General features: G+C 37.2%; 1 protein-coding gene across 1 annotated transcript; it reads right to left on the reverse strand.

Annotated features, from left to right (window-relative positions):
* Positions 1-6,035: 6,035 nt before the first annotated feature.
* On the reverse strand, positions 6,036-49,390 carry CAND1 (cullin associated and neddylation dissociated 1). Its single transcript, XM_060112341.1, has 15 exons — positions 48,926-49,390; positions 33,779-33,922; positions 24,822-24,976; positions 22,874-22,997; positions 21,313-21,569; positions 21,127-21,232; positions 19,755-19,900; positions 16,250-16,542; positions 14,489-14,630; positions 12,642-14,135; positions 11,426-11,521; positions 8,862-9,031; positions 8,619-8,783; positions 7,380-7,487; positions 6,036-6,597 (listed from the first exon to the last, which is right to left on the reverse strand). The coding sequence occupies exons 1-15, from the start codon at positions 48,991-48,993 to the stop codon at positions 6,373-6,375; spliced, it is 3,693 nt and encodes a 1,230-aa protein (XP_059968324.1). The 5' UTR covers positions 48,994-49,390; the 3' UTR covers positions 6,036-6,372.
* Between the last annotated feature and the right edge of the window lie 22,699 nt (positions 49,391-72,089).

Consider the following 72,089-nt stretch of genomic DNA (forward strand, 5'->3'; position numbering starts at 1 on the left):
GTCAGTTTTATCTCAAACACCCTGACTGGTTCAGCACAACATTCCCTTCCACATATATTATCCATTAATATCCTAACTCATCAACGAATGTCTTTCCTTCCTTCCAGTCCATTCGCTATACGGCAGCTAATCTTTCAAAATTACAAATCTGGGGGCTTCCCTGGTGGCGCAGTGGTTGGGGGTCCGCCTGCCGATGCAGGGGACGCGGGTTCGTGTCCCGGTCCGGGAAGATCCCACATGCCGTGGAGCGGCTGGGCCTGTGAGCCTGTGCTCCGCAACAGGAGAGGCCACAACAGTGAGAGGCCCGCGTTCCGCAAAAAAAAACCAAACAATAACAAATCTGATCACATGACTGGCTTTTAAGTATTTCTAGGCTTGCCACCATCCCTGAAATTAAATCCAAAATGTTTACAAGGCCCTCTATAATCTGCCCTTCCTAGCTTCTTACTGTGCTCCCTCATATTCCAGACTACAGCCATATTCAGCTTCTGAATACAGCATGACCTCCTGTCTCTATGCTTTTGCTAATTCTATTCCCACTACATGTAGTACACGGCACCCTTGGCTTAGGCTTGTCCTGATCCCCAGACCAGGAATCTGTGCCACAAATCATACAGAGCCCTAAGAGTATTTCCCCTGTTGAAACACTACTTAACAGTAATTATGTAGTGTTTCCCCCATACTGTCCCCAGTGTTAAGCACATAGTACTAAAGAGTAGAGAGGCACCAAAGGAAGGAGGGAAAAAGGTAATTAGCTTTGCCTTTGATCCGTTTACAAGGATGGAGGCATGGCGGTAAGTTTTACGTAAAGCTTGACATGTAGAGCACGGTGAGCAGGGGCTACAGCAACGCAGATCAGCAGTGGGGCCTCTCATACACACATGGTCATCTGACAATGCTTGACTCTGCTTCAGAGGGCAACTGATGCTGAAACAAATTTCAAAAAGTCTTTTTAAATGCAGGTTTTAAAGACTATGATTTTTCAAGGTTTCCAAATTCAGCATTCTGAACTTACTAAAACTGCTGACCAATCAGCCTCATTAATACTTCAAAAAACATCATGTAAAAGGAAATTAACCTTTTTGTTTATGCCAATTCTGCTAAGTGGGACTAAAATGGTTCAGAAGCTTGAAAGATGACTCATTCAATGGTCTCTTTTCAAAGAGTAAGCAATTTGATTTGTGATAAGTTTTCCTGCCACTTGCCTACCACCATTCAGTCTTTAAAGTCTCGGGTGGTTATCAAGATTCATAAGAAGGATTTTATTGTCTCTAAACATCAACTAATCCTAGAAAAATAGCAAAAATCTGCTAGAGTCACCTTTACTTTTACAATTTACTTTCAAATATATAGTTTTGAAATAATACCTAATACCCCACCATCACTATTTGGCATGTCTTTAAATATTACAGCTAAACAGGAAATTACCTGTACTGAAAGCAAGTCTTTAGTTCAAGAAAGTAAATTAATGAACAAACTGTTCTCGAAGAGAATGTAAATGAGTAATTTTGAAAATCCACTTATTCTTTTTCAAGAATTCAAGTAAAATGTAGTAGTTGCCTTTTTATACAGCACACCAGTTGCAAAGCACTCACATTGCCTCATATTCCCCTGTGTAGTAGAAGCTCCCTTTATACGCATATTTCTTTAAGTAAGAGAAACATTTTATAGCCAGAAAAAAAAAATGTTAAGGGATTTAATAAAGACCATCCATTTAAATCAAGAGGAGGTAATATATAGAATAGAAACCTATTTTCACTAAATCATGATCGTTCTAACTAACTGGTGGAAGAAAATAGGTTAAAAACAGTACTTACATTTAGTTAGGAAGATGAAGAACTGACACTAAGAATGTCTGAAAACTTCTGCATGTATAGAATCTCAGCTGGTCTTACCTACTAACAAGAAACAAGAAAAAGCTCTCTAGAGGAGTGGTTCTTAACTGGGGCAATTTTGCACTCTCCCCCTCTTCCCCTACTCCATAGGGGACATTTGGCAATATCTGGAGACAGTTTTGGTTGTCACAACTGGGGGTGGTGATGGTACCAATGGTACCTAAGCGGGTAGAGGCGAGGGATGTTGTTATCTTACAGCGCACAGGGCAGCCGCCACGACACAGAATTATTCAGTCCAAAATGTCATAGTGCTAGGTTGAGAAATCCTCATCTAAAAAGAACATGCATTTTTCTACTTAAGTCTGAAGTCTGGAGGAAAGCATGGGTTTTATTTCTAGAACAAGAAACTAGGTGTTTATTTCCAGACCTTTTAGGAAAGCCTGATTTAGTTCATGGATGGTAAGGATTCCAAGTACAGTACACATTTGGTGTCTTAAAAATACTACATTAGGATGACAGTAAAATACCATCACACACATTTAGCTGCTCTTGCCTAAGTAAGCAGTTGGGTTTATATTAAAAGTGAAATGTCTATGAAACAAGTAAAATAGTTTTTCAAAGTAACAGGATTGTTACGGGCTACTAACTAAATCATGAGGTTATCGTGGTTATCATACATTAACCAGTTCTAAAATACAATTCTTCAGATTTTTCTTGTGAGTGAGAGAGCATTCTAGAATAAAATCACTCAGTGTGCATCAGCCATTATTTACTGGTAACAGCTAAATACACTAATTCCAATACATCCTAACCTAGAAAGAATTTCAGTTCACAGATAGCTCTTTCTCATCTAAGACTTAAGTGAAACAATTCAATTTGCCAAAATCACTGATAATCACTTAACATCAGAACTAAAGTACAAAGGGGTCAGGGTATTAAGACTCCCTCTACTAAAAAAGCATTCTGACACATTAACATTACAGAATCTAACAAAGTAAAATTATCTGCAATACTCCCCTTAGTTTTAATTGAAGTTGGTTTTTATGAAAAGTGCTTTCAAAGTTGTTACAAAGAGCCAAAAACATGTTGCTGGTTAACCCTTGTCCTAAATTACAGTGTAGGTGTTCACAAAGTCCTACTTTTCTAGTATTAATAGGAAAATAAGCAACTTACTGTATTGTAAAGGAAAAATATGTAATTTCATTGTACATGTTTCTTAAGAAAATGGCCATATCTGGTGAGATTTTGGCAGCTTGCCACGTAATACTTCCAATGTGTTGCATTTTGCAGCCAAAGGCATCAGAGGAGTTTTACTTATTAACTAACTGGAAAAAAAAAAATCAGTTAAAACCAGAATATCCTTTTCCCCAACAATAAAATGAACTGATGTTGTTATTGTCCATTTTCCATTTCACAGAGGACTCATTAAGCTTTCAAAGACAGACGTGAATCTGGGGTGGCAGTAGTTTGAAGACTGGGATTCGATATTTAAGACATTTAAGGCAGAGCTAGAATCAACAGGTACTGAAAATTGTAAGCTCTTTAATATCAAACTATTTACTAACCATAATATAGCTAGAGATTGGCAGTTAATTTTAACAGCTGAAATTTTTGGTAAAATTTTTGATTTGGGCAGAAAATTATTTCCACTTCTAAAAAATTGTCAAGTATTTGACATGTGGCTAAACACACCTTACAAGGTTTATTAGTTAACCAGTTAACTGAATTTTTCAGTGACTGAGGATTTTGTATATTTCATCATTTTAAACTTCAATCACGCCTATATAATCATATTCATATATCTGAGACTGAGCTAGATATAAAGATATCAGAACATCCCTTAAAACTGGTTAAATTAGATATGCCCATATGTTATTTCTTTACCATTTACCCAACAAAAAGTGTAAAAAAAAAATGATTTGGTTACTTATGGTTACATAAAAATTATATATATATTCAAACATTTGTTGAAATCTCCATACTCCAATTTAAGAATTCTAATTCCCAGGGGTTAAGCAGATTTAGATAGCATTAATGAATACATGACCACATTAAAAAAATCATTCAGTGCTACTGATTTTAAATTTTTAGTTTAGGCTTTGCCATACCAAATTTCCTTTCTGCCTTAGTTTCATAAAATAACCTAACCTAAAAACACAACCCCATACTGAGCTTTCTTTAAAAAGAAATTGGGTAGATCTAAACAATTTAAATGTTCTCAAGAAAATCAGAGAGCAGCTGTTCTCCTACTATTGTAGATCTCCTGAGGAACCTACATATGCAGAATTGCTAAGCAGAACTTCCTACTAATATTTAAAAGACCAGTAAGCAGTATGAGTGGCAGATTATGACTGAACGCCACACCTTGCCACTTCCGTTCCAATATCAGGACATTACCACTAGAAGTATGAAGTTAATCAGTATGACTCAGCATTTAAAATCTGAGTATTCTACTTTTACTAATTTTGTTATATATGTGAATATATACATATAATATATATTATATATATATAAACACTAAAACCATATCTACTACTAGAAAAGAGCAGAATCTTTCTTTTGTTAGATAGAATTTCAGCTATATTAGAAAAGTTAGCCATTTTGCAAGACTCAAGAAAAACAAAAACTGTAAGCATTTTAGAAGTTAAAGAATGGAGAAATCCAATACATGAAAAGTACTTGGATTTAACTTCAGACACTTAACTAAGACATTCACACAACATATGCATGTCAGTCTCCTATATGGTCCTAGAGCCTGCAGTATTGTAATTTATTGTGAAACCATGTAACCAAATACTTAAATATATCCACAACATCTATATCACGGTAATGCATAGTACATAATATACCAACATCTCAAAATAAATTTCTATTACAGTTTTATGCAAATTATGGTATGATTATCACCTGCCACATTCTGAAATGGCACCAACTTCATGTAATGGTCCATGTCCTAATCAAAATTGTTACTGGTAATGATGTCTTATGCATTATCATCTGAATATCTGAAGTCAAGCTGTTAATCTAATAACCACAGTATGTTACCAATTAAAATCACTGCATATTTGGATGTTAAAGCAGGTTAAGTAATACAGCAGGAAAAATATTTCTAATTCACAGTTTCAAAAATAAAGGGTGCAGTTTTCAAATATCTGAATGCTTAAAATTGGTCACTCAATTTAACAACTGCCTCCTTCAATACATGTAAACTATGTTTGCACAGCATTAGGAGATGTCTTTTATTTCAGAAATTAGTTCTTACTGTTACAGGAGCACCACAAATTTGAAGGAAGAGGCTACAGTGTGAAATGAGCTCACTGAAGGATATGTTAAATAAAATCTTAACTACAATATAAGGTACTGTTTCCCCCAAGCAGAGACCCTTTAATTAGGAAAAGTAGTCAACGCTTACCGAATACAATATGTAAATTAGCTCTACAAGAAAGGGGGAAAATCTAACTCAACTAAAAGAAAATACTATTATTCGCTAACAAACTTGTGATAGCCAGCTTCAGAATTTTCCTAAAAGTAAAATTCAAAAGCATAGTTATTTGACTCTTTCGATAAGGAATGTAGAGATACAAAGGAAATGAAAGAAAAATCTGGCTTTAAGAATTTCTAAGTGGAAACACACGCACACAAATGGGTAACTGAGAAAAACTGAGTACTTAAATATTCAAAGTTTAAATGTATACGAAAATTTATAATAGAAAAAGAAGTGGCGAATTGTTATTATGACTTGATTTGCTGAAAACATCTGCAAATTCACACTGGCATTAAGAAAACCAAAGTTTCAAAAATTTACTCCTCTCTCTTTCTCTCCAGATATGTTTTCTGTGCAAAAATAAATATCTGAAAATTGCACTAATACAATAATACTTATTTTTACTTTTGTATTATGAATAATCTGCACATGCTGCTTTACAGACAATACATATTTGTAAACTTGCTCATGCAAAATTAGTGTGCGCAACAGGGATATTGTTAATCCCCATATCTAAAAAAATGATATTATCTCTTTTAAACTGCCAACCCCTCCAAAATGTAACAAATCTTACACAGATATTCTTGTCTGCCACAGCTAGAAATCAATTTGTGTTGCTGAAACAAAAAGTTATACAAGAAAAAGAAACATGGTTTTTGTCTTGCAGAATTTTTGATTTTTAAATAAGAGAAAATTTATAAAAGAAAGAAAATTCATTGTCACAAAATTTTAACATTTTAATCCTAAACATTACAGGGTAAATAGATACTGGACCCTATCTATCTCCATCAATCTTAACTTTTAGATGTCATTTTAAATGTTGCCCTAACCACTAAAACTTTAGTGGTTTTACAACCTCTGGATTATGGAAATACGTATTTCTGAAATAAATGCTACAAAAACAACAATGGAAGAAAGTCAAACTGCCTCCACGAAGGAAAAACAAAAAGTGGAACATTTTGAAGCTTTACTTCTCTTTCCATGTCTCGTGATTAACCTGTCAATTCAGTGCATCATATGGTCAATGTAATGGTCCCCAGGTTGAACCAACATCTAACTAGTGTCCATTGATTCCAAGTTAGTGGATGATGAATCTTTTTGGATACTTTCAAAGATGGCTGCCAGCTCAGGGTTAGAACTGATCTGTGACTGGAATTCACTCATCAGTGGACTCTTCTCTGCTTCTGGAATGGTTAGCAGTGCTGCTACTGCTCTCATGGCAGATCGCTTTAGTTCATCTTGCTTTTCAAACTCCTGCTTTACTGAGTTTGCTTTCACCTGTAACAATGAGTAAATTTATATTACATGCTATAAAAGGCAGTTCTTATACAAACAAAATTTAAGCACATATAAAGAAATTTAAGCACATATAAATAAAGCAAAGCTACTCTTTCATAGATCCAAAAGGCACATTATTCTTCAAGCAGAGTTGCTCTGAAACTTCTTTTTAGTAGTAGCTATGTATCTCCTTTTAAGGGAATATTCTATACAAGGCCCATTATAAAAACCAAGAGTAGGATCTGCTTATTAGCAAGTCCTACTTTGTCCTCTATCAAGAAACTACCCCTCTAGCTACCTTATTTATTCATTATTCTTCAAACATGTCATGTACTGACATCTCTGTGCCTTAATTCATATAATTATTTTTGTATGAAAAGTCCTGTTTCACCTTCTGGACCTAAAACAATCCTGACTTCTCAAGGTGCATTTTAAATGCTGTCATGTGCATATGAAGCCTTCTGTGACCCCCACCCACTCCTCCACCAGAATTAAACATTTCCTCTTCTTTTGTGGCCCTATCACACTTTAACCCATATCAGTACTTTAAAAATACGTGTCAGATTGTTATAACAAACTTTTAAGAATAGCATTTAACAGTGCTAAGCTTTCTAAAACATCCACATTTGAAGGAAGTGAGGAATAGGAATAATAAGTTAACTTTTGCAACAAACTGCTACATAAGGGTGCTAGCATAGTTAAATTTGGAAAACCACAGTATAGAATCAACTAGGGATCCTGAACATACTAAGTCTAGCCTAAATCAATGGCATCAATATTACCTTAGTTGTACATGTAGCACGTAATGGCTCAACAAGTCGGTCCAACCTCTGCAGTACTGCACTTGGACAAAGGGTAGAGAGTCTCACCAACATTAAAAATGTTAGCATCTATTATGAATAAGAGAGACAAAATTTAGATTTTGCATTATTTTCTAAAGACAAAGCCCAAATTCTGGCAAAGCTTTTGAAAGGAAAATGACTAACCTGTACCATTAAGTTTCATTTTAATGTAATCTGCCATTGGAATCACACAGAATTGCCTCAAATCTTGTCTAAGGAATTTTACCTACAAGTACTAGAGTTACCTTATCTATCATGATAGATGGTCACAGTCCTAGAGTACAGAACTAAAAAAAGTGGTTCTCAATCTTGACCGCACATTACAGCTGGGGAGCTTAACAAATATACCTATTTTTACTTCACTCATCGGGATAGGGCCACAGACTCAGTATTTTTTAAAAAGCTCATGTGCACCAGATGGAACAATCAGTGAATAAGAAAATAATTGAACTAGAAGAAAAGCTTTATAAGAAGTTTCTACTGTCTTTGCAAATTTCACTTAAAAAAACAAAACAAAAAGCCTGCTTATTCAGATTAATCCATATAAAGTCCAGTAACCCATAATCTTTTCTCTTAGACCATAAACTGTAGAAATAAAAGGATCCTATTCTTTCAGGGCTCTTTTCATTGAGTTCCGGAGGGGTCAGGTTATTCCACATTACATTATGGAAACATGAAAGCTGGAGTTCTGATAGTATGGATGAATTACTGCTCAACTACCACTTTTGCCCTGCTTGACCAAAGGTCCTGAGTAGAAGAAAAAGATTTTTCAAATCACCCTTTTATAGTTCACATTTTAAACGGATTTAAGCAAATAGGAAAACAAAAAGAAGTTATGAGCAAAGTTCATGCTCTAAACCTAAGAAGCATGAAGTATAATTTCTCTATGGTTGCTTCTACAGATTGCTTTGTGTATCTGAAAACAGTTCTTCCTCTTATCCTTTAACAAAACTCTTGATATTGACTTCCTCCTCCAATGAAAAGGTTTCTGGATTTTTCCTGTATGTCAACTGAGGTCACATTGCATTGCTATTACTTTTGCATATTAGTTTAAACACACTAAAATCATGACAAGCAAACCAATCGTTCTCACTTAATAGCAAGAGTAAATTACAAAGGTGAAAGTCACTAGCAAAGTCTTCTTCTAAAACATTCTATAAACAGGCACAAACATCTTACCTTAATATCATAATGGTCCTTCAAACCATCTTCAACATGATTTAGAAATTCAAAAATATCAAGTCTATCCAGACAACTGTCTAGAAGTGTGTACATACACTCAAAAGCTGCCTTTCTAATATCCAGGCCGTCATCAACTGTATGCTTAAATGGACCCATTTCTACCTGTTGAAATAAAACAGAATACATAGATACACTAGAAAGTAAAAGACAAGCTTAGGTAAACAGTGCAATCTAACTTACCTCTCTTATAAGCTCCTTTCTAACTTTTGTTTCATTATAAAGATGTGGAAGAACAGTATCTAGAAGATCCCTTATTAATGATGGCTTATTATGTGCTGCTGAGTTGAATGTGACCAAGGCCACTCTTCTTACATTCAAATCTGGGTCTTCCAAAGTTTTTAGGAAATCACCTGAAAAATTGAAAGAGAAGCAACAGAGTTATGGTAAGCTTAAAATAAAATATGCATTATATTATTTTCTTAAATTGATAGTTTATTATTGTTGGTATTATTGTTACTTCTTCAATGTGGGTCATGGAATATGATGAAATCCTAAGTGAGCTATATAATTTCTTTTGACAACAGGTAAACTATTATGTCTGAATGTGAGTGGACTTAATTGATAAACCTATTCTCAGTACCTTTAAATGCAAAAGGTAAGGAGTGAGAGCCCCAAAAGCTCCCCATTACTTTTACAGATATTTAACAGGTGGGTGACATAGAAAAGTGATGGAGCCAGCAACCACAAGAACTAGTAACTTGAATGATTCTCCTTAAAATTCAAAATTAGTACTCACACTAAAAAAGCACCAACAAAAGTGGAATTTTTTTTTCACTCATTCAAAAAACATTTATTGAGCATTTATGGCATGAAGCAGTGGGGATACAGCTGTGGACAAGTCAAATAAATTTATGCTCAGATGTTTACATTATATTTACTTTAAATTTTAAATTCCAAAAGTGAAATTTAAAAACCTGAGTTCAAAAGATAAGCAAGGTGGAGACAGATCCACTGCTTGATAAAGATGGAATACTGTTAACAAGTATATAATTTATCAGATGATGGAGAAATGTGCCTCCAAAAGCCTATTTTTATCTTTAACAAGAAATAGATAAGAGGTCTAAGAATACAAAAAGGAGGAAACAGAAACCTACCATAGGACAAAAAGCTAAAGAAAGCACCTAGCCACTTTAAACACAGATGTAAGTCTGGTTGTTCTTCCACACAGGGGAAATAAATTATAGTGCAAAGATCTTTGGAGTCATACAGACAGTGATCCACACTGCTTCACTTGTCAACTGTATGACCGACTTCTGGCAAGTTACTGTAGGCAAGAGCTTCAGTTTCCCAGTTTATAAAACGAGAATTTTATATGTACATTACTGAACTCAGTGTCTGGTACACATGTGGTATTCACATAGAGCTACTCATCATTATGTAATCTCAACCCTACCATAAGCAATCTTTTAGAATACACAGGGGAAAAAAGGTATGAGAAGACTTAAACGCATCACAACAGCAATTTGAAGAAATGGGAGGGGAAAAAAAAATACTTCAGACACCATAGGTTGGTAAACTCAAGGCTGACCACCCAGGAAAGTTCTGACTACAAAAAAGGTTAAGAGGTAGCTTGGGTTCAAAAAGAATTTAAATGTACCAGACTAAACCTCCTCACCTCTGTTTGCTTAGAATTACTATCATGGTGAATTGCTTTCAGTAAAACACAAAAAGTATTACTATTATGATAGACAAATGGTGACGTGGTCTAGGATCAGTGGTCCCCAACAACTTGGTCTAGGAATTTCAATTTTAAACAAACAGAATGATAATCATCTGATTGAATAACTATACCGACGATGCACACTGGTTGACTGTTGTCAACCTAGAAAGATGTCTCTAAAGATCTGGCACAGGTGTCTTCCTTTGCTGTATCTTGTACAATGACAAAAATGTGAATAAATATATCAAAGCAAAAAGAGGCGAGGGGAACAAAGGCAAGACTCTTCTGATTGAGACTTTCTTTGAATTAATTCTAGGTCTCAGCGTTGGCACCCATTTATCCCCCATGTCCCCCTTACTCTGAATTGGTAATCCCTTTCTGTAGTTCTTTTCTTTTAGACTGTTTTTTACATGGCATGAAACTGCAAAGCTTCTTTGCCATATCCCTCTATCCTCTCTGCTGGTATCCCCATTCTTCTGTCTTCAAGAAAACACCAGAGAGTTTAGTTACTAAAAGCTCTAGGAAAACTGATGATGAAAACAACACAGGTAAGTTATAAAATCATGAAAAATAACACTAAAAGCTAATTCTTGTCTTCATAGAAAGAGATGGCCCTTTTCTTTCTTGGATAGCTCCTCTTAGGTTGGTAGAACTGATTACCACAAGAATTATCTTTTTTATTCTTAAATTTCTACCTTCAATTTAAAAGCCTCCAAAGATCCCCTTGGGAGCTGGAGGCATACAAGTAATAACGAAGAAGTGGGGCCATCACAAGCTCAAATGAGATTCATTTACAACTGGGTAGAACTTCAGATTAGTCAGATAGATCATGTATCTTTTACCCATTAGTTTACTTTAGGTCATTCCCGAAATATGATTATCAAATGTGTACTTGACTTTAAAGACATCCTAGCATATTTACTAAATTTCAGCTATTTGCAAAGTTATTTTTTTAATGAAAGAATTACCAGACCCTTAAAAGCATTTTAGTCCCTTGGTGATATATTTAGCTATTGAAATGATTTGTTTTTTGACAGTTAACTATTAACTAGTTATTCGTATGTTCATCTTCATTTCCACTTACCTATGCAGTTCTTTAATAGTGGATCAATAGGCTGTGGATGATCAGAAATAGTAAACTTCACAGCTGTAACCACTGAGCTTCGGGCATATGATGAGCCTAATTAAAAATAAATTTTAAGTCTATTGGTATTTAAGTCAACTAAAATCCATGGACACCTTTATCATTTTCAAACCACTTCAAATAACACCAGGGTCTTTAATTCCTTAAAACTCTCTTTGGTCGGGCTCCCCTGGTGGTGCAGTGGCTAAGAACCTGCCTGCCAGTGCAGGGGACACGGGTTCGAGCCCTGGTCTGGGAAGATCCCACATGCCGCGGAGCAACCAAACCCGTGCGCCACAACTACTGAGCTCTAGAGCCTGTGAGCCACAGCTACTGAGCCCATGTGCCACAACTACTGAAGCCCGCGTGCCTAGAGCCCGTGCTCCGCAACAAGAGGAGCCGCCGCAATGAGAAGCCCGCACACCACAACGAAGAGTAGCTCCCGCTCGCCACAACTAGAGAAAGCCCACGCACAGCAATGAAGATCCAACACAGCCAAAAATAATAAAAAACAAAAAAAACCTCTCTTTGGTCAAGAGGGGTATTTCTTATTACTTCCAGGATACTAATGAAGCAAAGTTTACTCATTTTATGAAACATAATCCCATTAGATTTCAAAAGGAACAATTTCTTCCAGGAAGGAGGCGGCCTGCGAGACCAGCAGTGGAGGATCTATCCCTCACAAAAGGGAACTGGTTAAACCACTGTATGACTGTCAAGATTTTTTACTAAAAACGAAAGCAATTTCTAAGAATGAATGGCCTTTATTACCTTCTCCTTGGACAACAGGGGTTGATACTGGTAATGTGAAAACTCTTCTAGAATCTTTCATTTGAACCAGGTTAGTTCACCACTTTTAGTACTGTAATTAATTCTAGCAAGCTCCTCTGGCTATATTAATTCAAGAGACATCTGTCCCACATTAAGACAAGAGTAACATTAAAATACATTAAACACTAGAAACTGCAACAGATTTATTTAATCATTATCTAACTACACTCTCTATCCTTTTAAACAACAAGGTGTCATTTGAATGTGGCTCCATATCGTAACATAAGGCAATAGGTTCTACATATAACAAGATACAGAAATGTTTTAACTTCTGCATTAGCCATCTTTCCAGGCAACAACTGCTAATAAACAAAAATTTTTTAGATAAGAAAATCTAGGTACCCACCTGATATTAAATACCCCTTAAGCCGTGGAAGGAGAGTTTCTGGATCAATTAGCGTGAGTTTGCCTAGACATTCAGCAACAACATTTCTGGTTCCTTCTTCTGCACACTCACAGTGCTTTAGCAATAAGGCCCAGATGTTTTCAACATATGGTTTAAGGCCCACCACTGATGCAGAGCTAATAATTTCCTTCAAGGAATGAAGCAGTAGATACTGCCTTTTGGGTTGACTGGTTATTTCTTGTAAGACAAATGGTAGATATTCAGGAAGGTTGCCCACACTAATGCTGCCTAATGCATAGGATGCAGCTGATTTGACTTCTTCACTAGGAGATGAGAAGGCTTCTAATATGACAGATTTTAGTTCCAGCTGCCCACTTAAGTCAATATGATGCCCAACTTCTCCAAGAGAAAGTAGAGCTAAGAGGCGAATAGAATCTGTAGACCTTGAGTTCTTGACATCTTGAATAAACTGACCCACTACAGCTGGTCCTTCTTTAGGGCATGCTCGAGTAAGAGCAGCTACACATTTGGCAATGGAATAATAAGACTGCTTATGAGTAAGAGCTGTGCTCTGAGAATAAACTGGACCGGTCAGCATGCGCAACAAATCCATGTATCCTAGATTATTTGTTCCAGTGACAACCAGAGCTTGGAAAAAGTCTAGCATGGCGCTAAGAGCTCCCCCTTGCAATAAAGGTGATCTAACAAGTCCAATAAGTTCATTGAGAATGGATCCACTTATCTTTGAAAGGGAGGAGGGATACACTTTTGCCAGTGTGGTAAGAAAACTGATAGCCATCTGTGAAACATGCATATCACTTTCGCTGATAAGAGGTGGGAGCTCATCTAGAACTGCATCAATCATGGCAGCTGTCAGGCTATCACTATAGTTTTTAATTAGAATATCTAGAGCAGAAAGGGTTCCCAGTTTCAAAGCTCTCTGGTTTTTCCTGAGAAATGAAGCAAGGATAGGAACCCCTTCTCCCAGGACAGGCCTCAAATCTATCTTCAAAGGCGACCCAGCAATCAGTGTCAACGCCTTCACTGTAGTTAACCGCGTAATCTCATTCTTCAGTCTCTCCAAGAAAATCTGAAGGGTATTAGGCAAGTCAGAGCCCAAATTGTCTCCAAGGTTGCAAATAATTTGTCCCATACAGGAAATAGCCCTTTCCTTGACTTCCTGATCAATGTCAGCTGCTTTTAACCTCTTAATGGTACAGGTAAATAGATCTTTGATGTAAGGAGTTGCATCAAACGAGGACGGCTGATCTAAAGGACGAATTACTTTGACAAGCTGTTGAGTAACAAGAAGCGCTTCAGATGTAATCTTGTAAAATGGATCTCCAACACAAGCCACCACTGGAGGGACCAAAGCTTGAACATGAGGATGGAAGACTTGAGGAGAGTGGTTACAGAGGATTACATATAGACAGGACAAAGCATCAATCTTCAAATTTGATGAGCTTGATTTATCATTCAGTGAGAAAATGATTCCTAAAACCCAACCAAAAAAGAAAAATCCAGTATTTTTATCCATGGCACCTTTATGAATTTAAAGCTAGTTTTAAAATTTAAAACGAATCCCTAAAAGATTGCTAAAGTTCCCACTATATATTATCTCTAAAGCAGTCAAAATTCCACAAGCTACGATAAACATTAAAGTAAAAAATTTTAGGGTACGATTTTAAACTTTTAACTTTAGATATTCAATGGTTCTGTAAAAAAGTTAGTTCCATGTGCAAAGTTGTCACAAATTATCCTTTTCAAGGAAACAGTTATTTAAGCTTATCTAAGTCTTAATAAAGTCTATAATAAGTCCCAAAAGTGATTTACTATTTCTTTCATACCTGGTACAAGTACAGGAATGTGTTGTGTTAGGGCCCCAGGTAATACATTTACCAGTTCAGTCAACATGTTAAAACAACACTGTCGGGTCTTCACACTTTTTTCTTTCATCTGTTTGTGCAGAGCTTTAACAATGTTGGGAACCTGTAATTATCAAGTGCTCATTAGCTGGTTCAGCTATTGGTACTTCCTCAGTACACTTAACACAAATTACAGGGGCTGGGGACAAATGGAAGAATTTTTTTGGTCAAATTCCTAATTCCACTGTCAACAGTTTGTACAATACAAACTTTGTTGCATCTACTATATATGTTCTCTTGAAACTGTATTTGCTTGATACTGGTAAATAAGAGAGCAGAGAAAAGCTATCATTAGCTTTCTACAGAGCAACAAAAGTCTTCCTTGATTAATTTTACTTATGAAATGCGTAAGACTAAACAGAGATCTAAACAATAAAATAATTTTCAACCAAAACTTTAGGAGCATAATTTATAAATGGTTTTTGAAACTGAAATAGCACATAGAAGCAATTAAAGAAAAAAGACAAATTATGGAAAAGAAACCATTAAGTGGGTCCTTGTGTTTGCTTTTTGTTAGCTGTTACAATGAAATCAACCTCACTTCCAATGTAGTTACAAGCAGCAGGAATAAGATTCAAAGACATCTGCTTCTAAACTTCCTAATGTCAGTCAGTAAATCCTCAACAGGGAATTTACCAATAAATCTTATGGATGCCAGGATACAGACACATACCATTATCGAACAATGATGTGAGAGAACTAGAGGCAAAAGAAAACATCTATCTAATTAATTCACCACAGCATCATCAAAATTTCCTGTGATTTTTATCTGCTTTCCATATACTTAGTCAATTGCTTATGTCCTCCATACACTTTATCTTTTTCCTCTACAATTAATCTTTAGTGTTCACCTTTAAGTTCATCACAAATTTTAAAATTTTTACTACTTGAAAACAAGATAGATATGGCATGTATATCCTCTCCTCTGGTTTAGTTGTTTAGTCCCTCTCAAGATCTGTTTTGTAATCTACAAAAATGGACAAATATGTACCCCATAGGGCTGCTGTAGAGACTGCATATAAGATAGGAAAATACCTAGCATGTAATAAATACTCAACAAATGGGGGCTATATAGAGCTAACATTTAGGATCTTAGAAAAGATGTCCTCAAGTGAAAAAAATATGTATTTTATCAATAACAATAGCTGGTATATATAAATACTATATAGCAGGCTTCATTGTATGTTTACATAGATCATATCATCTCTACCTTGGGTAGACAGTTCTAAGTAAACCCTTACTACAAATGAGAAAAGTGAGGCTTAATAAAATGTCTAAATAACTTGTCCAAGATCACACAGCTAGATCAGGAGGGAAGACACAAGTAGTCTAATTCCATCGCCCTAAGATTTCTCCATTAATCAAAGATAAAGACTACTTCACTGAATCTTAAAGCTAATATTGTTTAGCCAGGAAAAATCAAGAAAACTTCAATCAGAATAAATTATTTACAAGTAATGAAGCAAGGATAGGAACCCCTTCTCCCAGGACAGGCCTCAAATCTTCTTCAAAGGCGACCCAGCAATCAGTGTCCATATCAATGAGCATCCATAAACTACTATACAAACACATCCCAGAACTGTTTCTCTAAAGCTGTTCTGGAACCCATATTTCCATATAAAAACACCACTTTAAAAGATCACATTTATTAGCATGACTTTTAAAACACACTTTTAAACTGACCTGACTCTGAAGCATTGTTAAAGGTGTTTCTCCCTGTTCCATTGCATCAGGGTCACACAGCCAACTTTGCACAGGACGAGTTTGCTTCAAAAGAGAAAGGTATGCATGAAAAACATCTGCCTTTACATTCTCTTCACGCTCTTTAAATCTGGATATCAGTGCAGGAGAGACGGTCTTGTAGAATTCTGGAAGCATTTCATGCCTTGTGCTAACTACAGCATCCAAGCACTTAGCAGCTGCACGTCTCACTTTCCAACTCATGTCATCATCGTCACTGTATTCATCATCACTCCCTAAAGAGAAGTTTTAATGTTAACAGGCTATTAATCATAAGAAAAGTTTAATATAGAAAGTGAACTGATATTCATAACTAAGATAGTTTTCTAACTTTCCACTAAGATATACAGCAATAGATAGGTTTAAAAAGAACTAGTACTTAAATCGGAGGCAGAATTTACTTATAAAAATTTACACATAAACAAACCTCTAAAGAAAAATTATCTGATTGTGTTTTTAATTTGTTAAACATTTTCTCATTTATGGGTAATGAGCTGCTTATTAACGCTTTAAAATCATTTATTAACACATTAAACTTCTTCAGATCATAAATATTTATGAAATCATAAATGTCCCAGCCTTTTATAATGGGAATAGAAGTTCAATTCAAAAGATTCACTTGACACTACAGGAAAATCAAATAAACAACTGGGGAGTTTATAAGATAAACTATAAAACAGATTTGAGGTATAGATGATGTGATAAAAAGAATGATCACCAATCCCAGGTCATGCTGTGAAACTAATTTTTCAGGGGAGAAAAAGAATCCTGACATCAGCTTTCTTTGTGACTACAAGGCTTTTCACTAAATTTGTTGATGGGCTATTAGGAACAAATATGCATATTCTCAACCTTTCAAGATATTACCTTAATATAGCTTAAGTAAACTTTACTTTCTCAATTATAACAAGAAAATTCTGCCCACATAACAGAGCACCAGCTTCTCCAAACTTCTGTTAAACATTAAAGCAATATTCCAAGCATAAGCATTAACAATTCTCTCTCACTTACTATTCTTGCTAACTTTTGTGTGTGTGAAATCTCTGAAAATTATTTCCTTCTAACACCATCAAGCCGAATCAGTTGGGTAACATGAAGTCAGGAAGATGGCCTACATATTAGCAGTTCTCAGGACAGTCTAAAATTACTAACAATAATTTTGTTATTCTTAGATATAAGAACTATAGTCCTGAAATGATTCCTCAGTGGGGGAAAAAAGATATCATCACTTCTTTGGCTTATATTCCAATTAGCTTAGTGATAGCTAAATGTAGCCAACTATGCCTTGGAAAATTTTCCAATCTCCAGAAGGCTTACTTAATTTCATCTTAGCAGTTTATAGTAAAACCCAACCAAATACTGCTAAACCAAGGCATTTGATTTATTTACCAACACCTATTTGAAGAAAAATTATAGGGTACTACCAAATAGATTATTTTAAAGCACATAAATAAATGAAAAATTTCCAATGGCAACCCAACTATAGAAATTACTTTACAGAAATATACTTAAAGGTTATAAAAAATTAAACAGCCTAATCACAAAAATTATGTTGGTTTTATAAGTTACAATAATAACACTATGATAAAAAGATATTTGTTAGGTATAATCCATGTACCTGATAAAGCAGCCGAAGGACCTGGTTTGTTATTCAACATCGGTACTTACCACACTAAAAAAACCAACCATCAAAAAATCTGGAACATAAAATGCTACTCCTTTTTTCAAAGGATATTCCTATTATAAGCTAAGGTTTCCCTTCGTTAATATAACACATTTACTGAGTGTCTAATGTGTGTCAAGCACTGTCCTAGGCACTGGGATAAAGCAATTGATAAAGAAGACTAAAATTAAAATCTCTTCCTTCATGAAGCTTACATCCTGGTACAGTAGAAAATACTTTCAGTGTATCAGAAAATGATTAGGTGTAATGAAGAAAATAAAAATGCTGCAAAGGGAGATAGATATGAGTATGAAGTAAGCGGAAAGCCCTGAGATGGGAGACTGGATGAGGAGGGTGTGTAAAAGAAGCGATCAGGTATAACCCCAAAGTTTTTGGCCTGAAAAACTAAGAAGAATGGAGGTGCCATTCTGAGATGGAGAAGTCTAAAGAAGAAACAGGTTCAGGCAGGCAGTGGGGGAAGGGTGGAGAGAAGATATTTTAGACATCTAAGCAGTAAATCAATTAAGCAGTTGCATATATGAACCTGGAATTCATAGGAAAGGTCTGGGATAAAGGTAAAATTTGGCTTTTCAGCATGTTGATATTAAAGCTAAGAGACTAGATGAAATCAACAAGTTCATAAGAACATAACAGAGAAGTCAAGGACTAAGCCCGGAAATACTCCAAAGTATAGTGGTCAGGGTGATGAAGAGGAACCAGCACAGAGACTGAAAAGGAGTAATCACAAAGATAGGACGGTGTGGTATCCTGGAAGTTAAATAAAGAAATGCTGCTGAGAACTGAGAATAAGCAGACTCAAACATTTGAGGTCACTGGCAACCACTGGAAGACTGGATTTAAGAGAAAAAGAGGAAAAAAAGGAGTTGGAGGACATGCATTCTTTTGAAGAGTTCTGTTGTAGTGTAGAGAAATTGGGCAGTATCTGCTTGACTCTAAAATGGGATTAAGAGAGGTTTTTTCCACCCTTTTTTTAAAAAAAAAAGATGGATGAAATTACAGACTTTAGAGCAAAGTCATTACCTAAATTCATTCAAAGAATCAAACTCAAAAGTATAATTAACAGGAAACCCACCGATGCATATACCCAATAACTTAAACATTTCTATTATGATTCTTTTAATACTAGCAGAAACAACTAAACATGAGCAACCCTGTGTCCTTGAAGTGCTACTCCTTTCCAGAGTAAATACCACAAATCACAGCACAATGACATCAATCATACGAGCCTCAGAAATGCTTAAATTATTCATGAAAGTTAAATGGAGCCTCAAACAATATTTAGGATTTCTCATTAAAGTAACTATGTATGAAGCCAACCAAACTGCTATGAATATGTTATCGATAGGTACAATTTTTAAAATAACATTCATTTCCCTCCTTACAAAAACACTTTGTAGAAAATTTGAAAAATAAAGAACAAAAGTCACTTATAATTGCTTGCCAACAGAAAAACACTAGTAACATTTTTTTCACCATATTTAACAAAATAAAACTGGGACAGAGTAATTTTTGCTACCCACTTTTCATTCAACTTATTAACTGCTTTAACAAGAACATGATTTTGAACATGTTGCATAGCAGTTCAGTACATGGATGCCCCATAATTTTTTTAATCAATTTGCTCTTGTTGAATATTGTGGTTATTTCCACTTTCACTATCATAAACAAACAAACACAGTACAATATGGGTAAGAATCACCTCCATCTATAACACTGGGTCTTTCATGAAAATGTAACAAATTCCTTCTACTTAATTTGAAATACCTTGGTCATCATCATCACCACCATCTGCATCCATGGCATTTTCATCTTCATCTTCATCATCATAATTATAATTTGGATCGTAAGTAAGATACTTAAGACATATATTTATAATGGTAGAAACATGAGGATATACTTCCTTAGGACATCTGAAGAAGAAAACAAAAGCTGCCTTGAATAATTATACTTTTCTCCTTGATTCAGTATTTGCCAATTTTGCTTTATTACCAGATTTTTCCCCCTTCCCTTTAACATAGTATAGGAAAGTGGTTTCCAGCCCTCAACACCAATGATCCTTCATCTTTCCCTCCCGCTGACTTCATGTTTTAAAAAAGATTTACTTTTTAAATTACTCTTATTTAATCAATTTTAAGATGAACTCCACACCCCCACACACACTTTAACATCTCTGAAGTCAAATGATTCCTATAATAAATGGTATGACGTAGTTAGTGTGGGGTCACACAGAGAAATCTGTATACGCTCTATCTTCTCAACACACGACTAGAACACCAAGCCCAGATAAATGTATCTTCAGTAACTAGGATTATTGGTGAAAATGCCAGTGTACATTCATCTAGGCTTGGTCTTCTAACTTTATGTTGAGAAAAGACAGAACATATAATAAATGCCCAACAATAAAGAAATAATTTGTATTTCTCAATTAAAAGGACAGAAATGAATCCCACAATTTCTGATTTTAACAATTTGCTATGACTATAAAAGCTCCTTATCAAAAACCATGAGTGGCAAATAACTACTTATAATTACTGCAAATAACAACAGTGAAGTCTCAAGACACTGTGCTACTACACTGTCAATTCTAGCCAAAAGCAAAAAAAAAAAAAAACCCCAAATCTCACTACTTAGCAGGTATGGCCTTCTTGTACATAAATACAGTTTTTATTATTAGAACCAAGGTTCCAAAACTGAGAATCACTGCCCTAGCAAAATGGCTGTTAACACATCTCAAAAACTGTTGGGAGATGAAATTCACTAGTATACATTTCTGACCAGGTAATTAATTTATCCTGGTACTCTCTCAGGATAAAGACTACATCATTAAAGTAAACTGAAAGACAATTATAAATACCTTTCCCAAGTTCTTTAAGAAAAGTCCTAACAATAAGAAGGAAACATTTCAAAATAAATGTAAGGATTGTATTTTAAAATAAAGATGATATGCACTTCAAATACTGTATTGGTTATCAGTTATTATTTAATAAAAACTTAATTAAAACACATTTGAAATCCAAAACTCAATCCCAGCTGTCAGTAAGACCCATTTCTCCTCACCCACCTAATCTAGATCTTAATTATTACTCTATTCTTAAGAAAAATTTTTATTTGAAAAACATAGATCTTAAAAACTTGCCTTCTCACAAATGATTCAAAAGCTTGAATGCAGTACTCTCTTAATTCATCGTCATCTACATTACAAAATTTTACCACCAAAGGAATTATCTTCTCAAGGTATTCACCTAAGAAAAGCATATTAGTTCTTATAAACATTCGTTAATATTTTTTAAAGAAAACTTTTCAATACATAAATATTTCTTACCTATTCTATGACCAGCTTGCCTACTAATAGCAGCAATACATTGTATGTAGGTTCTTGTTGTTGACATGGAATCATTTTTGGACAACTCTGACAACAGATGTTCAATAAGATCAACAAAAACTATATTTCCACAGCTCATAACCAGATGGCCAAGAGCAATAATGGTTCTTTTCCTCACTGCAAGTCTAGGGCTGGTCAACTGGGGGAGCAGACAGGTCAGAATTGAAGGATGGAAATTAACAAGAAGTCCTCCTTGCCTTAAAATAAAATAAAAAGAAAACAAATAAATACAAAATGTCCAAGTACTACTGAAATGTCTGCCCTCTGACCATCTCTTGATTACCCCTTCTCCCTATTGTCTTTCCTCTACAAATCTACACACTAAGTTTCAAAGATCTTGTTGGTCCAACCCTCTCTTTCAAATCATTTCACATGTGCAGTTCAATGACTCAATAGCAGTCAAACGTCTGTGTCTTGCCAGGACAGTGCTAGTGATCAAGTCACACACGGGACAAAAGGTCTAACTGAATTTTCACTACTTATCAAATTAAGCATAAATTCCTCACCCTCCTCAACAAGACTCCAATGTATCAAAATGATCTCCTACCACTTTTCTATTCATTCTAGATTCTGGAAAATTAGAATACAGTGTTTCCCAACTCAAGACTACTTACATATTCTGATATATTCTATGTTTAAGCACAGATACCTGTGCCCTACCCACTTTTCAAAACTAAATTCAAACGCCACTGTTTCCATAACAAACTTTCTTGGATCCTTCCATTTTAAACCCCCAAATACACTATACTCTCCGTTAATATTTAGTCCAATTCTGCCTTACATTATAGCCATTTGTGCTCTTACCTCCTATAGCAAAGTATAAGCTCTTTGTGGGCTAGGATGATAGCTCTTCACTTTTACTATATTTGTACCACATGAAGGCACTTGATTATTTTCAAGTTCAAGTGAATTAGCCATAAATAACAGACAAATAATGATGACATATAATGATTATAAGAATCAGGGACAAACTGAAACTGACAAGTCTTTTAAGGTTACTTCCCCCTTGGAGTTGCTTAGATCTCTTTCTATATTCCCAAGTTTGACTTCCAGAGGAAAACTAGAAAAGCAACAAATATATAAAGCCAAGTTCCTTCCACCCTCACAACACATGCTCTAAAAAAACATGGCTGCTGAAGAATACCAGCATTATTTTAACTGGAAAACTTGCCACTCCTACCAGCACATCTCCTTATCCAAGTAGCTCATTGTATTCAAGAACATCAAAGAGTAAAACAAAATATAAAAACTCTGCTGAAATGTTTAAATCACAAATTTTATTATTTTTCAAAACTACAAGAAATATGCTTGCTATGCAGTATTACATGATAATATAATTAGCTTTTTTCTTCCCTCACTCCTAACCACACACATTTATAAAACAGACACAATTTAAACATGAATAATTTTAGACCAAGTTTTATTATATTTATCCAAAAGGGTTCTTAATAAATGCACAAATATTTGTATTATAAGTAATACAAACAATAGTCATGTTTACCTGCTCAACATATCAGCCATAATATCCAAGGCTTCTAGCTGAACAGAGACATCTTCCTGCTTTGCTATTGCACTGGTAAGACGCCCAGTAATCTTTTTACATACATTAGCAGCTAATGCAGAGCCTGCATGAATAAGAAACCCATTATGATTTCAAGGCAAGTATGTTGAATTCCACCTTATATTCATGCTAGTTAGCAAATATTCAGCAACTCTAAACTTGATTTTAAAACTGACTCAAGAGATCCATGTCAGAAAAATATGTTTCAAGGGACTTCCCTAGCGGTCCAGTGGTTAAGACTTCGCCTTCCAACACAGGTGGCGAGGGTTCGATTCCTGGTTGGGGAGCTAAGATCCCACATGCCTCGAGGCCAAAAAACCAAAACATAAAACAGAAGCAATACTGTAACAAATTCAATAAAGACTTTTAAAATGGTCCACATCAAAAAAAAAATCTTAAAAAAGAAAAATATGTTTCAAAACAGGTTGTTTTTCAATCAATTTATTAGACATAAGTAAGAATTAGACCCTGCTGCAGGAGTACATGACACAGGGAAAACAAGTGTCGATTCAGTAAACTCTACTGGACAACTATTTCTGTGCACTGGCACAAATGCCAGCTACGGAGCTAATAGTAACCGTAGTGTTTACACCTCTAGATTGGAAAGCAGCGATGACATTTTTCTCTATTTAAGTCCTCTTTACTAGTAACCTAATAAGATCCTTTCCAATCCAAACAAAGTAGAAATGTTGTTCCAGGAGCCTCATCAATAAAGATTATGACTATTTTAAAGTAGATCTGTGTTGTTACTGACCAGGGAGAAAAAAAGGAAACAAGAAACTGTGAAAGTAAAAATCTGAATGGTTAATAGAATTCTTGTTAGAGCCAGAAATCAGCTAAAAACAAACATGTTTCAATGAGAGGGAAAAAATGAGGAAAATATCGATGTAGCTAATACAACTACAAATAACATACTTCAGAGTTGGTGAAATAAAGTAACATTGGCATGATACAGTGAAAAAAACCCATCACCTTTGGATTAAAAGATAATGGGTATGAATCTTCATCCAACCAGGTAATCAAAACTTTGGATGAATTAACTTAATCTCTGAATTTCAGTTCCCTTATCAACAATCTACATTTAAGACCTCCCATATGACTGACATTTTTAGACAGTGAAATAATATACATGCACTATCTAGCATGATACCTAGCATAGAGAATAATAAATATTTATTAAGTAAATGAGTGATAACTACATACTAAGACTACATTATTACCAATATACATCTTTCCATGAAAGAGAGTAATTTCACCCCATTTGCAGATGAGACAGTAACTTTAGGCTGCAATTTTAGCCTATAGCTTAGCAGTCGAGACAAATGCTAAAACTTACATTACATAAACATCTGTCAGAGGTCAAAAGCTAATTACCTGACAAAGTCATTAATTGTAGTTTTAAATTTTTTAAAAATTATAAGTAGCTATAAAAGGCTCAGCCTTAATTAAAGATACTAGTAAACTGAACTCTTTCACAGCTGTCTTAATGGTGCTAAGTTTTACATCATAAATTCTAAAGCAAAGCAAAATTAACACTGAAAATAGAAACCTAATCAGAAATAACTCATGGTTTTGGTTATCTTTTCTCTCATTGCATAGGCTGGCTTAACTCTATTCTGCAAGTCACATTTAATACAATATAAAATCTTGCTCCAACATAAAAATCCTTCAGAACTGGTATTCATTTCAAAGAGATACTTAAATTCAATCAAAATAATATTTTTAAGCAAAAATAAGACTCTGGACCTTTTTTTTTTTTACAAAGATCTTTTAGGGAAAGATACCTCTCTCCCTCCCTGGTCAGGAGGGAAAAAAAAAAAAAAAAACGGTGGAGGAGAAATACCTCCATTTATAAAGGGAAATAGGAGAAAAAAGCATTCTTGCTTACCACTGGAAGCTGGAGGGAGTTCTCCAATTACTGTTTTAAGGCCAATACTTGAAATATCTCGAAGTTGCTCTTTATCAGAAAGCATGTTAGTGCAGAGGGTATCTACAATTGTCTCTACTTGGTATTCTTTCACTTTACTCACTAAAGGGCCAAGACTGTAACATAAGGAAGAAAAAACATTTTTTTAATCTAGATAAACAAAAACAGATGAGTGAAAACATTAACTTTTCTGCCTAACAACGAAATAAATGCTATGCCTGTAACATAGACAGTATATGAATAAGTGTTAAAAAATTCTTAATAAGCTCTTTGCAGTTTCCAATTTTTTCCCACTTATTTTCATCACAGTATCATGAAACTCAAGATGCTTTCACCCTCTCCCGCCAAACCCTTCGAATACACACATCTTTTAATAATAAGAAGGCTAATTAGGAGTCTGCTCCTAACAAGGATCCTATGATTTACCTGCAATAGAAATTCCATCCAGTGTATCACATTTTGCCAACTGTGACTCTTCCTTCCTACCATCTATCACCAACTCCAACTCATGAACCAAAAAATTTCTATTCTTTTTATTTTCTTGTTTAAATTTTAGAAGTATCAAGTAACTGGGAAAAGCTCTTCCACTGTGTCCTTTCCACAGAATTTAGCACATCGGAGATAATGTTTGGTGCATGACTATACATTGAGGAGCCACTGTATTCAAGACTGTATTGAATAACAAAAGTATGGCCCCTATCTTCAAAAATTTACCATCTGGTTGATGAGGTAAGGAACTCACATAACTACTTTAGAAATTATGCAGGCATTCACTACTCTGCAAAATTAAAAACAAAAAACTTTTAAATTCAATGTTAGTATTTATTTACAGACAGGAGACTGCACCTTGGTGACAGATTTTTAGGTACTTGTATTTATGGTGTATAGTTAGAAAAAAAGAGCATTTCAAATGAGAGACTAGAATGAATAGAATACATGCTGAAAGAAAAGAGAAGTCAAAAGAATTGCTTGATGCAAAAGGCAGATGAAACACAAAATAGGAAAGGCAAACACCTGGGACATTAAGGAGAGTCTTTTAAAGTTAGGCCAATGAATTTACATGTGATATGGTAAAGTTGGGAGCCAATGCATTTTCTCAATCATTAGTGACATGATGAAAATAATTTAATTTGATAAATGCTCAGATCAATGTTTCACATACAGATTCTCAATAAATAACAGCTGACTGACTGTTTGACTAGAAATGTAGTAGGCAGTATGATCTGGGGAATTAAGAAAGAAGAAAAATAAACAGGAAAGTTGGAGAAATCCAAGAACAGCTCAATCCAAATGGATGGAAATGATAATAAGAGACACAGCATATATGTAGAGACCTAATGTGAAACAATACAAATTGGGATTGAAAACAAAAGGAATTCCAAAAATGAATTTAAAGACTTCTAGCTTCTAAAATGGCAAAATAGGGCTTCTCTGGTGGCACAGTGGTTGAGAATCTGCCTGCCAATGCAGGGGACACAGGTTCGAGCCCTGGTCTGGGAAGATTCCACATGCCACAGAGCAACTAGGCCCATGAGCCACAACTACTGAGCCTGCGCGTCTGGAGCTTGTGCTCTGCAACAAGAGAGGCCGCGATAGTGAGAGGCCCGCGCACCACGATGAAGAGTGGCCCCCACTCGCCGCAACTAGAGAAAGCCCTCGCACAGAAACGAAGACCCAACACAGCCAAAAATAAATAAGTAAGTAAGTAAGTAAGTAAGTAAGTAAGTACGTAAGTACGTAAGTACATAAGTAAGTAAGTAAGTAAGTAAGTAAGTAGCTCCTGCTGGCCACAACTAGAGGAAGCCTGCACGCAGCAACGAAGACCCAACACAGTCAAAAATACAATATAAATAAATTTATTTTTAAAAATTCATTCATTCATTCATTAAATAAAATGGCAAAATAGCTTTGTTGGACTAAACCTCCTGCAGGTAACAATTACAAAATCTCTAAAACTGTATTTTAGAGAACAACAATTTTGAATGCATAATGATGGAACTAAAAACAGATGGAAAAAGGTGTCTACCTAGAATTCCATATTCCGTGAAATCACCCTTTAAAAATGAAGAATAATAAAAATTTATATTAAAGACAACTTCAGATAAAAGCTGAGACTACATGGCAACCAGACCTATACTACAGAAATTGCCAAGGGAAGTTCTTTAGGCTAAAGGAAAATTAAACCAGATGATAACTCAGATTTACAGAAAAGAATAAAGATCACCAGAAATGGTAAATGTGTGTATACCTAAAAGGCTACATTTAAGAGACTATATATTTTTTTCTCCCAACTATCAATAATACTGTATTATGGACACACACACACACAAATTTAAAAAACAAGAGTAGCACATAGCCAGGAGGAAGGTAAATGGAAAAATGTTATTTCAAGGTTTATATAATTTATATCAAGTGGTACAATGTTAACTTTTAAGACTGTGGTAAATTTAAGATGCAATTTATAATCCGTAGCCTAGAGTGACAATTTTAAAAATAACACAAAGATGATGTATCTGAAAAGTCAACAGACGAAATCAAAATTAAATATTATAAAACAAGACACTTCCCAACTTTTGGTTTCAGGAACCCTTTTAACACTATGAAAATCAATGAAGACCCCAAAGAATTTTTCTTTATGTGGGCTGTATGTATCTGTCAATGCTTACCACAATAACAATTAAAAATAACAATAATAAAGGCACATGTTAACATAAATTTAACATTTTAAAGGAATAACTGTATTTTCCAAAAAACAAAAAATGAGAAAAATAGCTGTTTCACATTTTTGCAAATTAATATTTGGGCTTAAAATAACTGGATTCTCACATCTGCTTTTGCATTCAATTTTTTTGTGATATAACATGTCATGTAGCCTGTGGAAATTATGCCGTATACTTAGGGGAAAATGAGCAAATTATACCGTATACTTATGGGAAAATGAGTATCAAAGGGTAACACCTAGTGTTACTCATATTACAGTTTTGAACTTTCGTGGTCACAGATGTGCCAGGGACCCCCAAATCAAATTTTGAGAACTGCTGCTATAAAATATTTGATTAACCCAAAAGAAGGCATGAAAAGAAACAATTAAAAACAACCCCCCCAAAAAAACACACAACAAAAGAAACAAATGGAAAAAAATAAAAAGTAAAATGGCACACCTAAATCTAACTACATCAATACTTACAATAAACAACAATGGACTAAAACACTCATATCAAAGGGAAGAAATTATGAAACTGAATAGAAGGAAAAAAAGCAAGACCTAACCATCTGCTGTCTACAAGACGCATAATTTTAAAACACAGGACTTCCCTGGTGGCACAGTGGTTAAGAATCAGCCTGCCAATGCAGGGGACACGGGTTCAATCCCTGGTCTGGGAAGATCCCACATGCCGCGGAGAAACTAAACCCGTGCGCCACAACCACTGAGCCTGTGCTCTAGAGCCCATGAGCCACAGCTACTGAGCCCGCGTGCCACAACTACTGAAGCCCACACACCTAGAGCCGGTGCTCCGCAACAAGGGAAGCCACCGCAATGAGAAAGAAGCCGGTGCACCGCAACGAAGAGTAGCTCCCACTCGCCTCAACTAGAGAAAGCCCACGCGAGCAGCAACAAAGACCCAATGCAGCCAAAAAATAAACAAATACAAATAAAAACAGATTAAAAACTGAAATAGAAAAAGATACACTAATCTTAAAAGACAACTGGAGCAGCTATATGAACATAAGAAAAAATATATTCCAAGAAAAAATATATTCCAAATGTATTTAAAAAGAAACATTTTATACTCATAAAAACATCAAACAGGGCTTCCCTGGTGGCGCAGTGGTTGAGAGTCCGCCTGCCGATGCAGGGGACGCGGGTTCATGCCCCGGTCTGGGAAGATCCCACATGTGCGGAGCGGCTGGGCCCGTGAGCCCTGGCCGCTGAGCCTGTGCGTCTGGAGCCTGTGCTCCGCGGCGGGAGGGGCCACAACAGTGAGAGGCCCGCGTACCCCAAAAAAAAAAAAAAAAAAAAAAAAATCAAACATTAGGAAGACATAATTATAAATGCGTATGCCCCTAATCAATACAACTTTAAAATACATGAAGCAAAAATTGGCATTAAAGAGAAAAACAGATAAATTGACAATTATAGTTGGAAATTTTAACACTCCTTTCTCAGTATTTAATATCAAGAAAAGAAAAAAAAATCACAAAGGATATAAATCTGAACAACACTACCAGCTACCCTGACCTAACATTTATAATATATCATACCCAACTACTGTAGAATACGCTTTCAAGTGGACAGGGAACATCCACATCCACCAAGACCTATCATATGCTGAACCATAAAATCAATCTCAATGAGTAGACAAAAGAAACCAAAACAACAAATAAACCTCCCTGAAACCTTAAAGAGTATGGTTCTCTGACCATATGCAATTAAGTTAGAAACCATTAAAAATAAAAATAAAGATCCAGATAGCCTCCAAATATTTGAAAATTGCTTCTAAATAATCACAATGGAGATTAAAAATATTTCAAACTGAATGATAATAAAAAAACCACAATTTACTAAGAAGAGAATATATACCTTTAAATGTTTAAGAATTAGAAAGGAAAAAAATGAGTGGAAAGAAAGGAATAATAAAAGAGAAGCAATCAGTTAAATAAGGCAACAGACAATAGGGAAAATAACAAACCCTAAAGTCAGTTCTTTGATAAGATTAGTAAAGTTGGTAAATCCCTGATTAAATGAATTGCGGGGGGAGGGGGGAGAGAAATCACAAATTACCAAAATCAGGATCGAAAGAGGGGGATATTCACTGATGACGATTGTTTAGATAGACTATCCCGAGGAATCAACAAAAATTACTGTAATAATTATGATACTACAGTTTGCAGTTAAAAGATTCAGTATTGTTAATTGTTGATTCTCTTCTAATATTTCTATAGGTTCAACACAATCTCAATCAAAATTTGAGCAAGCTTACTTTTAAAACAGAAATTAACATTCTAAAATTTACATGGAAATACAGAGAACTTAAAAAATCAAAATACGCTTGAGAAAAGGATGAAGCTAGAGAACTTACACTACCTTACTTCAGACTTGTATAGATCTACACCAGCGTTTCTCAACCAGGGGTGACTTTTGCCCTTCAACAAACATTTGGCAAAGTCTGGAGACATTTTTGGTTGTTCCTACTGGAGGATGAAGGAATGCTACTGGGAAAAATAGTGGGTAAAGGCTTAGATACTGCTAAACATCCAACAACACACGCAATACACAAGATACCTTGCCATAACAAAGAATTATCTGGCCCCAAAACTCAACAGCGCCAAGCCTGAAAAAGCCTGAGCTAAGCTAATAAAACTGTATGGTACTAGCATTAGAACAGACAAATAGATCAGCGGGAACAGAATAGAGTCTAGAAATAGACTTACACTTTTATAGTCAACTGACTCTGACAGAGATGTCAAAGCAATTCAGGATCGAAACGAAGATGTTTTCAATAAATTGGTACTTCAACAACTGTATTTCCATATGGAAAAAAAACAGCTCAATTCCTACTTCACAAAAATTAATTCTAGATCACAGGACTAAAATTAAAAGCTGAAACTACAAAGCTTTTAGATGAAAACACAAGAGAAAAATCTTTGCAACATAAAGCAAACAAAGATTTCTTCAGCACAGAAAACAATAACCATAAAAGTTGAAATTAATTTATAAATTAAATCAAACTAAACTAAATTTTAAAATAAATTAAAAACTTAAGATCATCAAATTGGGAGAAAATACTATAAGACATATATGTGCCAAAGGACCTATATCCAGAATATATGAACTCCTATAATTGAATAGTAAAAAGACAGCCTCAATTTTAAAAACAGGGAAAAGTCCACAAAAAAATAAATAAATGGCCAATAAACAAAATAACATTAGACATCATTAGTCATCAGGGTAATGTAAATTAAAACTACACCTATACACCAACTGGAATCGCTAAAATTAAGGAGTGACACAACCGGAATTTCCTTGGTGGTCCAGTGGTTAAGACTACACGCTTCCACCCCTGGTAGGGGAACTAAGATCCCACATGCCGCGGCCCAAAAAAAAAAGAAGAGTGACACAACCAACTGCTGATGATAATGTGGAACAACTGGTACTTTCATGTAAAATGGTAAAAATACTTTGGCAAACAATTCCACAGTTTCTTAAAAGTCTAAATGGACAACAGCAATTTCACTCTTCCTAAGAAATAAAGACACATGTCCTGAAAAGGACTCACACAAGAATGTTCACTGTCTCTTTATTCACAATAGCCAAACCTAGGAAGATATCATTGTGCTATCAGTGAACTACTAATCAGTAATAAAAAGTCACAAAACACTAATACATCCAACATAAAACCAATTTAAGGTGAACAATGTTGACCTTAAGTAGGGAAGTTGTGAGGTTAGGACACAATTTTATCTTTTTCAAATGGTTATCCAGTGTTTTGAAAAAAGGTCCAGCTTTTCTCATGATGCCACCAACTGCATCATGTATCGAATACTTTCCATTCTATTTTACACTACTGGTCTATTAATGCCTCACTACCTCACTGCTTTCATTAGATAAACATAATAGTATGTTTTCGTATCTAGTAGGGCTAGCCAACACACCTCCACCTCCAGAAATTTTCAGGGAATTTTTTGTCTCTCTTGAGCAAATACCCTGTCCCTCTTCTCCCTTCCACCAAAATATACTTTAGAATCAACTTGTCTAGCCTGTGGAAAAAACTTACTGATTTTTAGAATTAAGTTAGCATTAAAATAACCCGGAGAGAACTGACAACCCTGTTGAGTTATCCTATCCAAGGACCTGAGATGTCTTTCCATTGGTTCCAAGTACATTTTTCTGCGAGTATGTTTTTGTTATTGGTCAAGAGTAAAGTTTTTCTTCTATAAAAGAAAGTTTTTAAAAAGAAAATTGTAACCTTACCTTAAACCATGCAACACCCTCACCCAAGGTCACCACTGTAACATTTTTTGTCACATTTATTGCTAGGCATTTTGTCTTTCTGTTACTATAATAAATGGACATTTGCTTCCGTATCTTCTAACTGGTTATTTGCTTATGTGAAGGCTACTTATTTTTGTTCATTAATTTTACATCCAGTTCCATCATTGAATTATTGTTTATATTATTTTTTTCTTCCTCTGATCTATTAACATGATGGAATAAAAATATTAATAAAGCACATAATATTAAACTGTCCTTATACTCTTGGGATGAATGAACCTCACTTGGTCAAAGTATATTATACTTAATGTATTGTTGGATTTTATTTTGAACATTTAAATGAAACTGGTGTGTAGTTTTCTTTTTTAGTGTTGTATTTAGTCAGAATTTATCATCAGTATTTGGTTTAAAAAAAAGACTAGAAGGTTTTCATACTTTATGTTCTGAAATAATTCAAAAACTATCTATACTGGAATTACCTGCTCTTCGAGGTTTCAAAGAGTTGTGTGAAAGATTTCTGGGCATGAGTTTCTTTTGGGTGATGAGTTCTTTGATAAATTTTCCAATTTCTATCTATTAGGATTTTCCCCTCCTCTAAGAATCAGTTCTTGGGTTTTATCACCTAATATATTACTTTTGTTAATATCTTAATTCCTTTCTAATTTTCCTGAATATACGTCATTTTCCCCCCAACCTGTTAAAGTTTAAGTATAGAAGATCATCAAAAGCTCAAACACTCAGGTTTCTAACAAGATTCATACTCAAGTGAATAAAGACCTGTGTACCTCTCACCTCTCAATCTGAAACAAAGCTTACATTTTATTATCATTTTTAAAGGCTGCTTATTGCTCAGCACATAATTTGAACCAAAAAATTTTGTTTATTAATAAGCACATGGCAAAAGAAACAAAAGATGAAAAATAATTATTTAAGTAAAACTAGACTCATTCGCATTATTCTGCAACTTACCATTTTTTGAAGACCCGTTTGATTTTAAACTTGCTAATGTCCCAAGTTAAAGAAAGTTGTACTACATGTCTAGAAATTCTATGCTGACCAATGGTTTCTCATACTTTTGCCTGTTTTTACAGCAGATATGTAAAAGCTTAGCCTAAAATAAATGTAAAACCTTTATAAGAAAATCCAACAAAGGTAATAATGAGACAATACTTTATTTAAATTGATACCAGATATTATATGCCACATAAAATGACATAAAATTCTATAATTTAATTTTTATATGAAACCAGAAGTTATACTTACTAATAACTTACTTGTAAATTTTTAAGGGTTTCTAATATTTGGTATGCATAAATTAAATAGATGCACTAATACAATCTACCAAGAACTCAAATTCTGTACCTTTAACTAAGAATAAGAGTCCAGCTGTCAATATCACACCTAACGAGATGTTGTCAGTGCACCGTACACACAAAGGTAATTGGAATTCTCAATTTTTAGGAAAGATTCTTTGTAACTACGGTATCATCAGTGTTAATTAAACTATGGTTTTAACTGTTGTTATCCTTTATCAAGTCTTATTTTTTACTTCCTTGTCACTGGTTCTTAAAACCACCCCTCCTCCCCGGAATACAGAGATGGAAAGCCTTTTAACTAATACAGAGATGGATAGGCCTTTTAACCTAGCTAAAAAACCTGGCCAAACAAGTAAGAGAACTACTCTTTCTGGAGTTTCCTACACGTATTTCATAAGAATTAAAATAACATGTCCAGCCAATACAGAAACTACATATAAGGAAATGTGTCTCATGTACCAAGAACAAATACTAAACCAAATCACCTACAAATTCTAAAGAAAAACTCCAGAAAGACATAGTACAAGACTAAGATAATTTACCAGTTATTACCCTGAATTTTTTAATGGAAAGTGAAGGCGGTAGGAAGCAAGTAAAAAACAACTTACCATTTGACAGCTAAATTCTGTACCTCTCCATTTTTATCTTCCAGTAACTTCAAGATCATTTTCACTACCTTCCTTTCACTATCATCATCCAACTTGATGGAATCTTTCTGCAGTTCTGTCATCAAATCATTTGTAGCCATAAACCTGTCAAAAAATTAAAATTGGTTGGTAATTAAAAATTTTTAAGCACTAATAAAAAAATCACAGTTTTCAAATCCAATGCTATCATTCGTATCTTCAAATCCAATGCTATCATTCATATCTAAGTCCTGATCTACTCTCCTGAACAAGGTATCATTGGCTAAAATTATTTTCCCCGGGTTAGTCTTGATTTCAAATTTACTGACCGGACCTTCAATGAATGCTCTTTCATTCTAATAAAGTTGACCACTGAACAACGTGAGGGTCAAGGGGGTCACCCTCCCCCCACCTCACTAAAAATCCATGTATAACTTTACAGTCACCGTCCACATCCGCACTTCCGCATCTGCAGATTCAACTGACCACAGATAGTGTAGTACATGTAGTATGTATTTATTGAAAAAATTTCCCATATAAGTGGACCCGTGCAGATCAAACCCATTGTTCAGGGGTCAGCTGTAATTGCATCACTGCTTTTAGGGGAAGAAAAGCTCCTCTTTACTTTTTCATTGCATGTGATTTGAATTTTATCTAGGAAGTCTTTAACATTAAGAATACCTTCCTGTGTAATACTGTTGTGTTGGATTGGGGGTTACATATTACAAATCACTGGGACAATTCCAAAATGCAAATTCTCACCTCCACCCCAACTCCCACCACCAGGATCAAATGTATTTTCAAAACGATGAAGAGGTGATTCCAAAAGTTATCCCAACTGACATCCAGCCCCCTTTCCTTAAGAACCACTACCAAAGGACAAAGTTTTAAACTATGCGCAAGCACAGTTCTTATCAAATCTTATTAAACTGCTTATAAAGAAAAGCATATGTTCAAATTGGGATAATACAAGGTAAATTAAGCATGGGCCTTTTAAAAATTAACACCACTCTCCTAATTGGAAGCCCCTCCCCATTTTATATGATGACAAAATGAAATTAAAACCACACAATATTCCAGAAAGTTAAAAGAACGAACTGAATAGAACACTAATGCAGGCATATCTACACACAAAGCATGAAAACCACCTTAACTATTTTACTTAGATAAAATCCATTAAACAACCATACCAGTTAGGACCTCTAAGAACCCCTGAAATGTTAATCATCTGGTTGAAGAGAAAACATAGTGATCATCAATTTAAGTAAAAAAGCATGTAATCCCAATAAAAAAAAAAAGTTACTTTATAGTTCTGAAGTAACTATACTGCTACACAGATTCCTTCCTTTATTTACCATTTATTTATTCACTGCCTGTTATGATGTTACGAAGGCTGGACTATAAGCAAAGAACAGATAAGACCTAAGTCTTGACTCCTAGCCTCGGAGAGCTTATACTCTAATAAACAAGTCTACTGATTTTCAAAAATCAATAATTAACGGTTAAACATTTTTTAAAAGTTGAAATGAGTACCGGCAAAATTAGCAATAGATAATATTTTTAAAACTCAGAAAACCTGGACTGAGATAGTATGAGGTTTTAAGAAGGACTACTTTTTAATTGTGACCCTGAAACCAGAAAGTTCCTTCTGTTCATGTGTTAAAAGGTTTGCACTATAAATCTTATAAGGAAGTTGAAAGCTGTCTATGGAAGATTCAAAAGTCAATTTGTAAAACGTCTCTTAGGCATTTACTGCTTTAGGTATGGGGCTAAGGGCTGAGATGATAAATTTATACTCAGTCCCCTCCTCTTAACTTATTCATCTAACACAGCAGACAGGTAAATGGAAGAATCTCACACAAATTTTCTAAAACACTCAAGGGTGCTTGGCAATGATCACACCAAAGAACCGACAGTTAGTTTGGATCTCAAAGGATTACCAGGGCTTGCATGGGGAAAGCTGGTTCGGGACTTTAAATGTATTTGTGTGCATGGTGGTGGTGGTGGTGGTGGTGAGGGGCATAATACCTCAGAGTGAAGCAATTCCGTGTGTCTGAGGCAGAGGGAAATAGAAACCTAACAGGAAGATGGAAATGTAGGCTGAGGTCAAGATGGGAAAGGTCATATATACTCATTCACTATGTACTGAGAACCTTTTATGTGTCAGGTACTGTGCTAGGTACTATGGATACTAGGGCTGGCAAAAGCAAACACAGTTGCTTCCTGCTATCTTGGAACTTACGTAACAGTTGAACAGAGGCATATTGATTTTTTTAAAACTACATATATGAGTACTTACACATGTAGTTACGAACTGAGATAAATGCTATGAAGGAAAGGAATGTGGCACAAAGAAAAGATAATGGGATAACAAAGTAACATGACCTAGACTGGAATGAAAGTTGTGTATCAAGGAAGACTGAGATCCTAAGCATGAAAAGGAACTGTGTGTGGGCAGTGGAGAGGTTATGGCCAAGTAGGCAGGGGCCAAAAGATTAAAGAGATTTGAAGATCTTACTAGGATTCTGGTCTTTATTCTAAAAGTGATGGGAGGATGGTTCTGAAGAACCTAGGGGCAGGGCAGGAATAAAGACGCAGCCGCAGAGAATGGACTTGAGGACACGGGGAGGGGGAAGGGTAAGCTGGGACGAAGTGAGAGAGTGGCATGGACATATATACACTACCAAATGTAAAGCTGAAAGCTAGTGGGAAGCAGCCGCATAGCACAGGGAGATCAGCTCGGTGCTTTGTGACCACCTAGAGGGGTGGGATAGGGAGACGCAAGAGGGAGGGGATGAGGGGATATATGTATATGTATGGCTGATTCACTTTGTTATACAGCAGAAACTAACATAAGAATGTAAAGCAGTTATACTCCAATAAAGATGTTTTAAAATAAATAAATAAAAGTGATGGGAAGGACTTCCCTGGCAGTCCAGTGGTTAACACTCCACGCTTCCAATGCAGGTGGAGCAGGTTCGATCCCTGATCCGGGAACTAAGATCCCACATGCTGTGCAGCGTGGCCAGACAATTTTTTAAAATTAAAAAATAATAATAAAATAAAAGTGATGGAAAGCTACTCATCTGAGGTAGAGATGGGGAGTAAATGGAATGATCAGATTTACATTTCAGAAGTATTACCCCATCTACACTGTGGAAAACAGTTTGAGAGAACCAAACTTCATTTAGCAGACTGGATAGAGAACAGTTAGGAGAGCTATGGCAGCAGTCTAAGTGAGAAATGATGGTAGCCAGAATTAGGGTTATGACAGTAAATGGAGATGGAAAAAATGGACACACAGTCAAGTCTCATTATTAGCAGAGTAAAATTTGTTGTTACCCCCAAATCAATTCTCCAGCGCTTTCATGACATTTGCAGACATGTGAAGAACCAGGAAATATTTGAATCACCCAAAGCACACATTCTGCACACACTCCCAGCTGACACTGCACCAGGTGACACTCTGCCTATTTCAGCTCTCATACTGTAAACAAGCATCCTCTTCTCAGTCTATCTGGTGCCACATGTTTTTTTGTTTTGTTTTTTTGCATGTTTGTGCTTTCTGTTGGTAATTTTGCTGTTTAAAATGACCCCCAAGCATGGTGTTGAAGTGCTACCTAGTGTTCCTAAATACAAGAAGGCCATGATGTGTCTTCCAGAAAAAATACATGTTAGATAAGTAACTACTGCGAATAATATAATGAGAACAAACCCTATTTGAGATTTACACGATTAAAGTTTATAGGTCTTTGAAATGGATTAGATATGGGGATGGTGAAGGATGAGTTAGGAAAAGGACAAAGAAGTAGAAGGGAAACCACAGGACTTGGGTGTTATAGTCGGTATACGTCCTGTCCAGTCTTAGTGTTATTGAATAACCACTGTCACACATTAGACGGTTCAACCACTCATCTTACAACACAGGAAGAGAGATTTAACAAGCCTGGTTCAACTACAGACTATACTGAATGGCCACTCCTCTGATCCTAATCAGCAAAATCGCAGCCAAAGTGAAGACATCAACAACGTGACTTAGTGCCCTGCAGACCAACTTTGTCTGCCCTTGGCCAAAAGTAAGGACTGGCGAGGGGGTGGGGGTGACCCAGCAGCCCCTACAGTCCAGGAACTGTTCTGAGGCTCATACCTAAACTTCAATGATAACATCCAAATGAATAACCCAAACAGATCTGATGCTTTCAGGGAAAGCATATTTTTTTCCTGGGCATAAACACACAAAACATCCATTTCAGGTAAGTTCACTTAGCAACATAAAATACCAAACATCCTCCTAACTAAATGAGTGACTGCTACTTCTTTACCAATTATAGCTTTTCCTCTGCTTTACTATGCCTTCCTTATAACATTTATTAAGATGTCTAATGACAAAATTGCCCCTTTCTGACATTCACAGAAAGATAGACGAGATGAAAAGGCAGAGGGCTATGTACCAGATGAAGGAACAAGAAGAAAACCCAGAAAAACAACTAAATGAAGTGGAGACAGGCAACCTTCCAGAAAAAGAATTCAGAATAATGATAGTGAAGATGATCCAGGACTTCGGAAAAGGAATGGAGGCAAAGATCGAGAAGATGCAAGAAATGTTTAACAAAGACCTAGAAGAATTAAAGAACAAACGAACAGAGATGAACAATACAATAACTGAAGTGAAAACTACACTAGAAGGAATCAATAGCAGAATAACTGAGGCAGAAGAACGGATAAGTGACCTGGAAGACAGAATGGTGGAATTCACTGCTGCAGAACAGAATAAAGAAAAAAGAATGAAAAGAAATGAAGACAACCTAAGAGACCTCTGGGACAACATTAAATGCAACAACATTCGCATTATAGGGGTCCCAGAAGGAGAAGAGAGAGAGAAAGGACCAGAGAAAATATTTGAAGAGATTATAGTTGAAAACTTCCCTAACATGGGAAAGGAAATAACCACCCAAGTCCAGGAAGCGCAGCAGGTCCCATACAGGATAAACCCAAGGAGAAACACGCCAAGACACATAGTAATCAAATGGGCAAAAACTAAAGACAAAGAAAAATTATTAAAAGCAGCAAGGGAAAAACAACAAATAACATACAAGGGAACTCCCATAAGATTAACAGCTGATTTCTCAGCAGAAACTCTACAAGCCAGAAGGGAGTGGCATGATAGACTTAAAGTGATGAAAGGGAAGAACCTACAACCAAGATTACTCTACCCGGCAAGGATCTCATTCAGATTCGATGGAGAAATCAAAAGCTTTACAGACAAGCAAAAGCTAAGAGAATTCAGCACCACCAAACCAGCTCTACAACAAATGCTAAAGGAACTTCTCTAAGTGGGAAACACAAGAGAAGAAAAGGACCTACAAAAACAAACCCAAAACAATTAGGAAAATGGTCATAGGAACATACATATTGATAACTGCCTTAAACGTGAATGGATTAAATGCTCCAACCAAAAGACACAGGCTTGCTAAATGGATACAAAAACAAGACCCATATATATGCTGTCTACAAGAGACCCACTTCAGACCTAGGGACACATACAGACTGAAAGTGAGGGGACGGAAAAAGATATTCCATGCAAATGGAAATCAAAAGAAAGCTGGAGTGGCCATACTCATATCAGATAAAATAGACTTTAAAGAATGTTACAAGAGACAAGGAAGGACACTATATAATGATCAATGGATCAATCCAAGAAGAAAATATAACAATTATAAATATATATGCACCCAACATAGGAGCACCTCAATACATAAGGCAACTGCTAACAGCTATAAAAGAGGAAACTGACAGTAACACAATAATACTGGGACACCTTAACACTTCTCTTACACCAATGGACAGATCATCCAAAATGAAAATAAATAAGGAAATACAAGCTTTTAATGACACATTGAACAAGATGGATTTAATTGATATTTATAGGACATTCCATCCAAAAACAGCAGATTACACTTTCTTCTCAAGTGCGCACGGAACATTGTCCAGGAGAGATCACATCTTGGGTCACAAATCAAGCCTCAGTAAATTTAAGAAAACTGAAATCATATCAAACATCTGTTCTGACTACAACACTATGAGATTAGAAATGAATTACAGGGAAAAAAATGTAAAAAACACAAACACATGGAGGCTAAACAATACATTACTAAATAACCAAGAGATCACTGAAGAAATCAAAGAGAAAATCAAAAAACACCTAGAGACAAATGACGATGAAAACACAACGATCCAAATGGGATGCAGCAAAAGCAGTTCTAAGAGGGAAGTTTATAGCTATACAAGCCTACCTCAAGAAACAAGAAATATCTCAAATAAAAAATCTAACCTTACACCTAAAGGAACTAGAGAAAGAAGAACAAACAAAACCAAAAGTTAGCAGAAGGAAAGAAATCATAAAGATCAGAGCAGAAATAAATGAAATACAAACAAAGAAAACAATAGCAAAGATCAATAAAACTAAAAGCTGGTTCTTTGAGAAGATAAACAAAATTGATAAACCATTAGCCAGACTCATCAAGAAAAAGAGGGAGAGGACTCAAATCAATAAAATTAGAAATGAAAAAGGAGAAGTTACAACAGACACCGCAGAAATACAAAGCATCCTAAGAGACTACTACAAGCACTTCTATGCCAGTAAAATGGACAACCGGGAAGAAATGGACAAATTCTTAGAAAGGTATAACCTTCCAAGACTGAACCAGGAAGAAATAGAGAATATGAACAGACCAATCACAAGTAATGAAATTGAAACTGTGATTAAAAATCTTCCAACAAACAAAAGTCCAGGACCAGATGGCTTCACAGGTGAATTCTATCAAACATTTAGAGAAGAGCTAACACCTATCCTTCTCAAACTCTTCCAAAAAATTGCAGAGGAAGGAACACTCCCAAACTCATTCTATGAGGCCACCATCACCCTGATACCAAAACCAGACAAAGATACTACAAAAAAAGAAAATCACAGACCAATATCACTGATGAATATAGATGCAAAAATCCTCAGCAAGGGCTTCCCTGGTGGCGCAGTGGTTGAGAGTCCGCTTGTCGATGCAAGGGACACAGGTTTGTGCCCCGGTCCGGGAAGATCCCACATACAGCAGAGAGGCTGGGCCCGTGAGCCATGGCCACTGAGCCTGCGCATCCGGAGCCTGTGCTCCGCAACGGGAGAGGCCACAAGAGTGAGAGGCCCGTGTATTGCAAAAAAAAAACCAAAAAATCCTCAACAAAATACTAGCAAACAGAATCCAACAACACATTAAAAGGATCATACACCATGATCAAATGGGATTTATCCCAGGGATGCAAGGACTCTTCAACATACGCAAATCAATGTGATACACCATATTAACAAATTGAAGAATAAAAACCATGTGATCATCTCAAAAGATGCAGAAAAAGCTTTTGACAAAATTCAACACCCATTTATAAAAACTCTCCAGAAAGTGGGCATAGAGGGAACCTACCTCAACATAGTAAAGGCCATATATAACAAACCCACAGCAAACATTCTCAATGGTGAAAAACTAAAAGCTTTTCCTCTAAGATCAGGAACAAGACAAGGATATCCACTCTCACCACTATTACTCAACATAGTCTTGGAAGTCCTAGCCATGGCAATCAGAGAAGAAAAAGAAATAAAAGGAATCCAAATTGGAAAAGAAGAAGTAAAACTGTCACTGTTTGCAGATAATATGATACTATACATAGAGAATCCTAAAGATGCCACTAGAAAACTACTAGAGCTAATCAATGAGTTTGGTAAAGTTGCAGGATACAAAATTAATGCACAGAAATCTCTTGCATTCCTATACACTAATGATGAAAGATCTGAAAGAGAAATTAAGGAAACACTCCCATTTACCACTGCAACAAAAAGAATAAAATACCTAGGAATAAACCTACCTAGGGAGACAAAAGACCTGTATGCAGAAAACTATAAGACAGTGATGAAAGAAATTAAAGATGATACCAAGATATGGAAAGATATACCATGTTCTTGAATTGGAAGAATCAATATGGTGAAAATGACTATACTACCCAAAGCAATCTACAGATTCAATTCAATCCCTATCAAACTACCACTGGCATCTTTCACAGAACTAGAACAAATAATCTTAAAATTTGTATGGAGATACAAAAGACCCCAAATAGCCAAAGCAGTCTTGAGGGAATAAAACAGAGCTGGAGGAATCAGACTCCCTGACTTCAGACTATATTACAAAGTTACAGTAATCAAGACAATATGGTACTGGAACAAAAACAGAAACATAGATCAGTGGAACAAGATAGAAAGTCCAGAGATAAACCCACGCACCTATGGCCAACTAATCTATGACAAAGGAGGCAAGGATATACAATGGAGAAAAGACAGTCTCTTCAATAAGTGGTGCTGGGAAAACTGGACAGCTACCTGTAAATGAATGAAATTAGAACACTCCCTAACACCATACACAAAAATAAACTCAAAATGGATTAGAGACCTAAATGTAAGAACAGACACTACAAAACTCTTAGAGAAAAACATAGGAAGAACACTCTTTGACATAAATCACAGCAAGATCTTTTTGATCCACCTCCTAGAGTAATGGAAATAAAAACAAAAATAAACAAATGGGACCTAATGAAACTTAAAAGTTTTTGCACAGCAAAGGAAACTACAAACAAGATGAAAAGACAACCCTCAGAATGGGAGAAAATATCTGCAAACGAAACAACGGACAAAGGATTAATCTCCAAAATATAAAACCAAACAACCCAATCCAAAAATGGGGAGAAGACCTAAATAGACATTTCTCCAAAGAAGACATACAGATGGCCAAGAAGCACATGAAAAGCTGCTCAACATCATTAATTATTAGAGAAATGCAAATCAAAACTACAATGAGGTACCACCTCACACCAGTTAGAATGGGCATCATCAGAAAATCTACAAACAACAAATGCTGGAGAGGGTGTGGAGAAAAGAGAACCCTCTTGCGCTGTTGGTGGGAATGTAAATTGATACAGCCACTATGGAGAACAGTACAGAGGTTCTTTAAAAAAGTAAAAATAGAATTACCATATGATCCAGCAATACCACTACTGGGCATATACCCAGAGAAAACCATAATTCAAAAAGAGACATGCACCTCAATGTCCACTGCAGCACTATTTACAATAGCCAGGTCATGGAAGCAACCTAAATGCCCATCGACAGATGAATGGATAAAGATGTGGTAAATATATGCAATGGAATATTACCTAGCCATAAAAAGGAACGAAACTGAGTCATTTGTTGAGAAGTGGATGGATCTAGAGACTGTCATACAGAGGGAAGTAAGTCAGAAAGAGAAAAACAAATATTGTATATTAACGCATGTATGTGGAACCTAGAAAAATGGTACAGATGAACCAGTTTGCAGGGCAGAAGTTGAAACACAGATGTAGAGAACAAACGTATGGACACCAAGGGGGGAAAATCCCGGGGGGGTGGGGCTGGTGGTGTGCTGAATTGGGTGACTGGGATTGACATGTATACACTGATGTGTATAAAATTGATGACTAATAAGAATGTGCTGTATAAAAAGTAATAATAAAAAAATTTAAAAAGAATTGCCCCTTTCTGACAACATCCAATCTAAAGCAAACCTCTGCTTCCTTCCCAAAATTACCCAAATAGGTTCTAACACCCTCTTACTGAGATATCCCATAGTATGTGTTCTCCCTCACTAAATGGTAACAAACCAAACCTGTGTGAGGGACATCTATACATATAAGAGAATATCAAGAAGAAAAAAGTGGTAAACAGTGCTTACATTACATATCATTACATATCAAATAAAAGAGCAAAGAAAACACCCACTAAATTAGTTACCTGGAGATTATTAGGGATTTGAGGGAGAGTAATTTCAGTAAGCCTAGGCGGGCAACCTCTAAGTTTAGAGTTTATCTCATAGTCTATGGGAATTAGTGCAGAAGGCAATGATCAGCTGTGATCTTTAGGGAGAAAATTCCAATGGAAGAATTACCAAAAGATTGGATTAAAAAGAGGCCTGAGATAGACTTATTTGAGAAATACTCATCAGGGAACTAAGGTAAAGAGGAAAGGGTGACATCAAGCTTTCCAACTGGGACATTGGTGGATGGTAATATAACACAACAAAATAAGAATAAAAAAGATTTAAGGTGGGAGAGGAGGAAGTTAAGATGTTAACTTTCAGACTTCTATGGGAGTCCCAGGTGGATTAGCCTACAGGCAATGCCATCTCATTCATTTATTCAAGTATTTTGGGGGTACCATCATTAGAAACTGTGCCAGGCTCTGCAAAGTTATGAGCAAGACAGTCAGACTGCAACACACACACTTGGCAACTGGAAGTTCACTGAGGGGAGAACTTATTCATCTTTAGTAAATCCAATTAGAGAAGCAAAAATAATGGTAGAAACAGATACTTTGTACTGCACAATGAGTGGTTTCCAAAACCCTTCCCCTAATATATAAACGCAATTTTAACCCTTGTTTCCAACAGAAATCGAAATGCTATCGGCCAACTGCATCACCCAGTGAACCACTTATCCTTCATGTATCTTGTTCACACCCCACTGCTGTCTTGCTTTTTCTCATTTATTCTCTTAGAGTTATGAATTAACTTGGGACAGTCTTAATATTGTTCACGTAAATAAAACTAATGTTTAGTCATCTTTCTTCTTCACAGTTTCCTCAGTGAGGTCCCTTTCTCCTCTTTTTCAGTAGTGAGCCCTCATCATTGCTGATAATGAGTGTTAGCAGTACTATACCTGTATCCCTCCCCACCAAATCACAAGTGAAATCGTGTAACTTAATGCCATCCATCAATGCACAAAGAACTTAGAAAATGCTCAGAAATCACCTTCTTAATCTCTACAAATCTATTTCCTCTGATTAAACTTACTTTTCTTCAAGCACAAGCAGTCCAGATAATGTAGTCTTTCCTGTTACGTTATTGTAAATGCCCACACAGTACTTTCAGCTATGTTATAGGATCTCTAAGCTCCCTTCCAACTCTGAAAACTGATTCTGTAACAGGCCCGATATTTTTATTAGCATTTTAAACAGTTTCCAAGGGCAAATGCCTTCCAATAGTCAAAACACATAAATATATTTGGTGACATAAACCATAATCAAGCTAGGAAATTCTACAATGCAGTGAATTATTTTAAGATTGTATCAAATGGTATTTAAAAAAAATAGATTGGTAGATTTTACAATGACTCCTTAAACTTCCCCAATCCTTACATGCTTTTTTAACTCTGGAATTAAAATCAAATTCAACTAAAACAAGTTATCTATTGAGAACCCACATGGCCAAGGCACTAAATAAAGTGAAGGATTCAGTTCAGTAAGACAAGGTCCCTACCCGTTCCTATCCCCACCCCTGAGAGTGGTGTTTGTATTGTGTGCTTTCACACCTACCTAGAACTTCAAGACCTAGCTCAGATCACTCCTTGAACATGAACGAATCTCCTTGCTTTCATCTTCTCTGACACTTAAGCCTGAACACTACATACTGCCCTGGGTTATTTATGTTTTTACAAATGCCTTAACCACTCAACAAGCATGCAGAGAATACTGAAGGCAAGCCCTATCTTCAACTTTTTGTAGTCCCTCTCAGTGAATTATTTAATCTTCTAGCACAAAATACTCCCTAAGCCTAACTTAGAGGGAACTGAAATTTAAGGTCTTACTCTTAATGTCCCCTAGTCAAAATCTTGCAAAAGTAGAATATGGTAGTTTAGAGTTCATGCTCTGGGGGTATCTGGAAATCCCTGATCTACTACTGTTTAACTGGCCTTGGGCAAGCACTCAGCATCACCAGACTGAAGTTTCCTCAGCCTAAACAGAGATTGCTAGTATCCACTTTACTAAAGTTGTAAGGATCAAGTGTATAAAGTCCACAGTAAGCATTAACAATTATGTACAGAGAAATAAAAGAATGGTAAACGTTTTTTTTTTAGCTCTTGATTCCTTGGAATACTGGAATTCAGCTGGTGATGAAGCATATGAAAATAAAAGCTGGTGATGAAGCATATGAAAATAAAGGCAGAACCTTATTAGTTACCTCAACCCACTGAATATTCAGTATTAATATTTATAGGTGCAGCATTCACTTTGTTTATACACATTAAAGTTTTCATTCTGTTATCTACAGAATCACTACTTACTGCCACTAAACCACAGTATCCTACCTTCGAAGAACACAGAACACTAAAACATGAAAGAAAAAAGGACACTAGGTTTTTTCCCCCCAATAAATTGAGCCTATAATTTAAGTCTTACCAAAAAAAAATTTTTTTAAAACGTTGACATTCCAAAATTTTGAAGTCTGCATCCATTTCTTTCCCTTCTTTACATTAAAAAAACTATTTAGTTATTCAGAGACCTGAAAATTTGGGCCTATAAGGGACCTTTTGTAATCACCCATGTACAAGTCTCTCAAAAGTGAATTTAATCCCAAACTAAGTAGCCTGCCCAAGATATCAGATAGTTCACAGCAAAGAATCCTACAGGACTAGAACCCATATTTGTAACTGGTAGGTCATATTCCCTTTGGATTCCACCATGAGAAAAAATTTTTTTCTTCCTTTTGGATGTACTATCTTCTCCCCTTAGCACAAGGTAGAGTGGTCTGCACATGTTAGATTTTCTATAATGTTAATTAATCTTGTCCTCAAGATCCTTCTAGCACTAGGTATTTTAAAACATGTAACAATAACTATGATATTTAGAGCAAAATAAACAAGTAAATAAATTTCTAATGAGAAATTAGAAAGCATCATTTAAAAATAGAACACGTATTCAAATACGGAAAAATCTTCAAAACACTTGACTGCAAACGCTATTTTAATTAATATCTTAAATGTCAGTAATTTAATATATATAGTTCTTTGGTTCCCAAGACTTGTCTACTACTGAATGGTCTGAGCGTATTGAGTCTTAAAAACTTAGTTGTTAAAAATATCTTAATGACAAATTACTGGAAGTCACTTACTGTTCTTAGGCATATCTTCTACAATATTCACCAACTATTAAAAATATTATCAGTATCACATTTTTAGGAGTAATCCTCCAAGCAATGTTTTAACTTATTCAAGCCCAAATTGGTAGATAATCCTTATCAAGTTCAACACTAGTATACCTTAACACCAGAGCATTACTCTTCCATATAATTAGAAAAAACAAAAAACTCCTCAAGCATGTATGTATTACCTTTTCCTTTAGAAGAAATTTAAGAAAGGAAGCTTCAGTCAATAATCACATATGCAGTATTATCACATGACTTGACTTCTTTATTCTAAACATATTATCCATACACAAGTCTGACTAGTGGAACAAAACTGTACTATTATAGGGAAAGTCCTATCTTTAGACTAAAACTGAGCACAATCATAATGAAACTCAGTACTTTTACAGAATGAGCCAAACTGACAGAAATGGGAGGGGGTAAAATCACACCACACATTCTACACTACTTAAAAGTTTTTTATATATGTTCCATTCAAATGTTTATTTGAATTTTAATGACTTGCATTGGGAGCAAGCAAAGTTCCAAAGGGAAGTAAACAGCATTCTAATCCCTTAAAAAACAAACAAAACCTTTTATTTATTTTAATCTTGATTTTGACCCTAGAACTCACAAATCTAAAAATATTAATGCCCAAAATAAACACGTCTCTTCCAAAAACGAACACTCGAACCTTTATTATTAGCAAACTAATTTTAAAACTTTTGAATACAATACTTAAAATCTCCCTAGATAGCAAAACTTTTTGAGAATCATTTCTGGCTATGAAGTCACAGAACCAAAATGTATTTCATTGGCCATTTTAATATGCCAGCATATTAATTTAATTAGGAACAGATTATTACATTTTTCTTGGTTCTCCTTTCACAAATCAAAAAATGTTTCCCCAGTACATAAGGTTTGGGCGTGTTTTCGGGTGTTAAAACGTACCGTTCATACAAAAAAAAAAACAAATAAGCCCGTCAGCCACAATTTAAATTGAAGACTATTTGTTCTTCCCTTTAAAATGCACAGAAAATAAAACCACTAGAGAACAAAACAAGTATCAAAGCCGTAAAAAGCTAATTAGATCGGAAGTTGACTGATTTTGTGATAGGATAGAAGGCGGGAAGGAAGGAATGTAACAATTACCGTAGTGCAAAAAAAAAAAAAGAGGGAGAGAAACCAAGATTACCCCTGAAAATATAACAATTCTTCAATATGCATGTGGCCAAGGTTTGGAACCAACCGTACAAGTCTCCTGGAACAGAACTTTATAACAAACCTTCACATTCACCATCCCCATATTAGAAAACCCCTTTCAATAAGACCCATTTGCTTGTTGCACCTTTTTGTTTCAGGTTCAGCAATTCACCTTTCTGGCAGTAATTTTGGATATAAGGAAATGAGACTGAAACCCCGAGATCCTGCTTGGGTTTTTGCCTGACGAGGGAAAATGACAAGAAATGCTGGCGGGAAAAGCCTACGAGTCAAGTTTCCACCCTCCTGGCTCCCCCTCCACCTTCTTCCCACCTTGACGAAAGGGATAATCCAAAGAAAAAGTTTATAGCCCAATCCCCGAAGGGCTGGAAAAGAAAGCAAATCGTTCGAGCTGAATGCACCTAGGCCCGCTCACATCTGCGGGAAAGGAGGCGGCAGCTGGGACCCCGAGTGGGCAGCAGCAGCAGCTCTGGCCCCGGGAGCAGGGCGGCCCTAGCGCCTCGGGCAGGCCGGCGGGTAGGCCTGGCCTCCGGGTCTCCAAGCCTAGAGCGACTCCGTTGCCCACAATGGTGCGTGATCTCGCCCCTTCACGCTACATGGGACGCGAAAGTCACGTCCTGGGAGGGCAGAGCATGCGGTGGGGGACGCAGAAGAGGCCTAGGACCGGAGACGGGCAACGGCCTAGAGGAAAGAATGGGGGAAGGGGGTTAGAAGGTGGGCGAGGAAAGGGACCTGCCGGAATCGGGGAGCGGAGGGTGGCCTGGAGACCTCCGCAAAGCCGAGCAACCAGTTAAGGCCAAAGGGGTGGGGCAAGGCCTGTGTGAGGGCCAGGGCCGCGGATGGGGGACCCCGAGGGGAGCTGAGGGTCGGATTTCGGCCTCACCTGAAGTCCTTGTCGCTGGATGTCATTTTTTCCAGCAAATTGGAAATGTGGTACGAGGCGCTCGCCATGTTGCCGGCCTCGATCCCGCCCGCCGGCGCTGCTCGTGCTGCTGCCCGCCGCCGCCGCCGCCGTTGGGGCTCCTCCTCTCGCTCGCCGCGGCTCCCGCTTCCAGGGTCGCAGCGCGACGCAGACGCTGACAAGGGAGGCGCCTCGACGGGCTGCCCCCTCCCCGGCGAGGCGTGGGCCTGTCCCGGGGGAAGCAGAGGCTATGGGGCCGGGCTAACGACGGCGCGGCTCGCCGGAAAACGAACTCATGAGCAGCGAGGAGTACAGCAGGCTCTCTCCGGAGAGGCAGACACTTCCACTCGGGGCCGTCCCACTCCCACTCCCTCCGCACTCGCTCCCTAAGGCAAGAGGCCAAAACCCGCCTCCTTCGCTCCGGGGGAGGGCGCGGCAGACGCGGGACTTTACGGAAAGCTGAGGTCAGGGTTCAAGGAAGTCTCCCCACGCACGCTGCGGAGACGCTAGTAAAGGACAATCCTGTTGGCTAAAGCCTGTATCAATCTTCGCGTGACCCGCCCTTCAGGAGGCATGACAACGGCCAAAAGGGGCTGTTGTCGCGAGACTTGAAAGCGGCGGTTAAAGTATTGGGGAACCACTGGGACGAGGATACCTTCATCCGAAAATAACTTGTTTTTCCTGTACGACAGTAAGAGGAAAAGATTACGATTTTTAAGGCGCATAAGGCCTATAAGTAAAGCTAATTAACAGGTTAGACTCGGGGCCAACAGAACAGTTATTAGAAGGAGCTTTCGTTCTGTATCGGACGCGTGGCCTGCATTGCCTTAACCACGATGGTGTAATGTTGCCACGTGAAAACCACAAATCCCAGAATTCAGTCCACATGGTACACTGGGTCAAGATATGATTGGCTGAAGGAACTTGTAGCTTTCTCATTGGCTCCATGGGAGGCCTGAATGCTGGGATTTGTAGTCTGGCGAGGCAGCTGTGTTGAGTAAATCCTTTGGAGTACGGTGGATTAGGTTTCAACAGCAGATTCGAATTTTCTCTTACAGTTGTTTTTGGCTGTTGTGGGGTGTCTGCAGAGCTAGGCTGCTGCGGTCTGGGCAGGCGCATTGCGGATGAGTTGATGTTCTTGGCAGAGGCCTAGTAGAGGCTTCCTAGCACTAATCCATGAGAGTGATGGTCGCCTCATCCTCTGAAGGCAGCTGAGCCTCTTCTGGGCACTCCCAACGTGCATTGAAGAGCCAGCCCCCTAAAGCAAGAAGGACCATAGTAAGACCAAAGGCCGATGACCGATGATTGTATTCAGGGCTTATTCCTTTTATCTGGAATAGCTAAATGATTACTCTGTATTCAGCATTTGTGGAATTAATATTCCTGCAGCTATTTTATTGTTCCCTAAAACATACACACACAGCAATTGGAGATACCGAATCATGTGTTTCAGTATCCATGTTTTTATCTCCTTCATTCGAATTGGAGCTGGCCTTCCTAAAAATTAAAAAAATAATTTTTAAAAAAAAAAGAGAGAGAGAGAGAAAGCCCAGTTAAGAGACGAGGAAAATTCAGTCTAAATCTGTTATTGCTCTAGTTTTCTAGGGGAAAAAAGAATTTAAATAGGTCCTTTCTTCCAGGTATTAAATCTCAACATTTCTTTACCATTCTTTCCTATATTCACCAAATGTTATTTAGTGTCTTAGAAAAGACAGGCATAGTTATAGGCAATAACAAAATAGATGAAACACTTTCTGACCTAATAATTCATATTTAAATTTCCCCTCATTACTCGTTTACCTGTATGTATCCTGTACTTTACCCAAGTTAGCTATTATTAGGTTCCATGAGTGCTTCAGCCACAATTCCATTCTGCTCTGAACAACCTTTTCACAGTATTTAATATAAACTATACACACACACCCCACACACATCACACACGAACAAGCCAGTCATTTATCTTGTGTGAACCTCAAGGCCTAAAATCTGAACCATCTAGTGATAACCCTTTTTTTTTAGCCTGAATCTAATGAGAACCAAGTCATGTTTTTTCCTTTTGTGTGTACAAATCTTTTATTTATCAATTTCCAACTGAACTATAATATTTGTAGTTAGCTTAAATATAAATCCTGTTTACTGCCACTTATTAGCTGTCGTAGGCAATTCATTTTAAGCTCTCTGAGCCTCTCTTTCTTCATGGGTAACACAATGATCATCAGAGTATTTCCCCATAGGGCTGTTTTAAGAGTCAAATTAGCTATTGTCTTAGTCAGACAGGGTTGCCATAACAAAATACCACGGATTGGGTGGCTTAAACAACAGAAATTTATTTTCTCACTTGAGGCTGGTGGTCCAAGGTCAGTGAGCTAGCAAGGTGGGTTTCTCCTGAGGCCTTGGCTTGCAGACAGCCACCTTTTCCTTTGTTCTCACAAAGCCTTTTCTCTATGCACCCACAGCCTGGTATCTCTTTCTCTTCTTATAAGGACACCAATCATACTGGATTAGGACCCCACCTTTTTAACCTCATTTAGCCTTTATTGTGTCCTCATGTAACCTTAATTACCTCTTTAAAGGCCCTATCTCCAAATACTGTCATACTGGAGGTTAGGGCTTCAATATATGAGTGGGGGGCAGGAACAACACAATTCAGTCCATAACAGATATCCCATATAAAGTGCTCAGCACACTGTCCAGAACATAATAATAATATTTATGACTAATTTTTTTGCATACTTACAAAGGTCATGGAACACATCTAATAAAAGTTGGCTATTGTTATTATGACTACATTCTCAGTCTTGCCCCTATCCCAAACCATCCTACATAGCCAGTTTAGAGTTTCCCAAAACATTGTTTTTATAGGGCTACTCACCAGTTTTAAAAGTTCAGCAGGTTTCTGCTACTAAATAAAGTCCAAATGTTTGCAATCAGTGACCTCCTTCATCTGTCCCTAACCCTTTCTGATCTCTCTCCCACTATTCTAATACAGTATAGGAATTGCTCGGGTCAATTTTTTTAAGTACCTCAAAGACCCAGCTCCAAGTTTTTGTACATCATTACTGTCATCATAATAATAAGCACTTACTTATAGGTGAAGTGCTGCATTAACTCATTTCATCTGCTTTTTAAGTATGAGAGGCACAGATTGGTTATGTAATGTGCCAAAGATCAGCAATAAAGAGCAGTCAGGATGAAAACCCAGGCAGGTGTTGCTTCAGAGTCCATACTCCAAACCTCTGTACTGGAATGCCTCTCCCTACCTGGAATGCCTCTCACCTCCCCTATCTCACTTTCTAAGATCTTGAACCAATCATAATGTTTATATGCTAGCCTCCAACTACAGTGTAAGTTCCTTAAGAGCTTATACCAACTTGAAATCACTTCTGCTTCTTTCAAGTACTTAGCCCTTGCCAAATTCGTAATAGGCACTCAATAGTACTTAATTTTATTTTGTATTCTTGACCACTTAGAAATTTGATTTGTGTATCACTGAATATAGCTTGTTGCTAAACAGTGGGAAAATGTTTTCCTTTAAGGATCTGTAAATGCTAAATTAATGTTAAGTGCAAAAGGAAGTAAGTCTAGGTAAGGCTATCCTCTAAGAATTTTCTTTCCGTTTAGTGGTTATAATGCAAAACTGAGATAAGACATTTGATAAAAGTAAAAAAAAAAAAAAAAATGGAGTCTTTCAAGCTGTTGGGAGGTTCTTCAAATATCAACCAGTAGTTTAACTTGTTTCTCATTTATTGAGTGTCTACACTGTGCCAAGCACACCCTCCTGTCTATATCAGGACCACCATGGGAAGAGAGGATTCTAAGAAAAATATGGTTATTAGTTGGCAGAGTGCTGGGTGCTGGGTCTTTCCTTCCCTTCCCACTCAAAAGAAAAAAAAAAACCCAAAACAAACAAAAAACCCCACCACTCAGAGGAAATGAGAATCCCTATAGGAAGAGAAGGACCTGGAAAGCTTTGAGGTTTGCCCAAGATGTTATTCCGGGTGAAGGAAAATATTTGACGGAGTGTGTTAGAAAGCAGTAATTGGAAAACAAAACAAGAAAGAAATATTTCACTTTGGTACCCTCAAAGCTTCAGATTATTCATCCCTTGGCTGGCCACCTACTGATTCGTGCCCATTTGAGGAGGGAAGAAGAGAAATGGAGGATAGATAGGGGTACTGCATTGTAGCAGCTGCACTCCCTCCTTTAAAAATAAAGACACAGGGCTTCCCTGGTGGCGCAGTGGTTGAGAGTCCGCCTGCCGATGCGGGGGATACGGGTTCGTGCCCCGGTCTGGGAGGATCCCATATGCCGCGGAGCGGCTGGGCCCGTGAGCCATGGCCGCTGGGCCTGTGCGTCCGGAGCCTGTGCTCCGCAACGGGAGAGGCCACAACAGTGAGAGGCCCGCATACCGCAAAAAGAAAATAAATAAATAAATAAAGACACACACCAAGGGGGGTGCCAATCACCCCTTTTAGAAATGACTTGTTACCGTCATACTACCAACTCCCTCCATTTAGTGTGGCAAGGATGCATGGGTCTCCAGCAGGCAAAGTAGACAACTCCCTCCAAAGTAAGTTTGGTTTGAGTGTTCCCCACCCCGACTCCCCTTCCTCTCCTCCATATGAAGACACAGAAAGAAGGCAGCCATCTGAAAGCCAGGAAGAGAACTCTATGGTATTTTGTTATGGCAGCCCAAGCTGACTAATACAAGTGTGCAGCTACCTGACATATTCAAGTGTACAATTTTTTAAGGTCCTACCTATTACCATCTCAAGGGATGAGAGTACCATAAAACATAATTTGGAAATCACTGTTCCATTGGTAATTTTTTTTTTTCTCTGAACTGAATGATGAATGGGTGATGTGGAGGAGGAGAGTCTTGGTAGAAAATAAGTTTATTTGACATTCATTTTAGCACAACCTTATGCCAAGTAAATGTGGACTGTGCTTACTTCATACATTTGCTATAAATTGAGTTAAAGGAAATAAAGAAAATAGAGCTATTTATTCAACTAGTTATTAGTTTCTGAAACATAGTTCTTTGTTGAATGTCAAAGCTGATATGTTAATGAGAGAGGAAAAGGGCAGCTCTGATTTGCATTTCAGGGTAGACAGCTTTGCACACAAATAAACAGACACAAAATGCTTCCTGTTACAGACCATGTGTCAATACTGAATTCAACTTAGATGCAAAAGGAAGTAAATGCTATATAACATTAATCTTAAGAAGATTTCCATTTGATTGAAAACAGCCCAGCAACTAGAGTTTTTCTATGATTTACTCTCTTCTAAACAACTGCTAGAAGCTCTTGGTTAATTTTTAGTGGCACTCTAAATCAAATTTAATTGTTACTCTCTGAAGGAATTATTTTTTTAGAGTTAGGAATACATTTGCATCATATTAGTGAAAATTACAAAGACTAAGTCACAAAGTTGCTTCATTTGGAATATCTTCCATTTCATTCTCACTTTCGACTTTTATAGTAGTATTAACCATCATCTGGCATTTTAAAATCGTAACATTTTCCGATATGAATTTATAAAAGCACTGTCCAGGATTTCCAAACAACTAAAAATATAACTTTGCATATGTAAAGCTGGTTATCAGTTTTGGCAGAAGGAGGCAGAAGAAAAGGCTAGAATTCAGCAAATGCTGCATTTTGCTTTAAATACAGATGTTTGCTGATGACTTGAAGCACTGCTTAAAAAGATATTCTGGGGCCTCCCTGGTGGCGCAAGTGGTTGAGAGTCCGCCTGCCGATGCAGGGGATACGGGTTCGTGCCCCGGTCTGGGAGGATCCCATATGCCGCGGAGCGGCTGGGCCCGTGAGCCATGGCCGCTGAGCCTGCGCGTCCGGAGCCTGTGCTCCGCAACGGGGGAGGCCACAACAGTGAGAGGCCCGCATACCGCAAAAAAAAAAAAAAAAGATATTCTGCCTACCACCAAGTGAAAGTTTTGATTTGGGGGAAAAAAGGTGTGAAAGACTAATTAAAGAGAAATCATTAGCCCATAGGATCAGGGATTGGAAAAAATTGAAAAAAAATGAGGCGGGGAAAAATACTAACTTTAGTGAAAATAAATTTAATGAAGTGGTACTGAGATTCCCTCAGCAATGAATATTTATACAATGAAATAAGTCCATCATTATCACTTATACTATTAGATAAAGTGGTAAAAATATCGCATTCTAGAAAAAAGTTGCCAATTATGTAAAATGTGTTTTTGCTCTATTTATATCATTTTGGAAAATACAGACTTTTCTGTATGATCAGGTAAACCCTTTTTACTTCATGGAGAATGCAATAATATTTTTCCATCAATTTCTAAATGTGAGAGTTTTGTTATAATGGATGTAGTTATTAATGCTTAAGATAGGTTGCAGCCTAGAATTGGTTTAGAAGAAAATGTTTATTGATTGGGGCAAACTATTTCTTTTAACAGTACAACCAAGGCTTAACACAGGAAAAATATATTTGTAGAACACATATTTGACAAAGGACTTTTATTCAGAACTTATATAACTCCGTAATAAGAAGACAGAAATCCCGGCTTAAAAATGAGCAAGATTTGACCAGACACTTCACAGAAGAAGCTACAGAATGACAAATGAAAAGGCACTCAATATCATTAGTATCAGGGAAAGATAATTTAAAGCTACTTGAGACACTACTACATCAGAATAGTTAAAATCAAAAGGGTGATCATACCAAGTGTTGGTATACATGCACCCCTGTGTTCATAGCAGCACTATTCACAATAGGCAAGACATGGCAACAACTTAAATGTCCATCGACAGATGAATGAATAAAGAAGATGTGGTACATATATACAATGGAATACTACTCAGCCATAAAAAATGAAATAATGCCATTTTCAGCAAAATGAATGGACCTAGAGATTATCATACTAAGTGAAGTTTGCCTACCACCACATTAAGTCAGAAAGAGAAAGACAAACACCATATGATATCACTTGTATGTGGAATCTAAAATATGACACAAATGAACTTTTATGAAACAGAAACAGACTCACAGACAGAGAACAGACTTGTGGTTGCCAAGGGGGAGGGGGTGGGGGAGGGATGGATTGGGAGGCTGGGGTTAGCAGATGTAAGCTATTATATATAGAATGGGTAAACAACAGGGTCCTACTGTATAGCACAGGGAACTGTATTCAATGCCCTGTGATAAACGATAATGGAAAAGAATACAAAAAAGAATGTATATATATGTATAACTGAATCACTTTGCTGTACAGCAGAAATTAACACAACATTGTAAATCAGCTATACTTCAATTAAATAAATAAGTAAATAAATAAAAGGACTTAGTAGATATATTTATAAACTATTAGTTACCTGAACATATAATCCAATCATTTTGCCTGTGTTCTACTCCATATTTCCAACTGTTCTGGCATTTTTCTGCTTAGATATTACATAGTCACCTTACACTCACTGTGTGATACTGTATAGCCAGGTGATTCAGGCTCTAACTCACAAAGACCTAGGTTCAGATCCTGGCTATACCACTTATTCCATCTGGTCAACTTCTCTAAAATAGAATAATGCTAATAGAACCTAGGGTTGTATGAGGTTTCAATGCAATGAATGTAAAATGCTTGGCACACGTACTTTATAAATAATACCTATTATTAAAAACCAAAATTATTTTTCTACAAATAAATGAGCCCTCTTGCCTACCACCACATTTCTTTTCGTAGGTCCTACAAATATTCCCATCTCCTAGACTGAAAATCTTGGGAAAATATTTGAATTTTGTATTTATCTACATTCTATATTCATTATCTATATTCACTTTAATACCAATTCTTCCTTAAAATGTCACTTAGATTTTCCCTTTCTAATAAATTCCCAGTGCAATTAGTCTCTTCAGGCTGTCAATTCATTACTATATAGTAATTCAGTAAACTGTAGCCACACTAGATGCTAGCTGGGTGATTTAGGCAAGTTAGTTAACCTCGTTAAACTTCAGTTTTCTCCACTGTAAATTGGGGATGACTGTATAATGCACTAAAAGTCCTTTTTACTGTGCCTGATACAAGAGTAATTGCCTGACAAATGGGTGCTACTTTTACCATTTCCGAATTCTGTTCAATATTTATAACTTACAGTCATTTTAGCTTTTTAAGTTGTCGCATCTCGCCATTGCTGCATTGATTTTACGGTCCACAGAATCCTCTAAACATTTCCATACTTGCACTGGACTGTGGTTATTCCACTTACCATGCCCTCCTCATCTTTCATAGTTAGTGTATTCCAAGTGATTCTTAGCTCTGGCTGAACTTAGAATCAACGGGAATGCCTCTAAAAATTATTGATGCTCAGGCTGCACCCAAGACCAATTAAATAATAATCTCTAATTCTAATGTGCAACTGGCATTGAGAACCACAATTTTGCTTTGCTTGTTTGCTTTTGGTTTTGTTTGTTCATGTTTTGCTTTGTTTTGTTTGGGATCTAATTGTAGGATTTGCGTCAGGTTCTGAAGATCTTATTTGGATCTTGATTTTACCATGAGATATGCTAGCTACCCTTTGCTGCTACTGAGTTTCTGCAACTTTAGGTATCGTGCAGCAATGTCCTTAACCGAATCATTTGTGTGTGTGTGTGTGTGTGTGTGTGTGCGTGAGAGAGAGAGAGAGAGAGAGAGAGAGAGAGAGAGAGAGAGAGAGGGAAATAGTAACATACTCCTGGAGAATTCTCCATAGCTTGGCATTAGTTCATTAATCAGCACTTTGGAGAATATCGTTAATCAAGTACTTTAATTACAAATCCACATAACTGCACTGATGATACTTCCTAATCTGCAAACATCATCCCTTCTAAATCTTCTACAAAGGATATTTTGAGAGAACCTATCAAAGGATTTTCTAAAATCAAGATATATATTATAATCCTATCTAAAACTGATATGAGGTTTTATCTGGTATGATTTTCTTAATAAACCTATTCTCTTCCTGATCTCAAGTTCCCTTCCTCAGTTCTTAAAGGCTCAACAATTTATTGTACAGTTTTACTGGGAGTCATGGCAAGCTCTCAGTCCCATAGTTTGCAGCATCTTTTTATTTTTTTTAAATGAGACTTTTAATCTAACTCTATATTTTAAGCACCTTTTCAGTTCTCTCCGAATTCCTGAAGATTACCAATAGCTTTTTGGTAGATTGAGATGATGATATCTTTTTGGTATCTTGAGATATTGTTCACCCAAGCCCGAGGTAAACTAGAGTAGATGGGTATTTTTCACTATTTTACTCTCTTAATCTCCATTTCTTCTTATTACTATTAATTTTGTTCTTCTCAGATGATGATAAATCTTCATATAAAAGATAGAAACATCCTTAGGGAGGTAGTAGAATTAGAGAGTTAAGTAATCAGCTTAATTTTCTCTATTCAGTAGCATTGTGCCATTCACCCCAAGTGGTAGCCTTATACACTATTCTTATTTCCTTAACTTATAAACAAGAGTCATTTTTCTTGCTGTTTATAGTTGTCACAAGCTTCAGAATCTTCTGAGCTTTTAGCCTCACTGACATTTCCATACATTTCCTGCTACTTCTCCAAATTATTTCTTCCTCTCCTTCTTCTCCTTCTTATGAACCTTTCCCTCATATTTCTTTTCACATTTTTTCAAGAGCCTTAAATATGAATTCATGAACTCACTGGAGAATTCTCTATGCATTCATATTCATCATTTTATGTTCCTCCCCTTTTCTTCTTCATCACTATCAATCAGAGATAGGCAAACTTTTTCTGTAAAGACACAGTAAATATTTTAGGCTATGTGGGCCTGCAGTCTCTTGTATTTACTCAACTCTGTCATTGCAGAACAAAAGCAGCCATAGAAAATACACAAATAAATGAGTGACTGTGTTCCAATAGAACAGTATTTGTAGGCACCTATTTTGGGATTTTACATACATTTCACATTATAAAATATTCTTCTTTTGATTTGTTTAAAATCATTTAAAAATCTATTTTCAGTTGATGAGTCTTGTCAAAACAAGTGGTTGGGTAGAATTCACGTGAGGGCTGTAATTTGTCAGCCCCTGCCAGAGAGGGGTCAAAATATATAATACACATTACAGTCAGTAGGGAAAAATGATAATAATAATCATGTAAATAAATAAACTCAACATCTCTTAAACTCACATTTCTGTTGGGAACTATTGTAGGTTGAATTATATCCCCCCAAAAGACATGTTCAAGTACTAATATCTAGTACTTATGAAATATAATGACTAGATTTGGGTCCCCAAAGGCCTGGCATGGTATTGTAGCTTCTAGCATAGGACCTTGTACAAAATGAGGAATCACAAATGTTTGGTAATTTGAAATGATAAATGCAAAAAAAAAAAAAAACAACTTTGAATATATATATTCAAATTATATGTATTAATGTATAATTTAATAAGTCATTGCATTGGCACTTAAAACGCATATTGTTCCTTAAATATACTTGTGTTAGTTTTTCTTTTGCCTGCATTGGGTCTTAATTGCTCCGCACGGGCTTTCTCTAGTTGCGGCGCGCAGGGGCTACTCTTCGTTGCGGTGCACTGGCTTCTCATTGCGGTGGTTTCTCTTGTTGCAGAGCACAGGCTCTAGGGCACGCGAGCTTCAGTAGTTGTGGCACATGGGCTCAGTAGTTGTGGCTCACGGGCTCTAGAGCACAAGCTCAGTAGTTGCAGTGCACGGGCTTAGTTGCTCTGCAGCATGGGATCTTCCCAGACCAGAGATCAAATCCGTGAGCCCTGCATTGGCAGGCGGTTTCTTAACCACTGTGCCGCCAGGGACACCCTTTTTAGTTTTTTAAGGAAAAGAATGTGGAAAGGAATATGGGGAGAAAATCAATGGATTACAATAATGTACTATTCTAAAGAAAAGGATTAGGAAACAAGGGAATACAATTTAGATGGGGAGATACTGAAAAGAAAATAAATTCATTACTTGAGAGAATGGGCTCATTTTACAATCTGTGTCTCAAATTTTTGTTCTTCTTTGACTCTTCCCAATTCACAGTAGATGGTTAATAATACATTCGTGGTTAGATGGTTAGATGCTGCAGTACTACCATGCCAGGCCTTTGGGGATCCCAGTATAGTCGCTATACTTCATAAGATGCTGTATGCAGAGGGGTTTGGCCTCTGCAGTCACATAGACTTGAGCTCTTCTTAGATCTGTCATTTACAAACTATGATCTTGAGCAAAATAACTGATATTATTCAGGCTGATGATGAAAAGCGCCACAATATGCAACACGTGGACTAGAGGGAAGTGACTAGTTCTGACTATAGTGAGGAGTGATTTCAAAATACTTGATAAAGAAATAAAATTAGAGGGGAACTTTGAAACATGGCTACGACTACAGAAGGTGGAACTGCAGCGGGGCCAGGAGAAAAACAATATTGTTTGGTTTATGAATAAAACACTCAAAGTTTAAAAATATTTATGCCTTATGATTTGACTTAAACATTTAAATAATATAAATGTTATTTTATGATTACATATATATATAAATCTGCCATTTTATTGTTTATATTTTGTGAAATGTCCAAATGAATATGCTGTGAAAAAGTTATGATCTGATATAACCCAAATACGTACATTTTAAACTCACTATAATATATAATTAGCCAAAAATTACTTTTAAAGTAAAAACTGAGGATTTCCACACATTAGTCCCATCTCTATCCAGCAGATTCTTTTTAACTAAACTTGTATTAAAATCTTGTAAAACCCTGAATGTGTTTTACTGGCTCCTCTCAAATTGGCTTTAACTCTGTTTTGAGCAGAATGTTTCACAATGTGACCAATAGCTTAGATACCAGGGAAATTCTTTTTCACAATGGCACACAGTCTCTAGAAATGTTGTTCCTGAATAAATAAGTGTGGTAATTTTTTCAAATGTTGCTTCATATTGTTCTTAACAATTAAGGCCATCAAGATAGTTGCTAATCAGGGAACTCGTAGATTTGAAAGAAAGGACAGACCAGCCTGTACTTGTCCCATCCAGGCCAGCGGTGCACACAGTGGGAGGAGGGTGGGTATGTGCACTCCAGGGATTGCTGAAAACAACCCATTGAGATACAGCTGGAAAATAGGAGAAATTTGGTTTACATATTTTTATTAAAAAATTCTATTTGTATAAGTTTTACTATGTGCATCATTTATTGGTATAATAACGTATGTATACAATTTGTAAATAAATACATTTACCTATGTTGGGGGGATGTGCTCAATCATTTTTACATGTTAGGGATATGCAATTAAAAACACTGGATGGGGGATGAAATGGAGAAACATCACACCCTCTTCTTCCCATTTTGCAGATGCAGCATCAGGTCCAAGAGAGCCTGGATTGCCTCATTCTGTGGGCTGTGGGCACCACCCTGTGCTCCTGTCAGAAGCTGCTGCGGTCCTGAAACACTGCACAAGGAGAATTAGTGCCTTTTGAATCTTGTGCTCTGGGGACTATGCCAGGGTTGGTTACACAGCAGGAAGAAGCCAGACCCACGATGTCATTCAACATATCTTCTGTCAGAGACTAGATACACTTGTGAGATTTGGACTTTTGTACTTGCTTCACGGGTGTAGGTGTTTTGCTGTTTTGTTTTGCTTTGTTTTGTTTTAAACCACAAAAGTACTCTATCCCATGGCCCTGGTTTTAGTAAATATCCTTGTACTGTTTTGATTTATCAGCTTGAGATTTTCAATAACAAATACTTAATACTAGCTTCATAATGAAACAAAGCACACTGTTGTTGCTTATTGAATAATTTTGGATCTCATGGAAAATATAATGGATCACAGTGACAGGCTTCTTTTACCTGCCTTGGCTCCAGAAGAGGAGGACTTTAATCTCAAATGTAGAAACTATTTGTTAACTCTTCCTGTGGGAAGCCCCAGACCACCAACACCACCCCTCCCCCACCCACCACCCTCGCTCCACACCCCTCCCCGCCCAAAAAAAGGCTGTTAATGAGAGATCCTCTCAATTGGGGGAATGAAGGATGCTCTGGTTGATTTTTTTCCCAGAATAAATTTTGGTTAATCTAAAAAAAAATGCTTTTTAACCAATGCTTGTATTAAAAATAACTTCAATAAACCTGACCAAGGAGGTGAAAGATTTATGCACTGAGAACTATAAAACATTAATAAAGGAAGTTGAAGATGATCTAAAGAAATGGAAAAATATCCCATGCTCTTGGATTGGAAGAATATTGTTAAAATGGCCATACTATCCAAAGCAATCTACAGATTTAATGCAATCCCTATCAAATTACCCATGACATTTTTTCACAGAACTAGAACAAATAATTCTAAAATTTGTATGGAACCATAAAAGACCCAGAATTGCCAAAGCAATCCTGAGGAAAAAAGACAAAGCAGGAGGCATAACCCTCCCAGACTTCAGACAATACTACAAAGCTACAGTAATCAAAACAGCATATTATTGGCATAAAAACAGACATATGGATCAATGGAATAGAATAGAGAGCCCAGAAATAAACCCACACACCTGTGGACTTCGACAAAAGAGTCAAGAATGTACAATGAGAAAAAGTCTCTTCAGCAAGTGGTGTTGGGAAAGCTGGATAGCCGCATGTAAATCAATGAGGTGAGAACACACCCTCACACCACACACAAAAATAAACTCAAAATGGCTTAAAGACTTAAATATAAGACATGACACCATAAAACTCTTAGAAAAGAACATAGACAAAACATTCGCTGACATAAATTGTACCAATGTGTTCTTAGGTCAGTCTCCCAAGGCAATAGAAATAAAAGCAAAAATAAACAAATGGGACCTAATCAAACTTATAAGCTTTTGTAAAGCAACAGAAACCACAAACCAAAAAGACAACCTGTGGACTAGGAGAAAATATTTGCAAATGATGCAACCAATAAGGGCTTAATTTCCAAAATATACAAACAGCTTATACAACTGAATAACACAAAAAAATAACCCAATCAAAAAATGTACATTAGACCTAAATAGACATTTCTCCAAAGAAGATACACAGATGGCCAATAGGCCCATGAAAAGATGCTCAGCATCACTAATTAGTAGAGAAATGCAAGTCAGAACTAAAATGAGGTACCACCTCACACTGGTCAGATTGGCCATAATTAAAAAGTCTACAAATAACAAATGCTAGAGAGGATGTGGAGAAAAGGGAACCCTCCTACCCTGTTGGTGGGCATGTAAGTTGGTGAAGTCATTATGGAAAACAGTATGGAGGTTCCTCAAAAAGCTAAAACAGAGTTGCCATGTGATCCAGCAATCCCACTCCTGGGCATATATCTGAACAAAACTACAATTCAAAGAGATACATGCACCCCTATGTTCATAGCAGCACTATTTACAATAGCCAAGACATGGAAACAACCTAAATGTCCATTGACAGATGAATGGATAAAGAAGATATATGTGTGTACACACACACACACACACACACACACACACACACACACACACACACACCATGGAATATTACTCAGCCATTAAAAGGAATGAAATAATGTAATTTGCAGCAACATGATTAGACATGGAGATTATCATACTAAATAAGCCAGAAAGAGAAAGACAAATACCATATGATATCACTAATATTTGGAATATAAAATATGACTTAAATGAACCTATCTGGGAAACAAACAGACACAGAGAACAGACTCGTGGTTGCCAACCCAGAAGGGGGGTGGAAGAGGGATGGATTGGGAGTTTGGGGTTAGCAGATGCAAGCTATTATATATAGATAATATATAAACAACAAGGTCCTACAGGGAACTATATTCAATATCCTGTGATAAACCATAATGGAAAAGAATATGAAAAAGAGTATATATACGCATAACTGAATCACTTTGCTGTACAGCAGAACTAACACAACATTGTAAATCAATTATACTTCAATAAAATAAATGATTTCAAGATGTTATAGCATACTTCATTACAGTAAAGATGACTAAATCTCTCTCTTTTTTCCTGATAAAGTATTTTATAAGGATTCAGGATTACCATTCTTGATACCAAGTTTCAATCCCTAGAAGTACAGCAGTAGGAGAATAAACAGTGTGTACTGACCTCAAGGAAACACCTGACATTTAGGGATTTTTTTCACAAAATACTTAAATTGACATCCTGTTCTTATCATCTACCCCTTTCTCTGAAAATATGTCACTGTCAGACTGTTATTGTTAAATTGAGACTCTGGTCAATTGGGGTGGGGATCTATTATGTCTAGTTTTACTTCAAGCATTCTTTTGAGTGACCAGTACCTTAAAAAATAAATCTTAGGAGGATACTGATGTAGTCTAATGAAACATTTAACACTCTTTCTGATCCTGTTTTCTGACTTTTCAAATACTTGACTTTTTTTTTTTTTTAATTTATTTACTTATTTATTTTTGGCTGCATTGGGCCTTTGTTGCTGCATGTGGGCTTTCTCTAGTTACGGTGAGCGGGGGCCACTCCTCGTTGTGGTGCGCGGGCTTCTCATTGCGGTGGCTTCTCTTGTTGCGGAGCACAGGCTCCAGACGCGCAGGCTCAGTAGTTGTGGCTCACGGGCCTAGTTGCTCTGCGGCATGTGGGACCTTCCCGGACCAGGGCTCGAACCCGTATCCCCTGCATCGGCAGGCAGATTCTCAACCACTGCGCCACCAGGGAAGCCCGCAAATACTTGACTTTTGAAAGTATACTTGAGAGTATACTTTGAGAGTATTTCTCGTGTTATTTTTTTTTCATCAGGAAGGATAAGAATTCTCTAATATAAAAAAATAGAGAAAGATCCTACAACCACATGCATTTGGAATTTTTAGGTATAAAGGTAACTGCTTTTCTTCTTGGTTTCCAATTTCTGCCAGTACATGCTATCAAGTTTGTTTTACATAATGAGCTCACTGCTGAGTACACGTAATCTCAGAGATGAAAGGGTTTATCATCCACCCTACAAGAAACAAGACACGCAGTACTTGTTTATGCTGGGTCCTCTCTAGTGGTGAGCCTATACTTGCTTCCAGTCTTTTCAGAAAGAAACATTTTCACCTTAAAAGGTGAACTCAAAGGAGATAATTTCTGTACCGGTCATGACACTGAGTGTTGTCGAACAGCAGTCTCTCCTAAAATTAGTGCTTGAAGAGTAAGCAAAAAATTCAATACTCATCCTGACCCTTCTGTTTCACTTAATAATATATTTTATAGATTTTCCATAACACTACATAAGATACTTTCTAATTTTTTATAGCTACATAATATTATATATTTTTTGTTCAATCATTCTCCTATTGATAGCCTTTGGATTGTTTTTCATTTTTTGTTGTTATAAATGATGTTTGTAACAGACATCACTTGGATCGTTTCAGCCTCATCAGGATCCTTTTTCACTAATTTTTCCTCTCGCACTCCTGTGATGACCCATCTAGCACGAGCTATGCTTTACTCCAACCAGACAGTGCCTTGTCCAATGCCCAAGACATGTGACTTTCTGTCCTAACTTAGGGTCCCCCTGTTGCTCCTGAGGTATGAGATGTCCCAGGACAGGTTCAGCACCCTTGCATTCAAACCAGAATTGCAGGAAAAGGAAACTTAAAGAGAATGAGAGAGTGAATCTTAGAACAAAGGGAGATGGAAACCAGCAGAAAAATGATCAACCCTACCTCCCTCCATCCTGCGACTGTCCTGAAATGCAGTAGTTCATAAGGTCTTAGGATCCCACAAGATCTCCCAGATCTTGTTTGAAACCAGATGGAAGGCTGCACAGTAATATACCTGTGTGTTGCCTCCCCCTACTTCCCTGCCTTTTCCCCCCTTTCCTTCACTCCTGGTCTTGCATCCTCGGGTAAAGTAGCAACACATAGGTGTTTGCCTCAGGTTCTATGCTCTGGAGAACTCCGGCTAAGACTGCTGGAACCAGGCATAACCCTTGAAAGCAGACCCCTCAGCATAGGATTTTGGAGTTGTTTCTCTCCAGTCTGATGTCAGTAGAGACTCTGTTGCTGATGGTAAGTGGAGGTGGCAATAACTCCTGCTTGCAATAGCATCAGAATCACTAAGACTTTCATCTAGGGTTAATTGGGATGAGGTACAAGGGAAAGTGAGGCTCTGGCATGTGCTGGGGCTATCGCACATCTCATGTCTCGGGTATACGGGAACAATCATAAGCATGAGGATTATGAAGGAGATTGGATCCTGTTCATAGCATTGGTCAACCCAAATAAGGCCACACTGAGCCAGTTGCCACTGTGATAGTCTGAGGAACACCGTGCTGATTACAAAGCTGTTGTTTCTCAGCTCCAATCCCACTTTTCTATACTATGCTTTGTGAGGCTCTATGAGCCATTTCTGCCATTTCTGCTTTAGCAGCGGGCTCCCTGTTAGGTTTTTCCACAAAGGAACACTAGAGGGAGACTGAAAGCCTGGAGGAGAGACCATCAGCCCCCTCCCGTTTTGTGTTCTGTGTCTTTGTCAACATCACCCGTCAGAGATACCAGCTCCAGCACCTTTCCTCAGAGGCCTGAGTTCCTGCTCTAATGGCGGCTCTTCAAGCCTCTAGGCTTTTTAATAAATCCAACCTCTTTCCTTTGTTCCCCAGTCCCTGGAATGCTAGCTTCTTTCTATGCCATTATTTCTGTGTTTTCTCAATGTTTTCCTTTTGCCTTTTCAGTCTTTCGATATCCATTTAACCAATTCTTTATGACACATTGTTTCTTATACAACTGGATTAAGTCAAATAAATCGAAAGGGGTACGCTTTCCAGAGATTATGGAAGTAATGTATTATCTGGTATATCTGAAATTGGTTCTAATAGTTTACTTGGTTGGTTGACAGAACTTGGGTTCAATGGTGGCCTGCATTCATTGGGATGGGGATGCAGAACTTTCCCTCATGTAATGCAGAAGATGAAATTTAAAGGTTTCAGAGGATGGGGATGTTGGAGTAGATTTATCATCAGTGACCTGTACACTAACACCCTTGACCCACCCTCATTACATCATCTTGGATGACTCACAGGATGCTTCCTTCACTAGGGCACTAAGCACCAGTGAAGATGAGGGGAACACCAGTATCCTAGAAAAGCTCTACAGTCTTTGTCCTCTGTAAGCCAGGCAGGATGTTGAGAGATGCTGCCATTGCAATGGGTCTCCGATTTCAATGAGAATGTTGGGGTGCCAGCAGAGCACTCACCTACTAGGGATAATGGGGACACATTTCTGGTGATGAACATCACAGATGAAGGGCTAACCAGAATGTTTGGCCACCAGCCACAGAAATGAAATAGATAGACATTCTACTGAAGTGTTACTTGATCCTTGTAACAGAAAAAAAAAAAAAAAAATCCAGGTTTTGTGCCCAGAAAGTTGACTTGAGTCACCACAATGGAGAGTCAAGACCTTTCATCTAGCTTGTGGACCTAAGCCAGTTCACAAACTCAAAGCCCTTTGATTGAAGAGGAGGGTGAGTCCCTTGAGAAAGTACCCTGCAAAGTGGCCACAAGTATATACTGTAACTCTTCCACCAAGCTTTTCTCAGAGATATAGCAGTCAATTACTATCATGACTGTTTGCTAAGGGAGAGGAAATACTCAGAACGTGGCTGAGTCAGCTTCTAGAATAGGTTACAAGACAATGTTCAACTCCTGCAGCCACAAGGTAGACTGTGCTGAAAATCAGGCCCTGGATCTGATTTTAAGGGTGGAGATGCTGCAAAGGAGACTATGCAAACTTGACAGATTTCCTATGTAAATGACGGGGCCTTGATAGAAAAAGGATGGGGTCCTGAGATCTGGAATTGGTACATTTAGATAGGTGAGCTTGAGAGTCCGTGATGCCTAAATTCCTCTAAACCCTCTAAGCTGACAAAAGCAGACCCTTCTGCTTGCTAGGGAGAGAGAGCTTCTTGTACCTGAAGACCAAGCAATGACCTCAGCTATAGCAGGTATCTCATAAGATCGTGCTAATTATTAGCACATACACCCGCACCCCATTACCCCAGGCAGAAAAGTAGGGTCAAATTTTAGCACAAGTTGAATGAAGAAGTAGTCTGCTCCAGGAAGGAATAGTTTACATGTCAAGGGAATTGAGTAATGTGGATCATATGTACAGGCATTAACTAGTGGAACGTGTGAGGGACCAGATCTTTAGAGCGTTGGACTGGGGAGGAATTTGAAATATAAGGATAGATGGGGGTAATTTACTGATATGAGGACACTCATCTATGACTTGGGATTCAATGTTTTGGCAAAGACACCAGGACCTAGTCCTCCCAGTCTGCTGAGATGGCTCTCTGAAGTTTGGATACAGCAATACCTTCTAATAAGTGAAGAGGAGATGCCAGAATTTCCTTGGCATGAGATTCAGAAAGCATTCAGAGGGCTCAAGAATATGGGAAAGTTTGAAGGACCCACCACCTAACAGTTCATGAGAGGTCCTAAAGGATGCTCCTTTTCTAAAGGTAAAAAAATGTACCTGTGAAGGAGTCACCGATATCTTTGAGAAGTTTGATGGTTTCTCTCTTACATAGACTGGAGCTGACAGTGTGAGATGCTGCATGGGAATTGTAATCCTTGGAATTCAGGAGAATGAAGGCATTAAGAAATGCCATAAGCCAGGTGGCAGCACTGAATCATCGGAGGCAAGATGGATCCAATTACAAAAATGAGTAAGAACAACACACGTCATAGTTTGCTCCAGACAGTTTTTGCATGTTGTCCCAGTATAATTATTAATAGTGCCAGCTTTCACTCTCGACACCCTGGTTTAGACAATAAGTCTTTGGTCATCCTAGTAATGGACAGAAAGAATGGAATGGCAACCAGGATGCCTTGATCCACAGGGATCTAGGGTGATGGCTATTAGATCATGATGTTTCTACGGTCAAAATACAAGGACAGTGGACTAAAAATCCACCTGATTTGTAAAACAACAACAAAACAATTTTTAATAGTGAGAGTTGGTGACTAGTGAGTTGATGTCAGCTATTATAATAGGAAATTGCAATTTCTCATTCACTTTCCAGAGCTAAGACAGTACACAGACCCAGAGCCAACTGTAAGTGCATCTTACAGTTTATCTAGTGAGTCCACAGATCCGTCTTGTGGTAATTTTCCCTGTACTGAATGTATAATTGGAATACATATTCTTGGCACAAATGAAACTTTTACACTTGACCATAGACTTGCAAAGTAAGGCCCATAATGCTAGTAAGAGCCAAGTGAGAGTTCCTGAAACTGTCACCCCGACCTCCTTGGCAAAGATAGTAAGTCAGAAGCAATACCATTCAAGAGGAATTGCAGAGATGAGTACCACTATAAGACTGAAAGGATGCAGGAATGGTGCCCCCTATCATCTCAAGGTTTAATTCTTGCTCCTGTAAAAAACACATGGATAATGGGGGATATTATTGGAATATCATAAATATAAACAGGTGGTAGCCCCTACTGCAAAAGCCATGTCAAATATGATAACTTTATTGGAGCACATCAACATAGCCAATGGTATTCAATATCCAACTATTGATTTGCTCAATTTCAATCAGTAGAAAGGATCAAGAGCAGTTTGCTTTTGTATAGTATACTTATTGTCTTGACCCAGACCTATGTTAAGTTTCTTGCTCTCTGTCATAATGTGTCTGCATGCTATTAGTCATCTTGATATTTCATGGAACATCTCTGGTCCACTCTACTGATGACATCATGCAGATTGAATCTGGTGAGCAAGAAGTGGCAAGTACCCTGGATGATGGCCTAGTACTAGAAAGTGGAAGAAAAGCCCTATGGGGATTCAGAAGCTTGCCATGTTGCTATAGTTTTCTATATACCAATGGACTGGGCCTTACCGGGATACCTCTTTCCAAGATGAATCTATTTTTGCACCTCACACCTCGTGCCACAAGAAAATAAGCACTGTGCTTTGTGGGCCCCTGGAGTTTGGAGGAAGTACATACTGTAATACAGAATACTGCTTTGAACTATTTATTGGATGACGCAGAAAGGTTCCATTTCCTAAGACACCCAGAGCAAGAGGGGCTCTGCAATAGGTCCAAGATAAGATGTAAGAAGCTTCTCTGCCATTCAGGCCAGGCAATCCAGTCATTTACAGTTTGCAGTTTGCAAGTCTTTCACATCTTTTTACAGATTTATCCCTAAATATTTCATCTTTCTGATGCTATTTAAAATGTTTTTCTTTCAATTTCTGGTTGTACGCTGATGGTACGTAGAAATATAATGTCTTTTCACATATTATATTACGCTCTGCAACCTCGCTAACTCACTCATCAGCTGACTGGATGCCAGATATTGAAACTTTACCTTGTTAGGTATATGTGTTTTTATTCCTGTAAATATTTTTGAGATTTGTTCCGGGATCCAATGAATTTAGATACAAGGATACAAACAATTTGATCCTTTTATGATTTATTTCCCAGATCCAGAGTAGTTCTCCATGGAATTATTCTCAACTACTGAGGCAACTTCCTGAGCTTATTACCCATTGTCCTGTGAATTATGGTTTTTTTTGTCTAGTCTGTCTGGTGGGAATAGGCACAACTGCCAGCCCTTTTGAGCACCAGGCACAGTTTTCTAATGCTTTGATTTGATTTTTATCCTAACCTTGGATGACTTCTTCACACTGATGAACTAATGAGTACTCTGCTGAATGCTTCAGGGGGGTTCTGCAGATGTTCAGAGTTCTCTCTCTGTGAAGCTCTCTCGTTTCTAGTTTCTAGTATTTCTGGTCTTGGTCTCCTCAGACTCTCAGCTGTACCTTCTCAACTCAGGGTGTCCACCAGGATTTGCCTGGGTTCCCCCCCTCCCCGTTGCTCTGGCCTGGAAACTCAGGGTGCTAAGTTGGGGCAACAATAGGGCTCATGTCACTTGTTTTCTGTCTCTCAGGGTTTGCTGTCTCCCACCGCTTAATGTCCTCAAAAAACATCAGTTCATATATTTTGTCTGCATTATATTTTTGGTTGTTTTGGGTGGGAGGATAAATCTAGTTCCTATTCCTCCATCTTGGATGGAAATGGAAGCCTCAGAAGTAAACTCTGAGTAAATATATTACGGGTTTCTTTTGGGGGGGGTGGTTTGCAGTATGCAGGCCTCTCACTGTTGTGGCCTTTCCCGTTGCGGAGCACAGGCTCCGGACGCACAGGCTCAACAGCCATGGCTCACAGGCCCAGCCACTCCGCGGCATGTGGGATCTTCCCAGACCGGGGCATGAACCCGTGTCCCCTGCATCGGCAGGCGGACTCTCAACCACTGCGCCACCAGGGAAGCCCAAATATATTATGTTTTATCTGAAATTCATAGATATTTTGTAGCTTAAGGATTTTCATGTTCTCTAAATTGGCGACATCTGCCAGTAACCTTTTCCAATATCCAAATTCCCTTTTCTTCTCAGTAACACAACACTGATTAAAGATGCACCTAGCTAAAACACACAGCTCTCATTCTCCCTTGATTCTAGGTGTGCACATTTGGCCAAGTGCTGCTCATAAAGTTGTCAACAGTGATGTGTTGGACTTCTGGGATTCCTTTCCCCCATCCTTCTGCTTAGAAGGCAAATGGAATGACTGGAGCTCTTGTAACCATCTTGGTCCATAAGGAAAATTTGTATATCTTTAATGACTGATCAGAAAACTATAAATAGTTGATTCTTCATGATTGTAGCTTGAGTTTGAAACTCTTTTTGTATAAGAGACAGTTACCTTCTTTCTTTTTTAAGCCACTATCACTTGGAAGTTTTCTGTGTTTGCTCTGAATCGTTGTATCCCATATATCGAGTTTGCCAAATTGCCCAAAACCTAACAAACACCTAGAGACAAAACTTGCCACAAAGAAAATTTTGAGGTAGGAGAAATTTATTTGTGGTGATTAAAATTCATCATTTGGTGTTTGTCTCCACTTTTCTACTATCTTATGTGCTCAGTGCTTTCATACTATCTCCCTGTCATCAAAAATTGCTTTCAAGATCCAAAACTCATTTACTAAGGTTATTTTCATGTTAACAAGGATCAGTGCTTTCATCTAAAGAAATTATATTCTAATAGTAGATTTTACAATAAGCAGGGTAACTTAAAGAATTACTAGATTTTTTGGGGGGTGAGGGTGGGAGACCTTCCTGAAATTCT

Source organism: Mesoplodon densirostris, chromosome 11, assembly GCF_025265405.1.
Source record: "Mesoplodon densirostris isolate mMesDen1 chromosome 11, mMesDen1 primary haplotype, whole genome shotgun sequence".
NCBI lineage: Eukaryota > Metazoa > Chordata > Mammalia > Artiodactyla > Ziphiidae > Mesoplodon > Mesoplodon densirostris.

Coding starts and splice junctions, on each gene's coding strand:
- CAND1 (XM_060112341.1), bottom strand. CDS start 48,993: ATGGCGAGCGCCTCGTACCACATTTCCAATTTGCTGGAAAAAATGACA. Junction 22,998..24,821: donor ACTCCCTCCAGCTTCCAGTG/GTAAGCAAGAAT, acceptor TTATTCATGCAG/GCTCTGCATTAGCTGCTAAT. Junction 21,570..22,873: donor ATGGCTGATATGTTGAGCAG/GTAAACATGACT, acceptor TTTTATTTTAAG/GCAAGGAGGACTTCTTGTTA.